The sequence below is a fragment of the Stegostoma tigrinum genome, chromosome 16 (genome assembly GCF_030684315.1).
Source record: "Stegostoma tigrinum isolate sSteTig4 chromosome 16, sSteTig4.hap1, whole genome shotgun sequence".
NCBI classification, from domain to species: domain Eukaryota; kingdom Metazoa; phylum Chordata; class Chondrichthyes; order Orectolobiformes; family Stegostomatidae; genus Stegostoma; species Stegostoma tigrinum.
The window spans coordinates 67,293,449-67,354,681 of NC_081369.1; the positions used below are offsets into that span (position 1 = coordinate 67,293,449).

Consider the following 61,233-nt stretch of genomic DNA (forward strand, 5'->3'; position numbering starts at 1 on the left):
GAGCATGTTGCACCATAGGTGTTTAAGGTTCTTGCGACAATTTGTAGCTTAGGGTGTGGGTGAGTTTGTTGACTTGCTTGCCAAGCTGGCTGGTTGTACTTCAGATATTTTGTCACCATTCTATTGTCATTTGTGGAGAAAATTAAATTGTTCAGGGGTAGCACTCACAAAAACCAAGGACAACATACCTATTGTGGACATGCAAGACCAACGCAGTGAACAAAATACCCTGCAAGGACTGCCAAAAACATGAGATCGGCCAGACAGGAAGGAAACTAGCCATCAGGATACACAAACATCAATTAGCAGCAAAACAACATGACAAACTTCCCCCCCATTTCAGTACACATGGACAACAAAGGCCATCAAATTAACTGGGACAACAGGACCATCCTAGCTCAAGCCAACAACAGACATGCACGGGGATTCCTAGGGGCCTGGTTCTCCACACAGAATGCAATCAATAAACATGTGAAATTAGACCCCATATACAAACCCTTGCAGAAAGAACTGGAAATGAGACAAAACATTGCATATAAATACTAAGCAGAGAAGAACAACATAGCTTCAGTGGAAGCCGCACTGACGATGCTACCTAGCATGGTGACAAAATGTATAAACTACAAACAGCCAGCTCGGTGAGCAGTTCAACAAACTCATTATATTTGTTCAGTTAAACTGCTGCCCTGAGCAAGGGTCACAGGACCTAACTGTTAAATCCACTTTCTCTGCCCAGATGCTGCCAGACCTGCTATGTTTCTCCAACATTTTCTGTTACTGATTTCCAGCAGTGACAGTTATATGGTTATTACTGCTTCACAGAACATAGAACATAGAAAAGTACAGCACAGTACAGGCCCTTCAGCCCACTATGTTGTGCCGTGGAATAATCCTAATCCAAAAATAAAATAACCTAAACTACATTCCCTCAATTCACTGCTGTCCATGTGCATGTCCAGCAGTCGCTTAAATGTGACTAATTGACTCCGCTTCCACGACTACCACTGGCAATCTATTCCATGCGCTCACAACTCTCTGGGTGAAGAACCTCCCTCTGACGTCTCCTCTATACCTTCCTCCTAACACCTTTAAAACTATGACCCCTCGTGGCAGTCAGTCCTGCCCTGGGGAAAAGTCTCTGGCTATCGACTCTATCCATGCCTCTCATTACCTTGTACAGCTCGATCAGGTCACCTCTCTTCCTCCTTCTCTCCAGAGAGAAAAGTCCAAGCTCAGTCAACCTCTCCTCGTAAGACAAGCCCTCCAGTCCAGGCAGCATCCTGGTAAACCTCCTTTGCACCCTCTCCAAAGCCTCCACATCTTTCCTATAATAGGACGACCAGAACTGGACACAATATTCCAAGTGTGGTCTCACCAGGGTTTTGTAGAGCTGCAGCATAACCTCACGGCTCTTAAACTTGTTCCCCCGTTAATGAAAGCCAAAACACCATAATGCTTCCTGCCAAGTCTTTTTCGTGCCCCCTCCTGGCTCTCCTCAGTCCACTCTTGAGCTTCTTCTGAGCAAGCCTGTAATCCTCTAAAGCTGTGCTAGACCCTTGCTTCCGCCACCTTACGTAAGCTGCCTTTTTCTTTTTGACAAGAAGCACCTCTGTTCCTGTAATCCAGGCTCTTTAATCTTACCCCTTCTTACCTGTCTCGGAGGAACAAATTTATGCATCACTCGCAATAACTGCTCCTTAAACAGTCTCCACATGTCTGTTGTGCCCTTTCTGTGGAACAATTGCTCCCAATCTGTACTTCCCAACTCCTGCTTGATGGGGTCATAGTTTCCTTTTCCCCAGTTAAATATCTTCCCCTGGTAACTGCTCCTTTCCCTTTTCCTGGCTATGGTAAATGTGAGGCTGTTGTGGTCACTGTCGCCAAAGTGTTCTCCCACCGCGACATCTGACACCTGTCCCGGCTCAGTGCCGAGCACCAAATCCAAAATGGCCTCCCCCTCGTCGGCCTGTCCACATCCTGAGTAAGGAAACCCTCCTGAACACACCTGACAAAAACGGCTCCATCCAAACCATCTGCACTAAGGAGGTTCCAATCAACCCACAACAACAACCCTGCTACGTTTGCGCTTTTCAACAATCTGCCTGCCTATGAGTTCTTTGGTCTCCCTACTGCTACTTGGGGGTCTGTAGAAAACCCGCAATGAGGTGACTGCTCCCTTGTTGTTCCTAACTTCCACCCATACTGACTCAGTTGACAAACCTTCCTCGGCAACCTCAGTAGACGAGTCCTCATCAAAAGTTCTTTCAGCCACCATTATACTGTCCTTGACTAACAAAGCCACACCTCCCCCTCTTTTACCACTTTCCCTGACCTTAACAAAGATCTAAACCTTGGAACCTGCAACATCCATTCCTGACCCTGCTCTATCCATGTCTCCGAAATGACCACAACATCAAAGTCCCAGGTACCTATCCAAGCTGCAAGCTCACCTACCTTATTCCGGATACTCCTGGCATTAAAGTAGACACACTTCAATCCAGCTTGCTGTCTGCCAGCACACTCCTGTGACAGCGAGGTCCTGACCATGTCCTCCCTACGCTCATCCTCCTGTGTTCTAGGACTACACATCAGTTTCCCATCCCCCTACGATCAGTTATATAGCTGAGGGATGAAAAAAAAAGTCACTCCCTTCCCAGAAGCCTCTGCTCCCGCTCGCGCTGCTGCTTCACAAAGAAATGGAAGACTCCATCGCTTGAGGTAAGCTTTTTAAAGATTTAAAATCTCTGACTCGCTGCCTTCCCGACAGGCCCCTGGTCCAAGCTCCCGCTCGCGCTGCTGCTTTGTACTGATTCCTTGCCTAAACCCCTTTGGACGTCCTTAATTACCTCTGTGTTTGCATCGTACTTGGAGCCTGCACCACTCAAACTTACGTTGCTCGTGGCGTCGACGCCAAGCGGACAACTTCGAGGGAAAGAGCGGGAACGACTCCGAGCCTGCGCAGTGACTCACCGCACCTCAGGCAATGATGCAGGGATGCAACGGGCACGCTCGCTCACGGTGGTGATGATGTAATGGCGCTACGGGCTCGCTCGCTCACGGTGGTGATGATGTAATGGCGCTACGGGCACGCTCGCTCACGGTAGTGATGATGTAATGGCGCTACGGGCGGGTGCGTTCCCCCAGGTTGGCCGGTGATGGAGCGGAGAGCCATTGCAGCGGGCCCGGGACCCTCTATATCCTCCACCACAGCCTGTGCTGAAGATCGGGCCTCGGCCTCTGGTCCCGGGAGGCCCCGGAATCTCCTGGACCTTCCCCCTGAGCTGCTGGTTGAGATTTTCTGCTTCCTTCCCGGGGTGAGCCTGCCCAGCCTGGCTGCCGCCTGCAAGAAATTCCATCAAATCCTCAACACCGACACCATCTGGAAACGGCGCTGCCGCCTGGGTGAGGGGCCGGGGGCTAGAGGGAGAGAAGTGTTGGGGGCCTGTTATGGGCTGGGGAGGAGGAACGGGCAGGGAGATTGTGAAAGGGGACCGATGTCCGGGGGGGGAGGGGGCTGCGCAGGGTGTTGTGAGGGGCCGATTGGTCCGGGGGAAGGGTGGTTGAGAGGGGCCGATTGGTCCGGGGGAAGGGTGGTTGAGAGGGGCCGATCGGTCCGGGGAGGGAGGTTGTGAGGGGCCGATCGGTCCGGGGAGGGAGGTTGTGAGGGGCCGATCGGTCCAGGGGGAGGGAGGTTGTGAGGGGCCGATCGGTCCAGGGGGAGGGAGGTTGTGAGGGGCCGATCGGTCCGGGGAGGGGGGCGTGCAGTGGACTATGAGGTGCAATTTGCTCTGGGGCATGCAGTCACCGGGGTTGGGGAAGATTGTGGAATAAGGTTGAAGGGGACCATAGACAATGCGGCAGGGGTAACAAGGAGCCTTCGGGAGGAATGAGTTTAGGGGCACGTGAACAATGCAGCAAGGCTGGTGAAGGGCCAGGTTTGGGTAAGAATGTGGTATGAGGGTGAGGGGGACTGTGGTAGGTGTTGGAGAGGGGTTGGGGGTTGGGAGAGGAAGGGATTATGGTAGGTGTTGGTGAGAGGCTGGAGTTGGCGGGTGAGGATTATGGAAAGTTTTGTTGAGGGATTGGGGGAAATGTAGGCAGAAAGGTAAGAAAACGAGTCGATAGCTTTTGACAATTTTGACAAAACTTCTGAGCAAACGGTTTCTTTCATAGAATATGGAGTTTCAGAAAACCGTCGTTTAGAAATGGTGGGGATCGGGTGTCGTGATTTGTACGTTAAACGTAAGTAGCAATACCTTCTCTTCTAAACATTGATTTCTCTGCAAACTGTTCAACAGTTTGGAGCTGCTTGTTTAACCAAGAAGCTGCCCCTTTGATTTGTTAAGGGATGTCGTATGTGGGGAACAGGGTTGAACTGTCAACGCCTCTGGGTGAGGAGGCTGGGAGGATGTTGACCCTGGATGACAGGACCACTAGTGAGCTACTAGGGAGTGCGGTTGAGCTTGTATCCTTTTTATTGGTTGAAATATGTGATGCCCTGGCGATGAGGCAGTGTCCTAGCTATAGTTTCTGGTTGACCAGAATTTTGACAATCTGAATGTCATTGGCTGTAGCACCGGAAGACCCAATGATATTACACTGGATAGAAAGCAAGACAGTCTTTGAAAACGAGGAGAATACTGTCCAGCCCATGGTGACAGAGGAAGAAACTGTGACACTAGAAGTGTTCAAAATTAAAATGGATGAAGTTTTGGATGAATTATTGTTAGTTAAAATTGATAGGGTACTGGGACCAGATAAAGTACTTCTAAGGACTTTGAAGAGTCTACATGGATTTCGACCGGGGGAAATATGTTTAACTAAATTGCTGGACTTTTTTTGAACTGGTAACAGACTTGAGGATAATGCTAACAATACTTGCACGCTGGATATCTAAAATTTGATACAGTATCACATCGAGGAAAGTTTTGAGTCATGGCCCAAAAGGGCAGTAACAATGTGGATATGAAAATTGACTGAGTGATAAGAAACAGTAATAGTCAGTGGATATTTTTCAGGCTAGAAATAGTTTTTAATGGCGTTCCCCAGAGGCTGATATTGGGACCCTTTCTTTTGACATGTTAATGATTTGGATCTTGGTGTGCAAGGGACAATTTCAAAGTTGGCAGATGATACTAAGATACTGAGATACAGACTACTAGACGAGGTGGGATTGAGGTTCAGAAGGAAGAGGTATTAGAAATCCTTCAGAAGGTGAAGATAGATAAGTCCCCTGGGCCGGATGGGATTTATCCTTGGATCCTCTGGGAAGCTAGGGAGGAGATTGCCGAGCCTTTGGCATTGACCTTTAACTCATCATTGTCTACAGGAATAGTGCCAGATGACTGGAGGATAGCAAATGTGGTTCCCCTGTTCAAGAAGGGGAGTAGAGACAACTCTGGTAATTATAGACCAGTGAGCCTTACCTCAGTTGTTGGTAAAGTGTTGGAAAAGGTTATGAGGGATAGGATTTATAATCATCTAGAAAAGAATAAATTGATTAGGGATAGTCAGCACGGTTTTGTGAAGGGAAGGTCGTGCCTCACAAACCTTATTGAGTTCTTTAAGAAGGTGACCAAAAAGGTAGATGAGAGTAAACCGGTTGATGTGGTGTATATGGACTTCAGCAAGGCGTTTGATAAGGTTTCCCACAATAGACTATTGTACAAAATGCGGAGGAATGGGATTGTGGGAGATATAGCAGTTTGGATCAGAAATTGGCTTGCTAAAAGAAGACAGAGGGTGGTAGTGGATGGGAAATGTTCATCCTGGAGACCAGTTACTGTGGTGTACCGCAAGGATCGGTGTTGGGTCCACTGCTGTTTGTCATTTTTATAAATGACCTGGATGAGGGCGTAGAAGGAGGGGTTAGTAAATTTACAGACGACACTAAGATCGGTGGAGTTGTGGATAGTGACGAAAGATGCTGTAGGTTGCAGAGACATAGGTTAGCTGCAGAGCTGGGCTGAGAGGTGGCAAATGGAGTTTAATGCAGACAAGTGTGAGGTGATGCACTTTGGTAGGAATAACCGGAAGGCAAAGTACAGGGCTAATGGTAAGATTCTTAGCAGTGTAGATGAGCAGAGTGATCTCAGTGTCCATGTACACAGATCCTTGAAAGTTGCCGCCCAGGTTGACAGGGTTGTTAATAAGGCATACAGTGTTTTAGCTTTTATTAATAGAGGGATCGAGTTCCAGAACCAAGAGGTTATGGTGAAGCTGTACAAAACTCTGGTGCGGCCGCACTTGGAGTATTGTGTACAGTTCTGGTCACCGCATTATAAGAAGGATGTGGAAGCTTTGGAAAGGGTGCAGAGGAGATTTACTAGGATGTTGCCTAGTATGGAGGGAAGGTCTTACGAGGAAAGGCTGAGGGACTTGAGGCTGTTTTCGTTAGAGAGAAGAAGGTTGAGAGGTCACTTAATTGAGACATATAAGATAATCAAAGGGTTAGATAGGGTGGATAGGGAGAGCCTTTTTCCTAGGATGGTGACGGCGAGCACGAGGGGGCATAGCTTTAAATTGAGGGGTGAAAGATATAGGACAGATGTCAGAGGTAGTTTCTTTACTCAGAGAGTAGTAAGGGAATGTAACGCTTTGCCTGCAACGGTAGTAGATTTGCCAACTTTAGGTACATTTAAGTCGTCATTGGACAAGCATATGGACGTACGTGGAATAGTGTAGGTTAGATGGACTTGAGATCGGTATGACAGGTCGGCACAACATCGAGGGCCGAAGGGCCTGTACTGTGCTGTAATGTTCTATGTTCTAATTGTAAAGTGTAAATAGGACAATGTAGAACTCCAAAAGGACAGTGAAAAGTTGTGGAGTAAGGTCAATAGATGACAGATGAGGTTCAGTGCAGATAAGTATGAGGTGATAGAACGTAGAATTGTATAGCAAAGGAACGGGCCCGTTGGCCCATGATGATATGCCAAACATGAAGCCAAATGAAACTTATCCCTTCTGCCTGCCATTGTTCCGTATTTCCCCCACCCCTCCATTTGTTGCATATTCATGTTCTTCTCTGAAAGTTCCTTAAATGTTCCCTATTGTACCTGCCTCCAGCACCACCCCGGCAGTGTGTTCCAGGCTCCCACCACTCTATGCTTTAAAAAAAAAGGCCCCTGACATCTCCTTTGAACTTGCTCCTCTGACCTTAGATGCATGACCCCTAGTGTTAGACATTTCAGCTCTGGGAAAAAGATTCTGACTGTCAACCCTATCTATGCATGTCATAATTTTATCAAGTCATAACTTCTATCAAATCTCCCCTCAGCCTGTCTTGCTTGAGAAAACAACCTGAGTTTTTCTAGCCTCTCCTAATAGCTCATACCCTCCAATCCAGGCAGCATCCTGGTAAACCCCTTCTGCACCATCTCCAAAATCTCCACATCCTTCCTGTAATGTGGCGAACAGTATTGAATGCAGTACTCTAAAAGTGGCCTTAACCAAAATCTGCAACATGACATCCTGACTCTTGTACTCAATTCCCCAACCCATTAAAGGGCAGCATGCTCTATGCCACCTTTACCATCCTATCTACTTGTGTGGCTATTTTCAGGGATCTAGGGTCTTGAACTCCAAGATCTTTCTGTATGTCAGTAGACAATAGGTGCTGGAGTAGGCCATTTGGCCCTTCAAGCCAGTACCACCATTCATTATGATCATGGCTGATCATCCACAATGCTGTTCAGAGTCCTGCCGTTATTTTCCTTAACATTTGATCTCCCAAAGTGCAGCACTTCACATTTACCAAGATTAAACTCCATCTGCAACTGATCTATATCTGCTGTATCCTTTGACAATCTTCTACACTATCCACAACCCCAGCTATCATTGTGTTGTCTGCAAACTTAATAACTCACCCCTCTCTGTTTTTACCTAAGTTGTTTAGTTTCCCAGATTATCCTTATTTCCCTTGGGAACAGAGAAATAACATTAGCTATACTTGACAGTTTCCAGGACCCCTCCAATGGTTAGCAAGAATACAAAGATCTTGGTCAAGGCTCCAGCAATCTCCTCTCTTGCATCTCTCAACCTGGGGTGGATGTCATCGGGCCCTGAGGACTTATTCACTTTAATGCTGCTCAAGAGATCCAACACCATTTCTTTCTTGATCTCAAAATGCCCTAGCATATTAGCATGCTCCATACAAATCTCACCATCCTCCATATCTTTTTCCTGGGTGAAAAGTGATGCAGAGTACTCATTTAGAATCTCTCCCACATTCTCTACCTCCAAGCACAAGTTCTCTCCTTTAACTTTGAGTGGTCCTACACTCTGCCTAGTTATCCTCTTGTTTTTAATGTGTCAATAGAATGCCTTCAGCTTCTCTTTAACCCGACTTGCCAAGATTGTTTCACGCCTCCTTCTTGCTGTCCTAATTTCCTTCTTGAGTATTTTTCTACATTTCTTTTATTCCTCACGGGCCATGTGCAATTTTAGCTTCCCAAACCTTACATGTGCTTCTTTTTTCCTTTTGGATAAATTCATAACCTGCCTTGTTATCCAAGGGTCCTTTACCTTGCCATCCTTATTCTTCTTCCTTACTGGAACGTGTCAGTCTTGAACTTTCCCAGCAGGTCTTTAAACAATTCCCACATATTCAATGTAGACTTGCCTGATCAAAAACTCCTCCCAATTAACATTCCCTAGCTTCAGCCTAATTCTGAAGTAATTTGCTGTCCCCCCAATTTAGTATGTTACTGCAAGGTCCTGAATTATCCTTATATCTAGCGGTTTTAAAACTTAAGGAGTTGTGATCACTGTTACCAAAATGTAGTCCCATTGAAAGGTAAGTCACTTAGCTAAAGTCTAATCTAGCCCCATGCATTTTGTTAGATAAATGTCAGAAGGTAGAATACTGGATATGATTCCATATGGGGTGCAGGGATCTGGATGTATATGTGGACAGGTCATTGAATTTGGTAGGACAGGTAGAGAGTTAGCTTAAAAAGATAGTGTCCTTGGCTTTATTAATAGAGAGTATAAGAGCAAAGAGTCCTGTTGAGCTTGTATAAGATACTTGTTAGACCTCAGCCGGAATATTTTCCACATTTCAGGAAAGATTCAAATGCATTGGAAAGAGTATCGAAGTGATTTATTAAAAATGGTTTCAGGAGTGAGAGACTTGAGTAATGAGGATAGATTGAATAAATCTGGCAGAAGTTTTCAGAATCGTGTGCTGGCTGGATAGAGAAGATAGAGAGAAGCTTTTCCTGCTTGTAAAAGAGACAAGAACAGGAGGGTATAGATTTAAATTCATGTACAAAAGAAGCAAGGATGATGTGAGAAAATAAATTTTTCACTCAGCGAGTTATTAGGTTATAGAATGAATTGCCCGTAAATGTGGTGGAGGCAGGTTCAAGAGGGCATTGGGTGGTTATTTAGATAGAAATGGTGAGCAAGGGTATGGGGGAAAAACTAGGAGATTGGCACTAGGTAATGATGCTCGTTTAAAGAACTGATGCTGACATGATGGGCTAAATGGTTTCCTTCTGCACTGTAACAAATGTGCTTTTGTGAATAGGTACATTATTTCCAAGAATCAGTGAATTACATGCAGGTTGAAGCACCAAGAAGCTGCACAAAACCAGGGAAGTCAGAAGGATAGTTGCTACAGAAAAGAGAACAGTAAAATCTATTGCAATTGGTGATTGTTTTCAGAAATTATAGCTAAGGCAAGTTGCATTTGTAATAAGGTGGATGAATTACCTGCACAAATTGTAATTGATGGATACAATGTAATTGGCATCACAGACACCTGGCTCCAGGGCGACTAAGGACAGGAGCTCAATGTCCAGGGTTATCCAGTTTTCAGGAAAGATGGATAGACAGAAAGGAAAGGGAGGTAGGGTAGCATTGCTGCTTAAGAAAGAAATTAAAACAATAGCAAGGGAGGACGTTAGCTTGAAACATGTGGAATCTGTATGGGTGGTGCTGAGGAACACCAAGGGAAAAAGATGTTAGTGGGAGTTGTGTACAAACCACCAAACAACAGTTGTGACGTTGGGGACTGTATCAAACAGGAAATTAGAGATGCATGCAGTAAGGGTATGACAGTTATTATGGGTGACTTCAATCTACATTTTGATTGGACTAAACTGGTAGCAATATGATGGAGGAGGATTTCCTGGAACATGTGAGGGATGGTTTCCTCGACCAATATATCGAGGAACCAACCGGAGAGCACACTATCCTAGACTGGGTATCGTGTAATAAGAAAGGATTAATTAACAACATTGTGGTGCGAGATCCTCTGGGGAGGAGTGACTATAATGTGGTAGAATTCTTCATTAAAATGGAGATTGACACAATTAAATCTGAAACTAAGGTCCTGAACTTCAAGAAAGCTAACTTTGATGGTATGAGGCTTGCTTTAGCTAGGATAAATTGGCCAAGGATACTTAAGGGATTGATGGTGGATAGATAATGGCAGACATTTTAAGAACACATGGATGAACTTCAACAACTGTACATCCCAGTCTGGCATAAGAGTAAAATAGGGAAGGTGGTTCAACCATGGCAAAGAAGGGAACACAGGAATAGTGTTCAAGCCAAATAGGAGGCATATAAATTGCCCAGGGCAAAGCAGCAAACCTGAGGACTGGGGGAAATTTAAAATTCAGTAGAGGAAGACAAAGGGCTTAATTTAGAAAGGGGAAATAGAATATGAAAATAAGCTTGTGGAAGACATAAGAGCTGACTGCAAAAGTTTCTATAGATATATGAAGGGAAAGAGACTGGTGAAATCAAATGTAGGTCCCTTGCAGTTAGAATCAGGTGAATTCATAATGGATAACAGAGAGATGGAAGATCAGTTGAATGAATATTTTGGATCTGTCTTCACTAAGCAGGACACAAATAAGCTTCTGGAAAATCTCAGGAACAGAGGGCCAAGCATGAAGAAGGAACTGGAGGAGATCCTTATGAGTCATGAAATAGTATTGAGAAAATTGATGGCATTAAAACTCAATAAGTCCCCAGAGCTTGAGGCTCTGTATCCCAGAGTATTTAAGGAAGTGGCCCAAGAAATAGCAGATGCGTTAATGGTCATTTTTTCCAGTATTCTGTAGACCCTGGAAGAGTTCCAATGGACTGGAAGGTAACTAATGTAACCCCACTCTTTGAAAAAGGAGGGAGAGAAAAAATGTGGAATTATAGACATGGGTGGTGGTGGGGAAATGTTGGTGTCAATTACTAAGGATGTAATAACTGAGCATTTGGAAAGGGGTGACAGATGTGGTCCAAGTCAGCAGGGATTCACTAAAGGGAAATCGTGCCTGACGCATGCTTTTGAGGATGTGACCAGAAGAGAGGACAAGGGTAAATCAGTAAATGATGTGTATCTACACTTTCAAAAAGCTTTTGACAACATTGGAAAAAACAGATTAGTTAGGAAAATTAAAGCTCATGTTTTCAGAGGTAATGTATTGATATCGTTAGAGAACTGGTGGACAGGCAGGAAGCAGGCGACAGGAATAAACGGGTCCTTTTCAGAGTAGTAGATGAGTCGGTTGGTGCAGGGTTCAATGCTGGGACTCCAGCTGTTCACAGTAATACATTAACCATTTGGATGAAGGAATTGAAGGCAATATTTCCATATTTGCAGATGACACTAAGCTGGGTGGCAGCATGTGCTGTGAGGAGGATGCCAAGAGGCTGCAGGATGACTTGGTTAGGCTGACTGAGTGGGCAGATACTTGGCAAATGCAATATAATGTGGATAAATGAGGTTATCCACTTTGATCACAAAAATAGGATGGCAGATTATTATCTGATTGGTGGTAGTTTAGGAGAAGGTGAGGAGCAATTAGATGTTGATTAGACCTGGGTGTCATGATGAAACGGTTGCTGAAGATTGACATTCACGTGTAGCAGGCAGTGGGGAAAGCTAATGGCATGCCAGCCTTTATAGCAAGAGGATCTGAGCATCGGAGTAAGGATGTCTTGTTGCAGTGATGCGGGACCTTGGTAAGGCCACCCCTTGAGTATTGTGTGCAGTTTTGTTCTCCTAGTCTGAGGAAGGACTTTCTTGCTATTGATAGAATCCATAAAAGTTTCACCAGACTGGTACCTGGGATGGCAGGAGTGACATGAGGGAAGACTGGATCAACTGGATTTGTATTGGCTGGAATTTGGAAGAATGAAGAGGGATCTCATAGAAACATGTAAAATCCTGATGGAACTGGATAAGTTAGATGCAGGAAGAATGTTCCCGATGTTGGGGAATATCAGGGCTAGGGGTCACAGTCTAAGATAAGGGGTAAGCCATTCTGGACCAAGATGAGGAAGAATTTCTTCAGTCCCGAGTTGTGAATCTATGGAATTCTCTCACACAGGAAAGCTGTTGGGACCAGTTCATCAGATATATTCACAAGGGAGCTGGATGTGGCCCTTGCGGCTAAAGGGGTCAAGGAGTGTGGAGAGAAAGCAGGAGTGGGATGTTGAGGTTGCATGGTCAGCCATGATGGAATTGACTGGTGGTGGAGATTCGAAGGGCCAAATGGCCTACTCCTGCATCTATTTACTGTTTTGTTATGATATTACCTGAAGATTGACTCAGAACTGCTGTATTTGTCCTGGGAGTATTTGATTGGGATGGTGTAGAGGAAGCTTTAGTTCCAGTTTAAGAGTTAAGGAAGCTTTGCTTTCAACCTAAGAGTAGAGAAGGTTTTACCTTGTGTTGAACCCTGTGCTGTCCCTGTCTTGGGAAGGTTTGATGGGGTCAGTGTAGAGGAGGCACTGTAGCTCAGTCGTTAGCACTGGTGCCTCACAGCACTAGGGACCCAGGTTTGATTCCACCCTCAAGTGACTGGAGGTAGCACGTCTCCCTGAGGGTTTCCTCTGGGTGCTCCGGTTTCCTCCCACAGTCCACAGATGTGCAGGCTAGGTGGATTCGAAGTGCTAAATTGCCTATAGTGTCCAGAAATGTGTGGATTAGGTGGGTTATAGGGGGATGGGTCTGGGTGTAATGCTCTGAGGGTCAGTGTGGACCTGTTGGGCCAAAGGACATGCTGCCACACTGTCGGGATTCGATGAGTTCTGCTCTGTATCTTACCCTGTGCTGTACCAGTCACTTTATAAATCATAGCATCCTCTCTGGTCACGGTGAAAATTTCATAATATTATAGGATAGTCAACAACATCTTGATGCCAAGATTTTCTGCAGGTTATATGCCTTACCTGATTGGATCGGTAAAGGAAGATTTGTTGACTCTGCTGTAGACACAGTAAGGACTGAACTGAATGTCTTGAACAAAGTAGCCAAACCCAGAGTCATTTCCTATCTGCAAGTCAATCTTGAGATTTATTTTCCCAAGGCTCACGAAATGCGGCCAGCATTGGGTAGCCTGACATTAATCGCTCATCCCTAATTGTCCTGGAGTAAGTAATGGTAAACTGCCACTTTAAACTGCTGTTAGTCCCTCAGGTGCAGGGCCACCCACAATGCTGTTAGGTAGAGCATTCTAGGATTTTGATCCAGCCACACTGAAGGAACGGCAATGTATATCCAAGTTACGATGGTGAGTGATTTAGAGGGGAACTTGCAGGTGGTGGTGTTCCCATATATCTGTTCCCTTTGAGCTTCAGGTGGCAGAATTTGTGGATTTGTAAGGTGCCATTGAAGGAATATTGGACAGCCGTTGCAGTAACCTTGTACTGTTGGCATTGTCTGCCTGTAGAATGCCAAAGGTGTGAATGGTGTAATGAATAATCCTGAATGATGGGGACATGTTTCACCTCAGCACATCCAACTGAATTTGTCAGGCGCTCGTTTTAAAATTGTCCTGAATACAAGGATTGTCAGTAGATTGAATGGGGATCTTGGAGCACTGTTGGAACAGTTTCCAAGCCTGGTCTCACTTGTTTGTTTAGGTATTAATCCTCGCTTCAAATCAGGAAGATTTGTGAAGTTGCTTCCTGACTACTACAACGTGGAGCATCGTGATGTGTACACAAGCTGTATGTATGATGTTGATTAGATGTAATAACTGGAGCACTGCATGATTAGAGTGAAGTGTCTGTCTCCTGTGCCTGCTTTCTTTATTGCTGTGGTAGCAGGAGGCATAAGTTGAAAGACAGAGGTGGAGAAGAGAAATATTGAGAGATTCTCCTAACCCATAGGAAATGCTGATATGGTGACAAGACGACAGTCTCCTCCAAGTGTCATCTAGTTGGCCGTTCTTCACATCAGCTGGAGCTGTGTCTGGTTATTGGGCTGTATTGGAACATAGGGTGGGTGATGGTCTAGTGCTAATATCGCTAGACTATTAATCCAGACACTTGAATAATGTTCTGGGGACCTGGGTTCGAATCTGGCCACGGCAGTGGTGGAATTTGAATTCAATAATAATCTGGAATTAAGAATCTAATGATGACCATGAAACCATTGCTGATTGTCAATAAAAACCCATCTAGTTCACTGATGTCCTTCAGGGAAGGAAACTGTCATCCTTACCTGGTCTGGCCTTCATGTGACAGCAATGTGGATGACTCTTAACTGCCCTCTGGGCAATTAGGGATAGGCAATAAGTGCTGATCCAGCCAACCACATCCACATCTCATGAAGGAATTAGAAAAGAAATTACTGCCAGCCACACAGATTTTCCAACAAGATCTCTGGCTATTGGTCAGGAATTAGCTAGGATGGGGATGGGATAACATGACAAATTTCCATCCCCAGCCCCTCCCAGTTTGAAAGAAAATTGCTGAGACCATTTGCAAAGACTGACCATCTGCGCTACCGAGAACTGCAGATTTGTCTACTTGTGTTTTTGGGGCATTTGTTGAAGAAAAGTACATTTCAGTTCCTTTGAGGTTGAAGGTCTTTTTGCCAATTTATTTCATTGTATCCTGTTAAATTGAATATTCCAGAGATAATGGGAACTGCAGATGCTGGCGAAGCCAAGATAACAAAGTGTGGAGCTGGATGAACAAAGCAGGTCAAGCAGCATCTGAGGAGCAGGAAAGCTGATGTTTTGGGCCTAGACCCTTCATCAGGAATGGGGAAGAGGAAGAGGGTTCTGAAATAACTAGGGAGAGGGGGGAGGCGGATTGATGATGGATAGAGGAGAAGATAGGTGGCGAGGGGACAGACAAGTTAAAGAGGCGGGAATTCTGCCAGTAAAGGAGAGTGTAGGTGGGGAGGTAGGGAGGAGATAGGTCAGTCCAGGGAGGACGGACAGGTCAAGGGGGCGGGATGAGGTTAGTGCGGCTTGAGGTGAGAGGAGGGGCTAGGTGAGAGGAAGAACAGGTTAGGGAGGCTGGGACAAGTTTGGCTGGTTTTGGGATGCAGTGGGGAGAGGGGAAATTTTGAAGCTTGTGAAATCCACATTGATACCATTGGGCTGCAGGGTTCCCACGTGGAATATGAGTTGCTGTTCCTGCAACCTTTGGGTGGCATCGTTGTGGCACCTCAGGAGGCCCAGATGGACATGTCGTCTGAGGAATGGGAGAGGGAGTTGAAATGGGTCGTGACTGGGAGGTGCAGTCGTTTATTGCAAATCGAGCGTAGGTGTTCTGTAAAGCGGTCCAATTGAATGTTCCGTTGTCTGGCAGTGAAACGCCTTCAGGACCCCTGCATTTACCTGTTAATCTGCAACATGTTTCCTTTGGGGGCACTGGCCTAATGCGAAGTTCTAATCTGTTTATTACTGTAGGAAAGTGGTGCTGCAGGGAGAAAACACAATCCAGAGGGTTCTGAACTGACTCAGTGAAATGGATATCAGCAGGGGGGCTAACTCGGAATGAGCTAGGAGTGGATTGACCGGTGAAGAGGTGCAAGTTGGATATTGAGTTCTGAGGAAGGGTCACCGGACCCGAAACATTAATCCTGTTTTTTCCTTCACAGATGCTGCCAGATCTGCTGAGCTTTTCCAGCAATTCTGTTTTGGTTCCTGATTTACAGCATCGCAATTCTGTTGTTTTTTTTAAGTTGGATGTTGTGTTGTCCCAGACATTCACAGACTTCCCTTTGATTCATTCAGGGGACTTGGTGCTATTGGCTAGCCCAGCATTCGTTGCCCATCTTTTGATGCCCTTGAACTCTATTGAGACTGGTTCAAAAGGCTGCTTATATTTTGTTTGAAGGAAAGTCCAAAGTTGTAGGCTATACTCTATTGCAGCTGACTACTTGAGGTAAAAGATTTAGACTGAGGATCAAAGCTTTTGGCTGAGTGAAAGTCGAGTAATTATTGGAGAATATAAGAAGATCATGTGCAACATTTTCTCAGTTTTCTTGTTGTCCATCCTTTTTATTTCAGTGTATGACACTTCTTAATCTTTCGTATGCCTGGGAACATTGATGCCTTGCCTGCATTGCAGAGCAGTTTGTGTGAAATATTACCTTACAATCTGATGGTTTAAGCTTCATCATTATTCCATAGTATCTGTTGAAGTAAAGACAAATTCCTCAAGAATGCTAGCACTCACCTAGCGGAGATAACTCACTATCAGGTACATTGGCAGAATGGAAGATGGATGCATTACCACAGATTTTCCATAAGATAGGACAGCCAGACCTGGAAGGTTAGTGGGACACTCAAAGCTCTGCTTCAAAAACTCTTTCAAACAAACACAAAGGTCCTAAACATTGATTTTCAAACCTGGGGGCACAGACCAAAAATGGACAGAAATGGTTCTGTTACCTCTGGACTGCTGTGAGCTATGATGATCATTGGTTACGGAAACGGGTGCCAACAACAACCCACAATCAATGCCTGATTACCACTTGACAAAATCTGTGCCTCATGAATTGGGCTGTTCAGCCATCAGCACAAATATACTTCTTAAAACTGTGCCTTTGCCAGTGGATTTAGTGCATTTGTCATTTTACATAAATGAAACGATTCAGATAAGATTGTAGAACAAAGAACAGTGCAGCACAAGAACATGCCCTTTGCACCTCCAAGCCTGTGGCAACACATTTTGTCCTTCCATACTATAACTGTCTTCACTTAGAAGATCCCGTATCCCTCTATTTCCTTCTTATTCATCTATATGTCCAGGTTTTTCTCGAATGCTGCTTTTGTGTCTGCTTCTACCACTGCCTCTGGCAACACGTTCCAGGTGCTCATCACCCTTTGTGTGACTAACTTGTCTCACACATCTCTTTTAAACTTTTCCCCTTTGCACCTTGAACCTATATCCCCTAGTAATTGACCCCTCCACCATAAGGAAAAAGCCTCACACTTTCCACTCTCTCTATGTCATTCACTGTTTACCAGGTCATCCCTCAACCTCCTGCATTGCAGTGAAAACAAACCCAGTCCATGCAATCTTTCCTCATTGCTAAAATCCCCCATACCAGGCAACATTTCGGTAAACCTTTTCTGTACCCTCTCCAAAACATCCACATTCTTCTGGTACTGTAGAACTACACAATATTCCCAAGTGTGGCCTAACTAAAGGCCTGTAAATATAAGCATAACTTGTAGCATAACTTGCCAATCTTTATACTCGATGCCCCTTCCAATGAAGGCAAGCTTGTCATGGGCCTTTTTTACTACTTTATCTACCTGTGCTGCCACCTTCAGTGATCTGTGGACCTACACACCCAGATCCTTCTGCATATCAGTACTCCTAAGGGTTGTCTTTCACTGTATAGTCTCCACTTGTACTTGATGTTCCAAAATGCATCATCTCACATTTGCCTGGATTAAACTCCATCTGCCACTTTTCTGCGCATGCATCCAACTGATCAATATCCTGTTGTATCCTCTGATAATCTTCATTATTCACAACTCTAGCAATCTTTGTATTGTCCGCAAACTTACTAATTAGACCGTCTGTGTTTTCCACCGAATCATTTATGTAGACCATGAACAGCAGAGGTCCCAGCACTGATCCCTGTGGAACACCAAATTCATCAAAGATCCTCAGACAGCACCTTCCAAGCTCGCGACCATTTCCATCTAGAAGGACAAGGCCATCAGACGTATGGGAACACCACCCCCTGCAAGTTCCCCTCCAAGTCACTCACCATCCTGACTTGGAAATATATTGCTGTTCCTTCACTGTTTGCTGTGTCAAAATCTCGGAGTTCCCTCCCTAATAGCATTGTGGGTCAACCCACAGCAGGAGGACTGCAGCAGTTCAAGAAGGCAGCTCACCACCATCTCCTCAAGGGCAACTAGGGATGGGCAAGAAATGTTGGCCAGCCAGCGATGCCCACATCCCATGAATGAATACAAAAAAAACTAGCCACAGCCCACATCCTGAAAAGCATCTTTTGACCATTACCCTTGCTGCTATGACTAAGCCAGTTCTCTATCCATCTTGCCAGCTCACTCCGATACTGTGTGCCTTCACCTTTTGTACCAGCCTGCCATGAAGGGCCTTGTCAAAGGTTATAGTGAGGTCCATGTGGACAATATCAACCACACTTCCCTTCTCAATCATAATCTTTACCTCAAAAGAACTTGATCAAGTTAGTGAGATGCAATTTTCCCCACATAAAACCATGCTATACATCACTAAGCCCATTTGCTTCTAAATGCACTCAAATTTTGTTCCTGAGAATCTTTTCCAATAATTTCCTTACCACTGATGTGAGGCTCACAGGCCTGTCATTTCCTGGATTAACCCTGCTACCCTTAAAGAATCTGATAAAATTGGCTCAGAGATAATGGGAACTGCAGATGCTGGAGAATTCAAGATAACAAAGTGTGAAGCTGGATGAACACAGCAGGCCAAGTAGCATCTTAGGAGCACAAAAGCTGACGTTTCAGGCCTAGACCCTTCATCAGAGGGGGGGATGGGGAGAGGGTTCTGAAATAAATAGGGAGAGGGGGAGAGGCGGACTGAAGATGGAGAGAAAAGAAGATAGGTGGAGAGGCGAGTATAGGTGGGCAGGTAGGGAGGGGATAGGTCAGTCCGGGGAGGACGGACAGGTCAAGGGGGCGGGATGAGGTTAGTAGGTAGGAAATGGAGGTGCGGCTTGAGGTGGGAGGAGGGGATAGGTGAGAGGAAGAACAGGTTAGGGAGGCGGGGATGAGCTGGGCTGGTTTTGGGATGCAGTGGGGGGAGGAGACGAGGCTGGGAACCAGCCCAGCTCGTCCCCACCCCCCACTGCATCCCAAAACCAACCCAACTCATCCCCGCCTCCCTAACCTGTTCTTCCTCTCACCTATCCCCTCCTCCCACCTCAAGCCGCACCTGCATTTCCTACCTACTAACCTTATCCCGCCCCCTTGACCTGTCCGTCCTCCCCGGACTGACCTATCCCCTCCCCACCTTGACTGTCCACTCCACTATCTTCTCCTGTATCCATCTTTGGTCCGCCTCTCCCTCTCTACCTATTTATTTCAGAGCCCTCTCCCCATCCCCCCCTCTGATGAAGGGTTTAGGCCCGAAACGTCAGCTTTTGTGCTCCTAAGATGCTGCTTGGCCTTCTGTGTTCATCCAGCTTCACACTTTGTTACCCTGATAAAATTGACTATTCTCCATGCTTCTGGGACTTCACCCATGACCAGAAATATCTGTGAAATTGTAGTTAGTAATAAAGAGAAGACATACTTAAACATTGGCTGTCTCAACATCAGATTGATGGTAATTTTGCGCCATATTAGCTGTTTGGCAGAGGCTATTAGTACTGAGGTGCATGACACAACTCAGGTGTTGAGTTTTACTTGTGCTGTTGGAATGGGACTAATTGCACTTTATTGATTGTGATTAACTATGCACTATGTTGCCAGGAGGACTGTTTGGCTCATAAATCTGTATACCATCAGACTACTTGACTGTGTTCATTCCTTCCCTCCCAACTTCTCCTTTCCTCCTTCCTCCTTCCTATTTCCATTTGATCAACTTTACCAGATCCAATTTAGTTGACATGCAACTTGTGTTGGGGCTAGCAGCTCGGTCTGACCCTAGTATCAATGTAAGAAACTGAAAGTGGCTCTGATGTTTGCTACAGTGCTGCACCCTTACCGGAACATTCTGGGCTTGTGGCAACCGGACATTGGACCCTACGGCGGACTGCTTAATGTGGTTGTAAGTAATAGACTTTATGGTTATATATTGCAGTTTGGTTCTTTGAACTAAACATTCTGGTTTTATTTCAAGTTTTGTGAAGTCTGCTCTTTATCCTATTCCTATATCAGAGTCTGAGAGACACAGACTCTTGTTCGCAGTTAAATTTGAAATTTTTAGAAAAGTTGCTTTGAAGTCCTGTATGATTATGCTGTTCTGCGTGGAGAAACTGTTGTCCAACCTTTGAGGAAGGTTCAGTATCCCTGTGCTTGCTGACCTGCAGTAACTCCTAGTTTGATGTTGCCTCAATTCTAAAATTTCAGTTCATGTTTTCAAACCTCTCCCTATCTTTGTAACCCCCTCCATTCATTTTCTTGCTAAGAAAGCTGAGCTCCTCCAGCTGTGGCCTCTTGTAAACCTTGATTTCCCTCACCATTACTGGTTTGTTTTCAGCTTTCAAGAGTTACTCATTACTCTACAGACGCCTAAGGTTCCAAATAGGAACAACAGTGCAACTATCCAAGTTCACTATTGCCAATTCACTATTGGTGGGGCGGTGGCTCAATGGTTAGCACTGCTGCCTCACAGCACCAGGGACCCAGGTTCGATTCCACCCTCAGGCGACTGTCTGTGTGGAGTTTGCACATTCTTCCTGTGTCTGCGCGGGTTTCCTCTGGGTACTCTGGTTTCCTCCCACTGTCCAACAATGTGCAAGTTAGATGGATTAGCCATGCTAAATTACCCACAGTGTCCAGGGGGATGGGTCTGGGTGGGATGCTTTGAGGTTTGGTGTGGACTTGTTGGGCCGAAGGGCCTGTTTCCACACTAGGGATTCAATGATGATCTATCTATGAAATCCAGGCTATTGATTTGAACAAATATCTGATGTTAGGTTTTAGGAATTGGATGAAGAAACTAGGCATAATATTTCTTAAAATAACAATTCTTACATGATTTCCAATTATAAACCAGTTCACATTCAAAGAAGGAAGGTATTAAATGACAACTGTGTGAACAGGATATCTGTAAGGTGTATCTTCCCTTGTGCAGCAAACCTGGAACATTCCCAGTAATGAGTCCATTGAGTGATTCGATTTCCTCATTAAGTTGTGAATTGATGAGAGTTGTTTGGGAAAAGAGGGAGTGTTGGCTAACAATGGCAGTTACCAGACAAGTTACCAGAAGCTTGGTGGTCACCTGTTTTTAGAACAATGTAATTCCCTTGAGCCCATGCCAGGAAAACTTCACTGGTTAAGTTAATGTGATGAGTCAGCAACTCTAATACAAGTCAATCAGCATATGTTCTCACATTGTCAAAACCATTGCTGTTGGTCCCGACTGTAAACTCCATGGTTACTACCAACTCCATCATAGATTCATACAGTGCAGAAGAGGCCTTTTGGCCCAATGAGTCTACACCAACATAACTACCACTAAAGGCATGCTAATCCTCCATTTTTCCCATAGCCTTGAGTGTTATGAGATTTGAAGTGCTCATCCTCTGCATGAAAATGTTTTTTTCCTTGAATTCTATCTGAACCTCCTGCCTCATGCCCTAAAACTATGCCCACTCATGGCTGACACCTCAACCAACGGGAACAGCTGTTTTCTCTTCATTCAGTTTGTTCATATGCCTCATAATCTTTTACATCTCAGTCACGCCTCCCCCCCACCCCTCCAAGTCTTCTCTGATCTAAAGAAAACAATCCAAGCCTGTCTAGTCTCTTATTTACAGCCCAATTTCTCCTCCCAGGCAACATCCTGGTGAACCTCCTGCACACCCTCCAGTACAATCATGAGGCAAACAGAACTGCACACAGTACTCTAGCTATAGCCTGACCAATGCTCTGTAAAATCCAACATACCTCCTTGCTCTTATACGCTATGCACAACTGATGAAAGCAAGTGTCTCATATCCTTCTTAACTATCCTGTTCATGTGCTCTGCCGACTTCAGGGGTCAGTGAATAATTAACCCAAGACCCCTTTATTCCTCTAAGCTATCCAGTAAAGGTCCCAGTATTGATGCTTGTGGTACCCCGCTGGACACTGGCCTTCAAACAAGCAGTCTTCTCCCATTACCCTTGGTGACCTATTACTGAGCCAGTTTCTGATCCATCTCTCCAAGTTTTCCTCAATTCCATGTGCTTTAACATTCTCAGTAAACTCCCATGTCAGACCTTGTCAAAAGCTTTACTAAAGTCCATATAAGCTACTTCAACTGAACTTCCTTCATTCACACACTTGATCACACTTCCAAAAAACCTAACAAATTTGTTAAGCGTGAACTCCCCCTGACAAAGCTATGCTCCTTATCCCTATTTAACCTATGCTTTTCTAAGTGGGTATTAGTTTGCTCATTCAGAGGTTTCTTGAATAGTTTGCCTACCACTGATGTGAGATTCACCTGTCTGTAATTTTCTGGTTCATCTCTTCCACTTTTTAAGCATGACAGTATCACATTAGCCATTCTCCAGTCCTCTAGCACCTACCCCACAAACAAACAGGAATTAAATTTTTCTGTCGGGACCCCAGCAGTTTCCTGCCTCGCTCCTGTAGCAGTCTGGGATTCAATTCATCCGGGCCAGGGGATTTGTCAGTTTTTAAGCCTGATGGAGGCTCCAATACCTTCCTATTTCCTTTGTCAAACTGTGCGAGTTGGTCACAATCCCTTTTCCTGAATTCTGTACAGTACCTAGGTTCTCCTTTCCCAGAGTGAAGACTGAGGAGAATTAATCATTCAACTCCCTTCCGATACCCTGCGGCTTCAAACAAAGATTGTCCCTTTAGTCCCTAAAGGCCCTACTTTTTTCCCTGGTTAGCCTCTTCCCATTCTTGTATTTGTAAAATATGTTGGGATTCTCCGTAATCCTGTTTGCAAATCTTTTCTCATGCCCCTTTTTGCTCTTCTGATTGTTCTAAGTTCCCTCTTCCACTTCCTATAACCCTCTAGGGCCACAGCTGAATTGCTCCCTTTGAATTTCCTAAATGCTGTTTTCTTCTTCCTTATCCAGTCCTGAATTGTCCTGGGTAGCCAGGGTTCGATGAGCTTATTGTTCCTACATCTCCCTCTAAAGGCTATATGTTGGACCTGTTCTCTACCCTAGCTCTTTTATGAATGCCCTCCTTTACTCCACTGCAGACCTACCTGCAAGGAATTGTTCCCAGTCTACTGTGGCCAGATCCTGATTTATTTTTATAATAAAATCTGCCTTCCTCAAATCCAAAACCATCTTTTGCAGGCCATCTTTTTCCTTGAAGAGTAAACATTTAAACCATACAGTGTTGTGGTCACTACTGCTAAAACATTCACTACTGCCACATTGAACACCCATCTGGCTTCTTTCCCCAGAAACAGATCCAGCACTGAACACAGAACAGTACAGCACAGTACAGGCCCTTTGGCCCACAATGTAGTGCCAACCTATTATCCTACTAAGATCAATCTACTCTGTGTACCCTGCATATTACTATCCTCCATGCGCCTATCCAAGAGTCGCTTAAAAGTCTCTAAAGTATCTGACTCCACTACCACTTTTGGCAGCGCATTTCACACAACAACCACTCTCAGTGTGAAGAACCTACCTCTGACATCTCCCCTGCACCTTCTTCCAATTACCTTAAAATTTTGCCCCCTCATAATAGTCATTTCTACCCAGGGAAAAAGTCCCTGACTATCCACGCTATCTATGCCTCTCATTATCTTGTAAACTTCTATCAAGTCATCTCTCACCCTTCTTCACTCCAATGAAAAAAGCCCTAGCTCCTTCAACCTTTCCTCATCTATCCTGCCTGCCTTCCAGTCCAGGCAGCATCCTGGTAAATCTCCTCTGCACCCTCTTTAAAGCTTCCACATCTTTCCTATAATGAGTGACCAAAACTGAATACAGTATTCCAAGTGTGGCCTAACCAGACTTTTATAGAGCTGCAGCATGACTTCACGGCTCTTAAACTCAATTCCCCTGCCATGAAAGCCAGCACATCATACGCCTTCTTTACAACCCAATCAACTTGGGTAGCAACTTTGAGGGATCTAAGGATGTGGACCCCAAGATCCCGCTGTTCCTCCACACTGCTGAGAATCCTGCCATTAACCCTGTATTCTGCATTCAAATTTAACCTTCCAAAATGACTTCATGCTTTTCTGGGTCGAAAAGTGTGCATCACCCCTTGCTGGGCCTTCTATGTGTAGGTACAAAATACTCCCCAGATTCATTTCAAGAAATTCGCCTCCTCTAAACCCTCCACGCTATGACTGCCCTGATTTATGTTGGGAAAATTGAAATTCCCTAATAAATAACCCAATTACTATATCACACTTCTGAACTGTCTACACATTTGCTTCTTTACTTCTTGCTGACTGTTTGGGGGCCAATAATATACCCCCAGTAAACTAGCTGCCCTCTTAACATTCCTAAGTTCTACCCACAAAGCCTTGTTTAATGACCCTTCCAAGGTATCATCTCTCCTTATTGCAGCAGTTGACTCTTGAATCAATAGTGCTCCACCACCCTTTTTAACAGCCTCCTCTATCCCGCCTAAAAATTCTGTCCCTCGGAATTTTGAGTTGCCAGTCCAGCCCTCTCCTCAACCATGTTTCTGTGATGACAATATCTTAACTCATCAGTCTTACGAATTACAGTCCTAGCATTAAAGTAAAGACCATCCAGCCTTACTCTCTTGATGCTCAACATAGCAGAACTTATTGTGACTTGCTCAGTTTGTTGTGGCATGATGTGACTGTTTAATCAATACTGTGTACCCTCCCCCTGCCAGATTAATTTAAATTCTCCTAATTCACACATCACTTCCACATTTGCAGACTTGTATTGGCTCCTGGTCCAGCAATGCCTCAATCACAAAGGTTCTGTTCCCTGTTTTCAAGTGCTCCCTGGGCCTCAGTCCTCCCAATCTCTCTCTTACCACCTCTTTCACCACAACCATCTGATCTCTATGGTTCTTCACTCCTGGTGTTTAGTATCCATGTTCTTAATTACATCACTGTTAGTGATTGTGTCTTCAGTTGCTTAAGGCCTTAATATCTGGAAGTCCCTAACTTCTCCATCACTTTGCTTTCCTTACTTCCTTTAAGATATTCTTTCAAAACCTGGCCCTTTGACCAAACATTTAGTTATCTGCTGTAACATCCTGTTGTATGGTTGCATGCCAAGATTTGTTAATGGTTTGCTGAAACTTTGGAGTTGTTTGCCATGTATAAATGAGTTATTGTTGTGATATGTTCTGTTGCTTGAGATCTCGCTTTGGATTGTGAGAGTTACTGTACAATTGAGCATGTGCAGTGAGTGTCTTGAGTTCCTCTCCATGGTGATGTGATGCAACGTTCACTGGTGTCTGTGTTGACTCATAGGTAGACGGGTTGTTTATTATTGGCTGGATGTACCTGCCCCCTCATGATCCTCGAGTCAATGATGCCATGCGTTGCAAGCCTTTGTTCCAAATTTACCTGTGTGATAAGAATAAGGCAGAAGTGGAATGCATGTATGGTCACAAGGGGCCTCACAAGGGTGATATTCAGGTACGAGGAAATGCTTTTTCTTTTGATTATTTGTCCTCCGTAGAAATAAGTTTATCCCCAAAAAAACAGCAATGATCGCCCCTTTCAAAGATGTCTTCTGAAGCTATGTGAACAAGCTTCTCTGCCAGTCACAAATCCCCATCTCTTGTATTAAATTCTTTGAGTCTGTTTTGCCATTTAAACAAAGAAACCAAGAAACCTACAGCACAGGAACAGGCCCTTCGGCCCTCCAAGCCTGCGCCGATCAAGATCCTCTGTCTAACCTGTCATCTATTTTCTAATGGTCTGTGTCCATTTGCTCCCTGCCCATCCATGTAGCTGTCCAAATATATCTTAAAAGACGCTGATGTGTCTGCGTCTACCACCTCCGCTGGCAATGCGTTCCAGGCGGCCACCACCCTCTGTGTAAAGAATTTTCCACGCATATCTCCTTAAACTTTCCTCCTCTCACTTTGAACTCATGACCCCTAGTAATTGAGTCCCCCACTCTGCGGGGGGAAAAAGCTTTTTGCTATCCACACTGTCTATACCCCTCATGATTTTGTAGACCTCAATCAGGTCCCCCCTCAATCTCAGTCTTTCTAATGAAAATAATCCTAAGCTATTCAACCTCTCTTCATAGCTAGCACCCTCCATACCAGGCAACATCCTGGTGAACCTCCTCTGCACCCTCTCCAAAGCATCCACATCCTTTTGGTAATGTGGCGACCAGAACTGCACACAGTACTCCAAACGTGGTCAAACCAAAGTCAACTGCAACATGGCCTGCCAACTCTTGTACTCAATACCCCGCCCAATGAAGGAAAGCATGCCATATGCCGCCTTGACAACCCTATTGACCTGCGTTGTCACCTTCAGGGAACAATGGACCTGAACACCCAGATCTTTCTGTTCATCAATTTTCCCTAGGACTTTTCCATTTATTGTATAGTTCGCCCTTGAATTTGATCTTCCAAAATGCATCACCTCGCATTTGCCTGGATTGAACTCCATCTGCCATGTATCTGCCCAACTCTCCAGTCTATCTATATTCTGCTGTAATCTCTGACAGTCCCCTTCACTATCAGCTACTCCACCAATCTTAGTGTCATCTTCAAACTTGCTGATCAGACCACCTACACCTTCCTCCAGATCATTTACATATACCACAAACAACAGTGGTCCCAGCACAGATCCCTGTGGAACACCACTGGTTACAGGTCTCCAATTTGAGAAACTCCCTTCTACTACTACCCTCTGTCTCCTGTTGCCCAGCCAGTTTTTTATCCAGTAAGATTGTGGTTGATCTGATTGCAATGACACCTTTATTTCTCTGTTTATCCTTGGTTCCCTTTTCAATCAGGAACTGATCTGTCTTAAAAATATTCAACGACCTACCTGCCTTCAAGAAAATTCCACACACTGATGAACCTATGGGGAAGAAGCATTCTCATCATTGCTGTCTTAAATGGGAGATATGATGTGGAGGTGGACAGGGGTGGACAAGGTCAAAAATCATGTGACAAAAGGTTACAATCCAACAGGTTGATATCTTCAAATAAAATCTGCCTTCCCCCAATCCAAAACCACCTTTTGCCGGCCATCTCTTTCCTTATACTGCAAAAGTTTAAACCATACCATGAAGTGGTCGCTACTGCTAAAACATTCCCTGCTCCCACATTGAACACTCATCTGGCTTCTTTCCCCAGAACCGGATCCAGCACTGCACCACCACTTGTTGGGCATTCTATGCATAGGTACAAAAAAGCTCCCCAGATAAATTTCAAGAAATCTGCCTCCTCTAAACTCTTCACACTATGACAATACCAATTTATTTTGGGAAAGTGGAAATCTCCTAATAAACCTGTTAGTCTGTAACCTGGTGTCATGTGATTTTTGACTTCATCTTAAATAGGGGAATCCCTTATTTTAAAGCTGTCACATAGTTCTAGTCCCTTTCAAGTGTACTTGAGATCTTCAAGAAAATCACCTTGTGAGATTCTAAATTCCAATGGATGCAGGTCCAATCTGTTCAAACCTTCCTTACAAGGTAACTCCATCATCCCAAGGAAGCATCAAATGAGCTTTCTGTGCCCTGCTTCTAATGCATTTCTATCCATTACTCTGGAAGGAAAGTGAAACCACTTTTCTAGATGTGGTCTTACAACACTTTTATACACACTTAAATTTCCCAACTTCAATATTCCATTTCTCTTTCAATAGATCACATTTAATTTGCCTTCCTAATCACTTGCTGTACCCACTCACTAGTCTTTTGTGTTTTGTGTGGCAGGACACCCAGATCCTCCAGGATCTCAGAGCTGCAATCTTTGTCCAATTAATCAGAAACTACTTTTTCATACTTTCTGCCGAGATGGATAAGTTCACGATTTACTATGTTTAGAGACCATCTACCAAGATTTGCTCACTCACTTAACCTGACTTATGTTTGCAGATTCTGTCTTTTTCACTAGTTAGTCCTGTGGCTATTTTTGTGTCCTCCATAGATTTGGCAATCGTTCAATCAGTCCTTCGTCTAAGTCATCGATACAAATTGTAAATTGCTGACATCCCTGGGATCCTTGTCCCCATCTTGCCCAATGTACTGACTTCTGTCTTCCCTGAAGTCCCCGCATCCTGGTCTGAGTCAAAATCATGTCGCCACCCCATGTTCTGGGTACACAAATTGCTGTGTGCAGCATGCAGTCACATTTTTGGTGTGTTTCAGTAAATGGTGACGTCCTATTGGGATGCAGGGCAGAATATCTGTTGAGGTGAGGAGCTTTATTTTGGAATCATCCTAGAAGGACTACAGGGCAAACAGGCCACACACTGAAAGGAAACATGAAGGGACATAGCCTGTGCAAATCTTGAAACTGATTCCTTTTCAGTTCTCTTTTGGCAGCTATTTGCAATTTTACTGACCCACTAATGGTGTCCTTTACTACTATGGATTCAACATGGGAGACAGAAAGATAGATAGAGGGACAGGTAGGTAGTGCTGAAGTAAGGAGGCTGCAGAAGGACTTGGATAGGTTAGGAGACTGAGCAAAGAAGTGGCAGATGGAATACAATGTGGGAAAGTGTGAGGCTATGCATTTTGGTAGGACGAATAGAGGCACAGACTATTTTCCAAATGCAGAAAAACTTAAGAAGCCTAAAGTGCAAAGAGACTCGGGAGTCATAGTTCACATTCTCTTCAGCTTAAAATGCGGGTTCAGTTAGCAGTTAGGAAGGCAAATGCAATGTTAGTATTCATTTCAAGAGGACTAGAATACAAGAGCAAAGATATATTACTGAAACTATACTAGGCTTTGGTCAAAACACATTTGGAATATTCTAAGCAGTTTTGGGCCCTGTATCTAATGAAAGATGTGCTGGCATTGGAGGGAGTCAGGAGGAGGTTTACAAGAATGATCCTATGCTAAGCTCTTGTCATATGTGGAACAGTTGAAGACTCTGGTTTGTACTCAGAGTTTAGAAGGATGAGGTGGAATCTGATTGAAACTTACAGAATGCTGAGAGGCCTGGATAGAGTGGACATGGAGAAGACTTTTCCACTAGTAGGCGAAACTAGAACCCAAGGGCTCAGCCTCAGAGTGAAGGGGCAATTCTCTAGAATTGAGATGAGGGATTCCTTCAGCCAGATGATGGTGAATCTGTGAAACAGAGGCCTGTGGATGCCAAGTTATTGAGTAAATTTAAGATGGAGTTAGGTTCTGGATTAGTAAGGGGATCAGGGGTTACTGGAGAAGGCTGGAGAATAGGGTTGATACGCATCAGCCATATTCAAATGGTGGAACAGATTTGATTGGCTGAATGGTTTAATTCTACTCCTACATCATGGTCTTAAACTTTGAACTGGATCGTTGTGAAAGCTCGTTGCGTTCTTTGATAGGTACAGGGTTCTGCAGTTAAGAGATAACAGCATGGAACTGGAAGAACACAGTAGGGCGGGCAGCATCAGAGGAGCAGGCAAGTTGACGTTTCCGGTCGGGACCCTTCTTCAGAAATGGGGAGGGGTAAGGGAGGTCAGAAATAAATAGTGGAGGGGTGGGGCTGGAGAAGGTAGGTGGGATGGTGATAGGTGAGTGCATGTAGGGAGTGGTGGGGATTGGTCAGTGAGGTGGGAGTGACAGATAGGTGGGAGAGGAGATGGACAGGTTGTGTCAGGTCAAGGAGGCAGGATGAGAGGGAGGAACAAAAACAAAGTTTGCGGAAAAGCTCAGCAGGTCTGGCAGCATCTGTGAAGGAGAAAACAGAATTAACGTTTCAGGTCTGGTGACCCTTCATCAGATGAGACCGGGGTGGGGAGATTTTAAAGCTGGAATTCATCTGGCCTCATCCCATATCCAACCCTCCCTTTTATCTCCACCTCCCTGGCCTGCCACCAAATGTCCATCTTCTCTCCCACCTATCCGTCACTCCCACCTCACTAACCAGTACCCACCATTGCCTACCTGCACTCACCTATCACCATCCCACCTACCTTCCCCAGCCCCAGCCCTCCTCTGTCTCTTTATTTCTGAGTTCCCTTCCACCTCCCCATTTCTAAAGACAGGTCCCTACCTGAAATGTCAACTTTCCTGCTCCTCTGATGCTGCCTGGTCTGCTGTGATCATTCAGCTCCACACTTTGTTGTCTCAGATTCCGGCATCTGCAGTTCTTGCTATTTCTGCAGTTAAGAGTTTTTTTTTCTTTGCAGATTGTAAAGAAGGATGAGTTTTCAACCAAGTGTAATCAGACTGATTTCCACCGGATGGCAGGAGGGAGACAGGAGGTAAGTCAAGGTGAGGGTCTGGCAGCCTGCGGATCCAGGTCACTGACAGGACAAAACGTTTCTCAAGGAGTAAGCTGGCATTCTGTTGATGAACCTGCTTTGAAATGATGCTCAGTTGCTGTGTGTTCTGGGGAGTTGTAAATTATCATTGATGTCCAACCTTAGGATACATCATTCTTGGTGCTACTGACAGTAAAGCTATATCAGTCATGTTTTTGAATGTTTGTTTTACATTGCACGGATACAAATGCCTTGACCCTGCACTCTTGTTTTTAAGTTTTTTTTAGCCAACTTTCTGCCCTGATATTTGAACTGTGACCTTGGGATCATAGGATCCCTACACAGTGGAAGCAGGTCATTAGGCCCACACTGATTCTCCAAAGAGCATCCCATCCAGACCGATCCCTCTACCCGATTCCTGTAACCCTGCATTTCCTATGCATACTTGATTTGAACGCCTTTCAGGAATAAAAACAATGTCAAGACATCCTAAAGTGCTTCACAGCCAGCAAAGTACTTTCATAAAAGAATAGATATCAACTGTTCTTATACATAAATGTAGAGTGGATGGGAATCAGGGGAAAGGGGAGGAACTTTCTGCTGATTGGACTTCTAGAACATATAGAACATAGAACAGTACGGCACAGAACAGGCCCTTCAGCCCACAATGTTGTGCCGACCATTGATCCTCATGTATGCACCCTCAAATTTCTGTGACCATATGCATGTCCAGCAGTCTCTTAAATGACCCCAATGACCCTGCTTCCACAACTGCTGCTGGCAATGCATTCCATGCTCTCACCACTCTCTGTGTAAAGAACCCGCCTCTGACATCCCCTCTATACTTTCTTCCAACCAGCTTAAAACTATGACCCCTCGTGCTAGCCATTTCTGCCCTGGGAAATAGTCTCTGGCTATCAACTCTATTTATGCCTCTCATTATCTTGTATACCTCAATTAGGTCCCCTCTCCTCCTCCTTTTTTCCAATGAAAAGAGACCAAGCTCAGTCAACCTCTCTTCATAAGATAAGCCCTCCAGTCCAGGCAGCATCCTGGTAAACCTCCTCTGAACCCTCTCCAAAGCATCCACATCTTTCCAATAATAGGGCGACCAGAACTGGACGCAGTATTCCAAGTGCGGTCTAACCAAAGTTTTATAGAGCTGCAACAAGATCTCACGACTCTTAAACTCAATCCCCCTGTTAATGAAAGCCAAAACACCATATGCTTTCTTAACAACCCTGTCCACTTGGGTGGCCATTTTAAGGGATCTATGTATCTGCACACCAAGATCCCTCTGTTCCTCCACACTGCCAAGAATCCTATCCTTAATACTGTACTCAGCTTTCAAATTCGACCTTCCAAAATGCATCACCTCGCATTTATCCAGGTTGAACTCCATCTGCCACCTCTCAGCCCATCTCTGCATCCTGTCAAAGTCCCGCTGCGGCCTACAACAGCCCTCTATACTGTCAACGACACCTCCGACCTTTGTGTCGTCTGCAAACTTGCTGACCCATCCTTCAATCCCCTCATCCAAGTCATTAATAAAAATTACAAACAGTAGAGGCCCAAGGACAGAGCCCTGTGGAACGCCACTCACCACTGACTTCCAGGCAGAATATTTTCCTTCTACTACCACTCGCTGTCTTCTGTTGGCCAGCCAATTCTGTATCCAAGCAGCTAAGTTCCCCTGTATCCCATTCCTCCTGACCTTCTGAATGAGCCTACCATGGGGAACCTTATCAAATGCCTTACTGAAGTCCATATACACCACATCCACAGCTCGACCCTGATCAATTTTTCTAGTCACATCCGCAAAAAACTCGATAAGGTTTGTGAGGCATGACCTACCCCTCACAAAGCCGTGTTGACTGTATTTGATCAAGCCATGCTCTTCCAGATGGTCATAAATCCTATCCCTCAGAATCCTTTCTAACACCTTGCAGACGACAGACGTGAGACTTACTGGTCTGTAAATGCCGGGGATTTCCCTATTTCCTTTCTTGAAGAGAGGAATTACATTTGCCTCTCTCCAGTCCTCAGGTACGACTCCAGTGGAGAGCGAGGATGCAAAGATCTTCGCAAGTGGCGAAGCAATTGCATTTCTCGCTTCCCAAAGCAGCCGAGGACAAATCTGGTCCGGGCCTGGCGACTTGTCAGTCTTAATGTTTGACAAAATTTTCAGCACATCAGCTTCCTCTATCTCTATCCATTCCAGCATGCACACCTGCTCTTCAAAGGTTTCATTCACTACAAAGTTCGTTTCTTTCGTAAAGACAGAAGCAAAAAACTCATTTAGGACTTCCCGTACCTCCTCAGACTCCACACACAAGTTCCCTATGCTATCCCTGATCGGCCCTACTCTTTCTTTGATCATTCTCTTATTCCTCACGTAAGTGTAAAATGCCTTTGTGTTTTCCCTGATTCCTTCTGCCAAGCCTTTCTCGTGCCCCCTCCTGGCTCTCCTCAGACCTTTTTTGAGCTCCTTCCTTGCCTGCGAGTAATCCTCTCTAGCTGAACTTGACCCTAGCTTCCTCCACCTTATGTAAGCTACCTTCTTCCTTTTCACAAGAAGCTCCACCGCTCTCGTCATCCAAGGTTCCTTTATCTTACCCCTTCTTGCCTGTCTCAGAGGGACATATTTACTCATCACTCGCAACAACTGTTCCTTAAACAGTCTCCACATGTCTATAGTTCCCTTACCATGGAACAATTGCTCCCAGTCCATGCTTCCTAACTCATGTCTAATCGCATCATAGTTTCCTCTTACCCAATTAAATATCCTCCCATTTTGCCTAATCCTCTCCTCCTCCATAGCTATGTAGAATGTGAGGCAGTTATGGTCACTATCACCAAAATGCTCTCCCACCACAAGATCTGATACCTGCCCCGGCTCGTTTCCGAGCACCAAGTCTAGAATGGCCTCTCCCCTCGTCGGCCTGTCAACGTACTGCGTTAGGAAACCCTCCTGAACACAACTTACAAAAACAGCTCCATTCAAATCTTCTGCTCGAAGGAGGTTCCAATCAATATTAGGAAAGTTAAAGTCACCCATTACAACAACCCTACTGCGTCCACACTTTTCCAAAATCCGTCGACCTATGCTTTCTTGAACCCCTAACGAGGTGACTACTCCCTTGCTGTTCCCAAGTTCCACCCACACTGACTCAGTAGGCAGATCTTCCTCGACAATGCAAGCTTCTGTAGCTGTGATACCCTCTCTGATTAGTAGTGCTACACCCCCTCCTCTTTCTCCCCCCTCCCTATTCTTTTTAAATGTTCTAAACCCTGGAAGATCCAGCAACCATTCCTGCCCATGAGAAACCCATGTCTGTGTTATGGCCACAACATCATAGCACCAGGTACTGATCCATGCTCTAAGTTCATCACTTTTATTCCTGTTACTCCTTGCATTAAAGCAAACACACTTTAACTGATCCCTTGGTTCCTTCCCACTAGCTGGTCTACCTCTTGCTATTGCCTCTCACCTGCATCAACTCTCACCTCCGGTATACAGCTCAGGTTCCCACCCCCCTTCTCAATCAAATTTCTTTACATGTTGGGAATTAATTATCTTAGCTGCAGGACATCCCTGCAGAGCTTCTCAGGGTGATGTCCTAAGCCCACTCATCTTCAGGTTTCATCAGTAACCTTCCCTGCAATACCGGTCAGACACAAATGTTTTTAGCAGTGTCAGCACCATTTGTGACTCTTTGGATACTAAAGTAGACTATGTCTGATAACAGCAATACCTGGACAATATCCAGCTTGTCTGACAAGTGGCAAGTAGTATTCATCACACAAGTGTCAGGCAATAACCGTCACCAGTAAGAGAATCTAGCCATATCCCCTTGACACGCAATGACATTGCCCTTGCTGAATGGCATGAGAACATAAGGAGCAGGAGAAGATAACTTGGCCCCTTGAGCCCGCTCTACTATTTAATAAGATCATGGCTAATCTTATCTCAACTTGACTTTCCTGCCTGCTTTCAATAACCCTACAATCCATTACTAATTAAAATCTACCTCTTCCTTGCATTTACTCAGTGTCCTGGCATCCACCATGCTGTAGGGTATTTAATTCCACAGATTGACAGTGTCACGAGAGGAGTAATTTCTCTTTGTCTTTGTTTTCTTTCTGCTGCCCCTTATCCTAAAACTAAAACTTCTTGTTATAGATTGCCCCACGTGAGGAAACATCCTTTCTCTGTCTATTTTGTTAGTTGCCTTTTAGTATCTTACATCCCTCAACTAGATTTCCTGTCATTCTTCTAAACTCCACAGAGTCTAGGCCTAAACTGCTCAATCTTTTCATAAGGCCTCTCTGGAATCAATCCAGTGAAACTCCCTGTGAACTGTTCCAATGCAACTACATCCCTCCTCTAGTAACCTGTCATTCTAGCAAGCCTGGAATGAGATCAGGTGCTAGGTGACCTTGTCAGTATCCCAAGCTAAGAATCGATGAGCAGGATATTCCTTTGCAGTGATAGTACTGACAACAAACCTTTCTATCATTTCACTAATGATAATTAGCAGGAGGATGTAGCTGTAATTGGTTGGGTCATATTTATCATGCTTCTTACTTGCAGGACAATGCTGGGCAATTTTTCACATTGTTGGGTAGATGCCATTGTTGGCTAGGAACAAGGCTAATTCTAGAGCACATATCTTTGTACTATTTCCAGAATGTTGTCAGAACCCCACCACCTTTGCAATGCCCAGTGCCTTCAGCTGTTCCTCAGTATCATGTAGACTGAATCAAAATAGTTGAAGGTTGGCATCTGTGATGTTGGGGATCTTGAGAAGAGACCTGTAGGAAGTTCCTTGCCTACTTTTGTTCTGCTATGAGATTTAATTTTGTCCAGAATTAATGTTAAAAGACATTCCCTCCCAACAGTGTACCAAAGTATTGCCACTTCTGGTGAGTCTGTCCTGTTAGTGGACATATGATGGAGGAATTTGGGACACTGACTTAAAGCAGTGATTTTCTTGATGTGAAGTCACTGTTTGACTTTGAATCTGAGACTGATTTGGCACAAGTGCCCAGGTGAGGAGGACTTGGCAGAGTTGATTGAGTTTGTTGTAATGATTCCTGGTGATAGCATTTGGTCTTTCCTGTTTTTGATTCATTTTTGACTTTGCAGTATTTTGATGCTGCAGTATGGCAGGGGTACCTAAATGACAACCTGACTGCTTTGGGGTCTGGATCTGTCCCTTAGCTTATTAGAGAACAAGGTGGAATATTGTGTCACAAAAGATGATTTCATAGACCCCACTAATGACACTAGCTGTTGGATACCAATTTATTTGATTAATTAAATTAAAATTATCCTGGCTGAAGTGATCTCTTTGAACGTATGCCTCTGATGCATCGCTCTGCACCTCAGGCTAATTTGTACATTGGTTATGTTAATGTGCTACTGTAGCCCTGAATCAGAACCAATCATACTACTTCAGGATGATGCCAGTGGTTTGGTTGAATGGGCGGGAAGAAGGCAAATTGAAATCAATTTGGGGAAATCAAGGCTGTTCATTTGAGGAGTGTAAACAAAATAAAGGAATATACAATTAACAGAAGTGTAGGAATTGAGACACCTTCCCAGGTCCATGAAGATGGAAGGACAGGTAGATAAGTGTTAAAGAAGGCATGTGGGATGTTTTCATTCATTTGGTTAAAGTCTTGACTATATGAGTGGAGACGTAATGCTGGAACAATATAACACACGGGTTGGGCCACAACTGGGAATTTTTTGTACAATTCTGGTCAGCATATGACAGGGAGGACATAATTGCTTTAGAGACCGAGCAGAGGAGATTTGTGTAAATGTGCTAAGGGCTTGAAAGTTGCAGCTGAGGAAAGATTGGATAGGCTAGGGTGTGTTTTTCCTTAGAATAGAGGACGCTGAGGGTTGACTTAATCAAGGCATACAAAACAATGAGGGAGTTGGATACAGTGTTCTCCCTAGCAGAGGGATCAGTTACTAGGGGCACAGATTTAAGGCAATTTCCAAAAGGCCTTTGATAAATTATTGCATGTAAGTTTACTTCGTAATTTGTGGTGTTGAAGGTAGTATATTGGTTTGACTAGAGGTTTGGTTAACTTAAAAGAAGACAGCGTTAAGAAAGCAGGAATATTTTCAGGTTGGCTACCTATAGTTAGTGAGGTGCCACAGAGATCTGTGCTGGGGCTGTAGTTATTTACAACGTATACTTAAACTTGGACCCAATCCAATTCTAGTGGTTTCTGTCGTGACTGTCACCAATGCATTCACCTGTCCTTTCTCTTTCCCTGTTGATTAAGGTATGCTGGACATCCAGCATTTACTATTGTATTTCCAGTTTTTGTAGCGGCTGCTCCTAGTCTCCCAGTAAGGTTTCTGATGGAGTCAGTGGCCAGCAGCAGCTCCTGAGTTCAGATCCAAAGCCACAAACAGTCAGGGTGGGAATAACGTTCTGTACACTCACAGCAAGGTTTGTATAATGGTCTCTTTGAAAACATTTAATTTCTTTTGACACAATTATGTTTGGCTAACAGGAATTCCGGACTTGGCTAGCAGAGGAGTGGGGTCGAACCCTGGAGGATATTTTCCATGAGCACATGCAGGAGCTGATCCTTATGAAGTTTATCTACACCAGCCAATATGAGTGAGTGACTGTTGAGTATCTTCTGGAACCTTCAATAATTAGCCTGGGCCCAGGATGTGATTGGGGAGGGAGTGGGGTCTGGCCGGCGAGGGACAGAAGAAGACCCAAAGATGCCCATCCCGAAAAAGTTTTGTTTAGTTATATTTTTGATGGTTTAGAGCTTCCATGTAACCATTCTTTTAATTTGCATCAAATCATATCTTTTTGAAATTTGCTCATCAGCCTCTTGAGTGTTGGAAGTAAAACTAAAATATAGCCTCTCCAAGAAAAAGGTCCATGCTACTGTTCTGAATGGAATCACTTTGACAGATTTTTTGGCATGTGCTCAGTGCAGCTCCACCAGGTGAGCAGGTAACAAGCAGGTCAGGGCATGGTGTCAGTATTGTTGGTGTTAGTATTGTTGGTGTTGATGATCAGGAATTCGGGAAGGTGGGTTCATCTTTCAACCGGAGAATGAGGTGTTCTGATGTCTTATGTTTATGTTTCAGTAACTGTCTGACATATCGTAGGATCTACTTACCGCCATCTGCTCCAGAAGACTTGATACCACCTGGTCTCTTTAAAGGAACATATGGGAGCCACGGGCTGGAGATAGTAATGCTGAGCTTCCATGGAACCCATATCAAAGTAACAAAAATCACGGTAAGTGACTGTATGTTCTGTTCCTTCCTGAAATATTATACAATCCTCAGATCTGTGGCAGTAGTCCCTCAGAACATCCCTACTTCCAGTAGGGTGCCCCATGATACTACCCTGTCTTGGCCAGCCTTCCCTACAGCACCCCCAGTTTTGGCCTTGGGATGTTTGCAGGTGGTGAAAATTCTTTAAGTAGTGATGGAGATCACAGCCCAGAGCAGAAACCAACAAACTCTTTTGGGCAAATGTATGCTGAGAGACTATTTCTTGTGTGGAGGGCTCCCTTCTTCTGGGGAGTCAAGTGAAAGGATTGATTTACTTTCCTAGGTTAAGTTGTCTTGACAGCCTATTACTTTTACTGGTAATTATGGAAATATTAGGAAATTACTTGTGTGCAGGGACAAATGAGATCGTGCTTGGCTCAGTTGGTGGCAGTGTACCTCTCAGCTTAATTGTTATGAATTGGATCCACACTGTAGTTTTGAATTGAGTTGTACAAAGCATTGATGAGGCCTCTTCTCTGTCCAGTTCCGGTCTCCCTGTTACAGGAAGGATATTATTAAGCTTGAAAGTATTCAGAAGAGTTTTACCAGGATGTTGCCAGCAAAGGATGGTTTCAGTTATAAGGAAAGGCCAAATAGGCAAGGACTTCTTTCACTGAGATATTAACCCATACCTATTAAAGGGCCATAAAATATTACATCGCAGTGGTTCAAAGCTGCATAGGGACTTTGCTTACTAGTTTGCGGGTCATTAGGTATTTCCTTAGGTATGTCCCCCATGATCTTATTCAACATGCATCTCTCATCTAGCATCGTGACAAACCATTCATCTAATTATTCATTTTCTATTTATGGCATCTTGCTTTGCACAATCAAAATTCATTCATAGCTTGTGGGTGTTGTTGGCTGGGCCAGCATTTATTGCCCATCCCTGGTTGCCCTTTGAGAAGGTGGTGATGAGTTGCTGCATTGAAATGCTGCTGTCCATTTGGTGTAAGTATGTCATTAGGTAGGGAGTTCCAGGATTTTGACCTAGTGACATGAAGGAAGAGGACGCATTTCCATGTTTTGTTGGTGTGTGACTCTGAGGAACTTGCAGATAATGGTGTTCCCATGTATATACTGTCCTGCCCTTTCCAGATGGTAGTAGTCTTGGGTTTGGAAGCTGTTGTCTGAGGGACCTTGATGAATTTCTGCAGACATTTTGTAAATAGTACATAGTATGTACTACTGCTACTAAGGGTCAGTGGTGGAGAGAGTGAATGTTCGGGGATGTGTTACCAATCAAGCATGCTACTTTATCCTGGATGTTGTCAAACTTCTTGTGTTGATGGACTGCACTGATCTAGGTATGTGGGGAATATTCTATCACACCCATGACTTCATCTTTCGATGGTGGAAGGGCTTTGTGGAGTCAAGAGGTGAATTAGTTAGTGATGGAGTCCGTGCCGACCAAATATCCTAAATTAATCTATTCTTATTTGCCAGCATTTGGCCCATGATCCTCTTAAATCCTTCCTATTCATATACCTTTCCAGATGCCTTTCAAATATTCAAAGTCTCCTCCACTTCCTCTGGCAGCTTAATCTATACATGCACCACTCTGTGTGCAAATTTGCTCTTTAGGTCCCTTTTAAAATCTTTCTTATCTCACCTTTTTTTGGACTTCTCTACCCTGGGTAAAAGACTTTGACAATTCACCCTATCTGTGCCTTTTGTGATTTTAGAAACCCCTATTAGGTCACTTCTCAGCTTCCGCTTCACAGAAAATAGCCCCCTGCTATTCAGCGTCTCCCTACAGCTCAAACCTCCATCCTGGCAACATTGTTGTAATTTTTTTCTGAACCCTTTCCAGTTTAACAACACAGTATTCCAAAAGTAGCCTGCTTGCTGCAGGATTCCTAGCCCCTGACCCACTGTGGTAACTGCTGTATTTATATGGCTAGTCCAGTCCAGTTTTTGATCAGTGGTAACCCCCAGGATGTTGATGGTTGGGGTTTAGTAATAGTAATTGAATGTCATGGGCAATGGTTAGATTCACAATCTTCAAAAAGAGACATTGTCTGACATTTGTGTGACATGAATGTTAGTTGCTGCTCGTCAGCAGAAGCCTGGATTTTGTCTCAATCTTGCTGCATTTGAACACGGATGGTTCAGTATCCGAAAAGTTGCAAATGGTTATGAACATTGTGAAATCATGAGCGAACATCCCTTCCTCTGGTTTTATGATGGAGGGAAGGTCATTGATGAAGCAGTTGAGAACAGTAGGCTTAGGACATTTCTTTTGAGGAACTCCTAGATTCCCTGCAGTGTGGAAGAAGGACATTCAACCCATTGAGTCTGCATCAACCCTCTGAAAAGCATCATACCCACCTTCCACTTATGACCCAGCATTTCTCATGACTAAGCCTCCTAATCTGCACATCCCTGATACTATGGACAATTTAGCATGGTGAGTGCACCTAAACTGCACATCTTTGGACAGTGGGAGGAAACCAGGGCTCCTGGAAAAAACCCACGCAGACAGGGGGAGAATGTGCAAACTCAGTCGCCCAAGGGTGGAATTGAACCCGGGTCTCTGGCGCTGTGAGGCAGCAGTGCTAATCACTGAGCCACTGTTAAGAAAAGTCCTTGAGCTGAGATGACTGATGTCCAGAAACTGCAACCATCTTCCTTTGTGCAAAGTATGATCCAACAGCACTTTTCTCCTTGATTCCCATTGGCTCTAGTGCTGCGAGGGTTCCTTAGTTCTGCACTCAGTGAAGTATAGCTTCAACATCAAGGGCTGTCACTCTCCCTTCTGGAATTCAGTTATTTTGCTCGTTTCTAAACCAAGGCTGTAAATAAGATCAGGAGCTGAATGGCTCTGGCAGAACCCAAACTGGGCATCACTGAGCAGTTGCTGCTTGATAGATTTAGGTTAGATTAGGTTAGATTAGATTCCCTACAGTATGGAAACAGGCCCTTCGGCTCAACAAGTCCCCACTGCCCCTTGAAGCATCCGACCCAGACCCATCCCCCTATAACTCTCACATCCCTGAACACTACGGGCAATTTAGCATGGCGATCCACCTAGCCTGCACATCTTTGGACCGTGGGAGGAAACCGGAGCACCTGGAGGAAACCCACGCAGACATGGGGAGAATGTGCAAACTCCACACAGACAGTTACCCAAGGCTGGAATCGAACCCAGGTTCCTGGCGCTGTGAGGCTGCAGTGCTAACCACTGAGCCACCGTGCTGCCCCACTGGTGGTGACATGTTCCATAACTTTACTGATTGAGAGCAGACTGTTGGGGCATTAGTTGATGGGGTTGAATTTGCCCTATTTTGTTCTTGTACTGGGCAGTTTGCCACATCAGATAAATGCCAGTGTTATAGCTGTACCGGCACAGCTTGCCACACCCCTAGACAAGTTATGGAGCTAAGATAACAAAGTGTGAAGCTGGATGAACACAGCAGGCTAAGCAGCATCTCAGGAGCACAAAAGCTGACATTTCGGGCCTAGACCCTTCTAACGTCTTTGATACTGTTGCTGGAATATTGTCAGGAACCATGGCCTTTGCAGTGTCCGAAGTTTCCACCCATTTCTTGGTATCACATGGAGTGAATTGAATTGATTGAAAACTAGCATCTGTCATGATTTAGCAGATTTATTGCTTGGATTGCAGGACTGACATATGAGGAGAAATTGAGTCTGTTGGATTGTAATCGCTAGAGTCAAGAAAAATGAGGGGAAGGCAATCTTACAGAAACCTACAAAATTCTAACAAGACTAGACATGATTGATGCAGGAAGGATGTTCGTCATGGATGTTCTAAGGAAGGGTCACCGGACATGAATCATTAACTTTGATTTCTCTTCACTGATGCTGCCACACCTGCTGAGCTTTTCCAGAACTTCTATTTTTGTTTCTGATCTAGAGCATTCCCAGTTCTTTCGGTTTTTATTTAGGATGTTCCTCGTGGTAGGGCCATTGTTTAAGGATAAGGGATGAAACCTTTAAGACTAAGAGGAAAAGTTTCTTCACCCAGAGGATGGTGAACCTGCGGCATTCACTACCAGTCTTGAGTTACTGGATCTGTTCAAAGTCTGTCCCATTTAAAACTGTGATATTGCCATAACACAATGGAAGGTATTCTCAATGTTAAGGCAGGACTTTGTTTCCCCAGGGACTGTGCAGTATTCATTCTTACTGACACAGAGTCGCACGGATGCAGCTGCAGCTGGCAGACTGATGTTGGTTCACTCACCACCTGCTGCACACCTTGTCTATCTGCCATGTCTTTTACGACTCAGAATATCTTGGTCACTAGTGCTGCAGCTGAGCCACACTCAGTAGATATTGAAGTCCCCCACCTTGAGTACATTGTGTGCCCTTGCCAGCCTCAGTGCTTCTTCCAACTATGTTCGTCATGGAGGAGTACTGATTCATCAGCCAAGGTTGGGGTGGGACTCGGTAACCAGCAGGTTTACATATCCGTATTTGACTAGTACTATGATATATGCCATGGTGTCCGTAGACTATGTTGCAGCCTCCCAGATGTTTCCCACGGTGGTCTTGTGACAGTGGATTATAGTGACATTAAAGTGTGGTTACATAAATATGACTAGTCTGTGAGACACCCGTCCTATTTCTGGCACTAGCCTCCTGATGTTCGTTTGATTTGATTTATTGTCACATATACTGAAGTACAGTGAAACATTTTGTGTGCAGTACAAGCAGATCATAACATACAAAGATCATAGGGTGATTGAGCAGAGCAAGAAATACAATGTTGTTGGCCGCAGAGAAGGTGCACAAAAAGCAGGATCAACATTAGCTTTGAAATTTGAGTGTTCCATTCAGAATTCCAGCAACAGTGGGGAAGAAGCTGTTCTTGGACCTGTTGGTGCATGTGTTTAAGCTTTTGTATCTTCTGCCTGATGGTAAAGGAGGGAAGGGAGTATAACCGGGGTGGGAGGGGTCTTTGATGTTGACTGCCTTACTGAAGCATCAAGAAGTGTAGTTGGAGTCAATGGATGGAAGGTTGGCTTGTGTGATGGACAGGGCTATGTTCACAATTCTCTGTAGTTTCTTACAGTACTGGGCAGAGCAGTTGCTATACTAAGCCATGTTGCATCCAGGTAGAATGCTTTCTATCGTGTGTCTATAAAAAGTTGGTGAGAGTCCTTATGGACATGCCAAATTTCCTTAGCCTCCTGAGGCAGAAAAGGCATTGTTGTACTGCCGTGACCATCACATTAATGTGTGTAGTCCAGGACAAATTGTTGGTAATCGTCACTCCTAGGAACTGGAAGCTCACTACCATCTCCACTGTACTCCATTGATGTAGATGGGGACATGCCCTCCACCTTGCTTCCTGAAGTCAGTCATTAGCTCTTTAGTTTTGCTGATGTTGAGAGAGAGCTTGTTATCTTTACACCACGCCGCCAAGCAGTCTCTCTTTCCTGTGTTCTTTCTCGTCACTGTTTATTATCTGGCCTACAACGATGGTGTTGTCAGCAAACCATCATAGTTTAGATTCCCTACAGTGTGGAAGCAGGCCCTTTAGCCCAACAAGTCCACAGTGACCCTCAGAGCATCCCACCCAGAACTATCCCCCTGTAACCCACCCTAACCTACACATCCGTCAACACTGTGGGCAATTTAACATGGCCAATCCACCTAGCCTGCACGTCTTTGGACTGTGGGAGGAAACCCACGCAGACATGAAAAGAATGTGCAAAATCCACACAGACGGTCACCCAAGGTTGGAATTGAACCCAGGTCCCTGATGCTCTGAGATAGCAGTGTTAACCACTTGAGCCAACATGTAGATATGGTTCAGATGTAATTTGGCCACGCAGTTGAGTGTACAAGGAGTACAGTAGGGGTTGAGTATGCATCCTACCATTATGCAGTGTTGAGGATTGTCAAAGATGAGATGTTGCCTATTCTCACTGACAGTGATCTGTAGGTCAGGAAGTTGAGGATCCAGTTGAAGAGGGTGGAGCAGAGACTTAGATCTCACAGTTTGGAGAATAGTTTGTTTGGGATTATGGTGTTGAAGGCAGAGCTGTTTATTAACCAGATGCTCCAGGGATGAGTGTAGGGATATGGGAGATGGCATCTGCTGTGGACCTGATGACCAGTAGGCAAATTGCAAAGGTTAGATGCAGGCTGGGAGGCTGGAATTGATGTGGGCCATGACTAACCTCTTGAAGCACTTCCTAATAATGAAGGTCAGAGCCACCAGGCAGTAGTCATTTGAGAAATGGGGCATGTGTTTTCTTTGGTACTGTGTGGAGGGTGGACTTCTCGAAGGAATTGGGGACTTCAGACTATAGCAAGACAAGGTCAAAGATGTGAAAGAATACTCCATCAGCTGGTCTGCACAGTATCTGTGTACACAGCTAGAGACTCCATCTGAGCCAGTTGCTTTCAGTGGGATTCATTTAAGGCGGCCGATCTGACATCTGCAGTAGTGACTGAGAGAACAGATTCATCCAACGCTGTCAGGACAGGTCTCACTGTTCCACTGACATCCTGTTGGAACCAAGCTTAGAATGCATTGAGCGCAATAGGGAGGTATGTATTTTTGTTCACTATTCTGTCCTTCTGCAGGGTCATTTCTAATGCCCAGAATGATGCCAGGTGGTCTATCTGATTTCATTCTTTTTTTTGGATGTTTTAGTGATTGCCACAAGTCCTTAAGAAATAGTAACAGGAGTAGGTTGGACGAGTTCAGCCATTCAATAGGATCATGGCTGATATGGCATTCTTCGTGTCGACTTTCCTGCCTTTCCCCGCAACTCTTGAATCCCTTACTGATCGAGAGTCTATCTCAGTCTTAAATATACATAAGGACTCTGCCCCCACAGTTGTCTGTGGCAGCAAGTTACAAGGACTTTCAACTCTCAGAAGAAATTCTTCCTCATCGCAGTCCAAAACTGGTGTCCCTTTATTCTGAGATTGTGTCCTCTGGTCTTAGACTCTCCCATGATGGGAAACATCCTCTCGACATTTACCCTGCCAAACCTCTTGAGAATCCCATATGTTTCAATGAGATCACAATTCATTCTTCTAAACTCCAGGGAGCAGAGTCCAAACCTGCTTAACCTTTCTTCATAAGACAATCCCTTCATACCAGGGAATCATCCTAGTGAACCTTCTCTGAACAGCCTTTGATGAAATACTATCTTTCCTTTAATAACGGGACTAAAACTGCTCACAGTACTCCAGATGTGGTCTCACCAACACCTTGTTCAGTTGCACTAAGACTTTTCTACCCTTATACTCCAACTTCCTGGAAATAAGGGCCAACATCCCATTAGCCTCCCTGATTACCTGCTGTACCTGTGCTCGAGCTTTATATTTTGTGCACAAGGATCCCAGATTCCTTTGAGTTGTAGATTTCTTGAGTTTTCCTCCATTTGAAATAATACTGCTCTTTTGATCTCCCTTCCAAAATGAACAGTTTCACATCTTTCCACATTATGCGCCATTTGGCAACTTTTGCCCATTCACTTAACCAATTAATGTCTCTTTGTAAACTGTTTGCATCCTTCTTGCAATGTACTTTTTAAAAACAATTTTATGTGTTTTCTGCAAATTTAATTACAGTACATTTTCTGTAAGCCCACTGCTCACAGGTTGCTAGTCCAAAAAATAACTCCTTATCCCACTCGCTGTTTCCTGCCTGTTAGCCAATTCTGTATTCAAAACAATATGCTACCTCCAACACCATGGACACTTATGGCTCTTGAGAATTCCATTACTTTTCCAACAAGAGACATTAGGCTAATCAGCCATAGTTACCTACTTTTTGCCTCTACGTTCTTGAATAGGGGTGTCACATTGGTAATTTTCCAATCTTCCAGTGGTACTCCAGAATCTGAGGATTTTTGAAAATTACAACCAATGTATTCCAGTATCTCTGCGGCTATTGTGCTGGTCAAATCCTAAAGGACATAACTGCTAGATTGGGTCTGCAGCAGATAGTGAGAGATCCAACAAGAGGGAAGAACATACTTAACCTGATCCTAGCATCTGCAGCTGGCAGTTTGGTATCTGTCTGTGACAATATCAGTAAGAGTGACCACTGCTTGGTCCTTATAGAAACAAAGTCCTGTCTTCACATTGAGAATAACCTCCATCATGTTGTGAGGCACCGTCGGCCACCAACAGCAGCAAAATTGTACTCCACAATCACCAACCCCATGGCCTGGTATATTCCCCACTCAACTTATACCATCAACCTGATTTGTCAACCTGGTGAAGCCACAAAAACAGAACTATTTGCATGCCAAACAGCATAAGCAGTGAGTGATAGAAACATAGAAAATAGGTACAGGACTAGGCCATTTGGCCCTTCAAGCTTGCATTCAATATGGTCACGGAGTCTCAGTATCCTATTCACACCCTCTCCCCATATTCCTTGATCCTTTAGCCGCAAGGGCTGCGTCCAGCTCCCTTTTGAATATATCTCATGAACTGGCCCCTAAAGCTTCCTATGGGAGAGAATTCCACAAGCTCACAACTTGGAAGTGATAAAATTCTTCCTCATCTCAGTCCTGAATGGCTTACCCTTTATCCTTAAACTGTGACCCCTAGTTCTCAACATCCCCAACATCAGGAACATTGTTCCCACAGTTCCGTCAAGATTTTATATGTTTCTATGACACTCCCCCCTCATTCTTCTAAATTCCAGCGAGTACAAGCCCAGTCGATCCAGTTTTTCCTCAACTAACAGTCCTGCCATCCCAGGAATCATTCTGGTGAACCTTCGCTGGACTCCCTCAATAACAAGAATGTCCTTCCTCAGAGTGGGAGACCATACTTCACCCCATATTCGGCTTGACCCCCACCAAGGCCCTGTATCACTGCCTAAGACATCCTTTCTCCGATACCCAAAATCCTCTCGCTATAAAAGCCAGCATGCCATTAACTTTCCCCACAGCCTGCTGCACCTGAATGCCAACCTTCAGTGACTGTTCCACCCTTACACCCAGGTCTGATTGCACCTCATCTTTTCCTAAACCACCACCACTCAGATAATAATCTGCCTTAGTGATAATGGGAACTGCAGATGCTGGAGAATCCAAGATAATAAAATGTGAGGCTGGATGAACACAGCAGGCCAAGCAGCATCCCAGGAGCACAAAAGCTGACGTTTCGGGTCTAGACCCTTCATCTGATAAGGGTCTAGACCCGAAACATCAGCTTTTGTGCTCCTGGGATGCTGCTTGGCCTGGTGTGTTCATCCAGCCTCACATTTAATTATCTAATAATCTGCCTTCCTGTTTTTGCAATCAAAGTGGATTTATCCACACCTTTATCCACATTATATTGCAGTTGTCAAGTATTTGCCCACTCAATCAGCCTAACCAAGTCACCCTGCAGCCTCATAGCATCCTCCTCACAGCACACACTGTCACCCAGTTTAGAGTCAACTGCAAATATGGAAATATTGCCTTCAATTCCTTCATCCAAATGGTTAATGTATTACTGTGAACAGCTGGGGTCCCAGCATTGAACGCTGCACCAACCGACTCATCTACCACTCTGAAAAGGACCCGTTTATTCCTGTTCTCTGCTTCCTGCTTGTCCACCAGTTCTCTAACCATATCAATATATTACCTCTGAAAACATCAGCTTTAATTTTCCTAACTAATCTCATGTGTGGAACCTGTCAAAAGTCTTTTGAAAGTGGAGATACACATCATCTACTGATTCACCCTTGTCCACTCTACTGGTCATATACTCAGAAAATTCCAGAAGATGTGTCAAGCTTGATTTCAGTTTAGTGAATCCTTGCTGACTAGGGCCAATTCTGTCATCGCTTTCCAAATACTCAGTTATTACTTTGTTGATTATTGACTCCAGCATTTGCCCCACCACCCATGTCAGGCTAACTGGCCTATAATTCCCCATGTTCTCTCTCCCTCCTTCCTCAAAGAGTGGGGTCACATTAGTTACTCTCCAGTCCATTAGAAGGCTTCCAGAGTCTACAGAACACTGGGAAATGATCACCAAAGCAGTTGCTATTTCAAGGGCCACTTCCTTAAATACTCTGGGATGCAGAGCATCAGGCCCTGGCACTAATCAGGTTTTAATCCCATCAGTTTTCACAATACGATTTCCTGATTAATAAGGATCCCCTTCAGTTCTTCCTTCATGCTTGACCCTCTGTCCCCTAGCTGAAGGCTATTTGTGTCCTCCTTAGTGAAGACAAATCCAAAGTATTTGGCAGAGCTAAGCAATTCCACAGCTAACAGATAAGATCTAAACTCTGCAATTCTGCCACATGTTTCTCCAGCAACGGTGGTGGACGATGAAATAATTCACTGGAGGAGGAGGCTCAGCAAATATCCCCATCCTCAACGATGGAAGAGCCCAGCACATCCATGCAAAAGATAAGGCTGAAGCTTTTGCAGAATTCTATCTTCATCCAGAAGTGCTGAATAGATTATCCATCTCGGCACCCTCTAGTGATCCCCAGCATTACAGATTATTCAGACATTTTGATTCACTCCACATGATATCAAGAAACGGTTGGAGGCACTGGAAACTGTAAAGGCTATAGGTGCTGACAATATTCTGGCAGTAGTACTGAAGACTTCTGCTCCAAAACCTTCTGCTTCCCTAGCCAAGCTTTTCCATTACAGTTAAAACACTGGCATCTGCCCATCAATGTGGAAAATTGCCCAGGTATGCCCTGTACATAAAAGGCAGGATAAATCCAACCCAGTCAATTACCACCCCATCAGTCTACTGTCAGTCATCAGTAAAGTGATGGAACGTGTCATCGACAGTGCTATCAAGTAGCATCTGCTCGATAATAACCTGCTCAGTGATACCCAGTTTGGGTTCTGCCAGGGCCACTCAGCTCCTAACCTCAGTACAGCCTTGGGCTCAAACATGGACAAAAGAGCTGAATTCCAGAGGTGAGGTGAGAGTGACAGCATTGACGTCAAGGATGCATTTGACTGGTTGTGGCATCAAGGAGCCCGAGCAAAACTGGTATCAATGGGTATTGGGGGGTGGTTGGAGTCATACCTGACGCATAGGAAGATAGTCGTGGTTGTTGGATGTCAATCATCTCAGCTCCAGGACATCTCTGCAGGAGTTCCTCAGGGGAGTGTCCTTGGCATAATCCTATTCAGCTGCTTCATCAATGACCTTCCCTCCGTCATGAGGTTAGAAGTGGGGATGTTCACCAATGATTGTACCATGTTCAGCACCATTCGCGACTCCTCAGATACTGAAGAGGTCCATGTTAAAATGCAACAAGATGTGGACAATATCCAGGCTTGGGATGACAAGTAGCAAGTGACATGCATTCCACACAAATGCGAGGCTATGACCATCACCACATCTTCCACTGTCAACATCCTGGGTGTTATCATTGATCAGACATTCAGCCGGACTCACCACATAAAACACTGGCTACAACAGCAGGTCACAGGTTAGGAACTGCAGTGAGTAACTCACCTCCTGACTCCCAAAGCCTGTCCACCATCTACAAGGCATAAGTCAGGAATGTGGCCTGGATGAGTGAAGCTGCAACAACATTTAAGAAGCTTTACACTATCCAGACAAAGCAGCCCCTGTCTGATTGGTACCACATCCACAAGAATCCATTTCCCCCCACCACTGACGCTCAATGGCAGCATAGAACAGTACAGCACAGTACAGGCCCTTTGGCCCACCATGTTGTGCTGAACTTTTACTCTAAATCTAGGGTTAATCTAATCTCCACCGCTACCTTATACTATCATCCATGTGCCTATCTAATAGCCGCTTAAATGCACGTAATGAGGCCGACTCCACTATCCTCTCCGGCAATGCATTCCACACCCCCTACCACTCTCTGAGTAAAGAACCTACCTCTGACATCTCCCCAACATCTACCTCCTTACACTTTAAAACTATGTCCCCTTGTTAAAGCTGCCTCCGCCCAAAGAAAAAGTCTCTGGCTGTCCAATCTATCTATACCTCTGATCATTTTGTACATCTCTATCAAGTCACCTCTCATCCTTCGTCGTTCTAAAGAGTAAAGCCCTAGCTGTCTCAACCTTTCCTCATAAGACGTTCCCTCCATTCCAGACAACATCCTGGTGTATCTCCTCTACACCTTTTCTAACGCTTCCACATTTTTCCTGTAATAAGGTGACCAGAACTGGACACAATACTCCAGATGTGGCCGAACCAGGCTTTTGAATAACAACTCTGTCCACCTGTGTGGCAGCTCTCAGGGAACTATGAATCCCAAGATTCCTCTGCTCCTCCACACTGCCAAGAATCTTTCTGTTAACACTGTATTCTGCTTTCAAGTTTGTCCTTCCAAAATGAATCACCTCACACTTTTCAGGGTTAAACTCCATCTGCCACTTCTCAGCCCAGCTCTGCATTCTATCAATGTCCCTTTGTAAGCTAGAACAGCCCTCTGCACTGTCCACAACGCGACCCACCTTCGTATCGTCCATGAACTTGCTAATCCACCCTTCCACTCTTTCATCCACATCATTTACAAAAATCACAAATAGAAGAGGACCCGGAACAGATCCTTGGGGTACACCAGTCGTAACTGAGCACCTTGTTGAATACTTTCCGTCCAATACCACCCTTTGTCTTCTAAGGGTCAGCCAATTCTGAATAGCAGTGTGTACTATCTACAAGATGCACTGCAGAAATACACCAAAGATCCTCAGACAGCACCTTCTAATCCCACGAGCATTTCCATCTGGAAGGACAAGGGCATCAGACAGATGGGACCGCCACCACCTGCAAGTTCCCCTCCAATCGCTCATCATCCTGACTTGGAAATATATTGCCATTGCTTTTCTGTTGCCTTGGTCAAAATCCTGGAATTCCCTCCCTAATGGCATTGAGTCAACCCACAGCAGGTGGACTGCAGTGGTTCAAGAAGGCAGCTCATCACCACCTTTTCAAGGGCAACTAGGGATGGATAATAAATGCTGGCCAGCATGCAATGCCCACTTCCCACAAATGAATTTAAAAAGCTAATTCTTTTCAGGTCCTAGGATATAAGGTATCAGTGCCAGAGTCTTATCTGCCTTTAGCTCCATTAATATGTTTAATACAACTACTTTTGTAGTACTTAATTCCTCCCATGTATTATTTAATATTAACACGATCCCCTTTCAAGGTATCTTTCACCATAACGACTGATGCAAAATAGCTGCAACTTCCCTTGCCATTTCTTTGTTCCCTATAACCACCTCCTTAGATTCATGTTATAAGGGGTGTATGTTCACTTTGGCTGCTCTTTTTTTTCTTTTTAATCTAATTGAAGAAGCTTTCATTGTCAGTTTTTGTCTCCCTCCACAACTGAGTGGCTGGGCCATTTCAGGGAGCAGTTAAAAGTCAACCACAATGCCTTGGGTCTGCAGTTGCATGTGTAAGTCAAATTTTTCAAATGAACCAGGTGAGTTTTTCCAAAGAATGGTGCATTGCCTGGTGGTATTAATGCTGGACTGTTAATCCAAAGACCCAGATAATCTTCTGGGGACCCACATTTGAATCCTGCCACAGCAGTTGGTGGAATTTGAAATCAGTAAAAAAAAACTATAAAAGTCTAGTAATAAGCATGAATCCATTATCACTTGTTGGAAAAATCCATCCGGGTTCACTAATGTCCCTCAGGGAGGGAAACTGCCATCCTTACCTGGTCTGGCCTACATGTGACTCCAGACCCACAGCAATGTGGATGGCTCTTAACCTGCCCCCTGGGCATTAGGGATGGGCAATAAATGCTGGCCTAGCCAGCAACACTCTCATCCCATGACTAAATAATTTTAAAAGCCAATGTTTTTCCGCATTTTTATTGAATTCACATTCTACCACCTGCCAGGGTAGAATTTGAAACCCTGGTCCCAGCATACTGGTAAGGAACTATAGAGTGTGGGGGGTCTCTACCAGCAAGTCTTTCAAGAAGTCTCAGCTATTTCGAGACTGGAGACAAGTGTGTGCTAGGATATCCTAGAATAAAGAAGAATTTGGACAAACAGGTGTCTGGATTCATAGCCTAGTGATAATTAACACTGGACTATCACCTCATCATATTAAGCACTTAGTAGACTTTCAGTGAAACTGAAATGAAAATGTATCAAGACACAATTTTAATACTCTAGTATAGTACTGAACAAAGCAATGACTTATGGGTGGGACAGAATGATGAAAACTAACCTTTTGTTTCTGTTTTGTTTTGAACATTGAGTACAGGGAGACCCTAATGTACCTGCTGGTCAGCTGACTTTGCACATCGATGTCACTCGTCCTGTCCAGTTTCCTGACATCGAGCACCTTCGAAGTTTTGACAAACTTTCCCAAATTGTGCTGGAGGTTCACCAACAAGTGCAATGTGACCAACAGAACCAGGAGCACTGGCAAGAGAGCTCTCAACAAAACACAGGCAGCTTGCAGCCTGCCTGTAATGGTGTCCAAGAACCAAAAGACCACAAAACAAAAGCTGCTGGGATGAGCTCACCGCCTGAGACAGGAGGATCAGAGGGAGCAACTGCAGGAGGGTCACCAGCACCGTCGGTGCCTGGGCAACCCTTTGTGTTACCTGTGGGAGTGATGGCTCGAAACGAAGTGTATCCGAGGATGTGTAGGGCCTGGTAAGAAACCGTTGAGTGCGTGGGCTAAATACCAACAAATTTTTCAAGAAGTCAAAGGTAACATCTTGAAATTGGGCCTAAGTGTGTCCTGGGATATCCTAGGATAAAGGAGAATTTAGACAAACTTGCCAAATAGGTAGACACATGACAGAAACAGTACATTGTAAATGGGCAAACTGTGACAGATTCATTTCAATGTGAAGTCATTTGCTTTACAGTTAGAATGCAGTTACATGCTGTTTGATCAGTTTGAACAAAGAATAGTACAGCACAAGACCCACCAAAGCACGACTCCTTTCGAAACTAAAAGCCTTTTGCCTCTACATACATGGTCTGATTCCCACTATTCCCTGTCTAGTTGTATATCTGTCGAGATGCCTCTTAAATGTTGTTGTATCCTCCACCACTGTCAACTCTGAGGCAGCGCATTTTGGGTATTTAGCACCCTAAGGGTAAAAAAACACTTGCCTTTCGCATCTCTTTTAAACCTGTCCCCTTTTATCCTTAACCTATGTAATTGACATTTCTGTCTGAGAAAAAGACTCCAACTATGCATTCTATCCATGTCTCTCATAATTTTGTAATCTCCTAACAGGTCGTTCCTCAGCTTCTGACCAAGTTTGACTAATCACTCCTCATAGCTAATAACCCCCAAACCAGACTTCATTCTAATAAATAGATAATAAAATGTGAGGCTGGATGAACACAGCAGGCCAAGCAGCATCTCAGGAGCACAAAAGCTGACGTTTCGGGCCTAGACCCTTCATCAGAGATGAAGGGTCTAGGCCCGAAACGTCAGCTTTTGTGCTCCTGAGATGCTGCTTGGCCTGCTGTGTTCATCCAGCCTCACATTTTATTATCTTGGAATTCTCCAGCATCTGCAGTTCCCATTATCTCTTTCATTCTAATAAACCTTCCCTGAACCCCCATTAAAGCCTCCACATCCTTCTGGTAATGTGGAAACCAGAACTGTATGCAGTGTTCCAAATTCTTTTTACTTTATTCATCCATTCATGGGATGAGGGTATCACTGGCTCGGCTAGCATTTATTGCCCATCCCCAATTGTCCAGAGGGCAGTTATGAGTCAATCACATTGCTGTAGGCCAGACCAGGTAAGGATGGCAGTTTCCTTCCCTAAAGGGCATTAGAGAACCAGATGTGTTTTTCTGACAGTCGGCAATGGATTAGACTATTAATTCCAAATACTGACTGAATTCAAATTCTACCATCTGCTAACAGTCCAATGATTATACCACTAAGCCATTGCCATTACCTCCCCATACGGCCTAACTAAACATCTTTACACACTTTTAATACTCCCACATGGGATGAGGGTGTCACTAGTTAGACCAGCATTTACTGCCTACCATAATTGCCCACAGGGCAATTAAGAGTCAACCATATTGCCACGGTCTGGAGTCACATGTAGGCTAGACCAAGTATGGACGGCAGATTTCTTCCCAGTATGACATCAGTGAGCCAGGTAGGTTTTTTTATCGAAGAATTGACAATAGATTTGTGGTCATCATTAAGGCTTACATTTGAGTCTGTTTAGTGAAGTACGGGAAACAATCTAAAAGAGGAATAGAAAACTGCTTAAAATCTACTGGGATGCTCCAAGGGACGGTGTGGACTTGTTGGGCCGAAGGGCCTGAGTTCACACTGTAGGGAATCTAATCTACTTCTACACACTTGTACTCTAATGCTTGAGTCATACAAAACCCTATTTGGAGCACATTTGGAATACTGAGCAGATCTGGACCTGCATCTTATGAAGAATGATGCTGGCTTATTTAATATTATCTTGATCTTTGTAAGACAGTCTTTTTCTACATTAAAGACATTGAAAGTTGTTCAAAGCTTTCAGATAGTCGAGTGTTGTAATTAGCTTTAAAAAAAATCAAGTGTGACCCTCATTAGCCTCTTTAAGAATGAAGAGCAAGTTTTCCTGTGACTGTTCTGCTCTTCTCATTAACATAAATTTACAGAAAAAAATGATAGCTTTCATAATGGGTGAGGTGTGTGAAGAACTTGGATCTAAGTTGTATTAAATGTGTCTGTCAGAACTGGACTATTCTGTAAGATCAGTTTAATTGTGATGAATGCCTATAAATGACTAACATTTTGCCTGCTAGTTTTTTTTTCCCACCGTTTTGTTTAGTGATTCTGAATATTGTTGTCTCTCTGCTTCATTATCAGTTTTTATGGCACTGGCCTGATTGCAGGTCACGGATTCACCAGCCCCGAAAGGACACCTGGACTTTTTGTCCTATTTGATGAGCAGTGTTTCGGCTTCATCTGGCTGGACCTGAAATCCTTCAGTTTATACAGCAGGATTGAAGACTCACTGAGAAGCGCCCAAGCTCCTTTCAGAGAAGCTTTCGAATTGATGCTTAAGAGTATGCAATCATGGACGTCCTGACTAATGTCAGCTCTCGGGGAATGATATGTTACACTTCAGAGAAATCACAGCTGTGTGAAGCAGTCCCTTCCCATGTCCACTAAAGCATGCACTTTGGAAAGAAAGCCTGGTGTTTTGAAGTTGCCAGAACTGCATACCGCCTGCTCCTCACCTTAACCCCAACCTTTTCTCACCTGAGCTACTACCCGAAGGTAAAATTGCTGCAACGATTTCGCAAAAAGTTTTTCAGAGCTGCCTTCGTGGACTGAGCAGAGAAAGCAATGTAGATGGGAGTGTGGAAAACACCAGTGCTCACTTGTGCATTAGCATGAAAGATGGGATGATGATTAAATGAAGCTTTGCTGTACACTGAGCAAACGATGGTTCATTGAGCGGTTCTGAGGGACTTTGCCTTTTAATTTTGTTATAAATTGTTGAACATATTCACTTTTTATTATGTTTGGAGAGGGATAGAATGGGAAGGAAGTGATGATTTTTGTATTTAATGTCACAAACTAGATTATACCCGAACTGTTTCATACACCTCATCACATTCTCAAAATCTGCAAATGAAGACAGTGATGCTAAATCAGGATTTAGTGTTATTTAAAGTTTGGTTCATACTGTTGTGCTTAAAAGATTTTAATTTATGTTAAAATTTATAAAATAATTCAGTTTAATGCTTTAATGTTTGGAAATAATTATTTGAGTTTTATCTAAGACCTAATTAAAAAAAACTTTTGGAAGCTGTGCTGTGTGTGTGATGCTTCCTGCCTATATTGAGGACAAGCTGACATCACGGAAACATAATCTCGTACTTACTAAACTCTCTAGGAATCTGCAGGCCTGTGGATCAGAGGCTGGGTATCTGCAGTGAGTAATTTATCTGACTCCCCAGAGCCTGCCCACAATCTACAAGTGTTTTCATCAACTCCACTTTCTCACCTATTTTCCGTAGTACTTAATTTGCTGAAGCCAAATAATCTGTCTACTTCAGTGTGAACTGTATTCAATGATGGAACGTCCACAACCTAAAGAGAATTCCATAGGTCCAGAATGCTTTGATTTGATTGCTTTTTCCTCTCCTCTGGTGGATTTTCAGCCCTTTGTTCTGAGATTGTTTCCACCTTGTTGATATTGCCTTCCAGTCTTCTCAACTCCAGAGAACAGATTCCATTTACTCAGTATTCTATCATGGAGGTGCCAATGTTGGACTGGGGTGAACAAGGTCAAAATTCACACGACACCAGGTTACAGTCCAACGGATTTATTTAAAAACAAGCTTTCTGAGCCTTTCTCCTCCAAAAGCTTGTGTTTTCAAAAAACCTGGTGGACTATAACCTGGTGTCATGTGATTTCTGACCTTCTCCAATCATAGGAGAACCACCATCTCTCAGGGGTAAATTTAGTAAGTCATTGCTGGTATTGTCTTCAATGCAAGCATATCCCTACTTCATTTTGAAAAATGAAGGTATGTAATATTTGATATGTGGTCTCACCAAAGTCCTTTATAATTGGAGCAATACTTCATTTCCATACTACAATCCTGTTGCAAAAAAGGCAAAGACCACCCAGAAGGACAAGAGGGAACTTAAAACAATTAGAAGAGCAAAAAAAGGAGGCACGAGAAAGGAACTGCGAAAAAGATTAGGGAGCATTCTAAGATACTTTATAAATACAGAAGAATGTAGGAAGTAGGAGCAGGGGTAGGCCAGCTGGCCTTTCAAGCCTGCTCAGCCATTAAATAAATCATGGCTGATCTTTCTGTGGACTCAGTTCCACTTACCCACTTGCTGACCATAACCTTAATTTTCTTACTCTTCAAAAACCTAGATTTGCTTTAAGACATTCAACATGGTAACCTCAACTGCTTCAGTGGGTGGGGAATTCCAGTTTCACAACTTTTTAGGTGAAGAAGTCCTAAATCTGATTTTCACCCTTATTTTGAGGCTATGCCCCTTAGGTCTAGTTTCACCTGCCAGCGTAAACCACCTCCCTGCTTCTATATTATCTATTACCTTCAAAACTTTATGTTTCTGTAAGATTCCATCCCTATTCTTCTAAATTTCAATGAGTATTGTCCCAGTCTACTCGATGTCTTCTGATAAGCCAACCTTCTCAACTCCAGAATCAACTTTGTGAATTTCCTCCACACCCCCTCTAGTGCTTCCTTCAAGTAAGACAAAAACTGTACTCAATACACCAGACTGACCTCACCAGCATGCTGCACAGCTGCAGCATAACCTCTCTGTTTTTAAACTCCATCCCTGTAGCAATGAAGGATAATGTTCCATTTGCCTTAATTATCTGCTGAACCTGCAAACCAACTTTTTGTGATTCATGCACAGGGGCACCCAGGTCCCTCTGCATGGCAGCATGCTGCAAATTTTCATCATTTAAATAATAGTCCATTTTGCTGTCATTCCATCTGCCAAACCCCTGCCCACTCATAACCTGAAAGTATTGTCTGCACATTTTGCCCTATCACTCACCTTAGTGTCACCCGCTAACTTTGACACACTACGCTCTGTCCCCAACTTAAATCATCTATGTAAGTTGTAAACATTTGCAGTCTCAACACTGATCCCCGAGGTACCCAACTAGCCACTGCCAACTAGAAAATTACACATAACGCTGTGTACCTTTATCTTATACAGTTGCATTTTATGTGGTACCATGTCAGTCTTCTGGAAATCTGGATACATGACATCCACTAGTTCCCTGCTGTCCATCGCACTTGTGATGTCCTCAGAATTCCAATAAATTAGGTAAACACAACCTGCCTTTCCTGAACCCATAGTGTGGCTGCCCAATAGGACAATTTCTATCTAGATGTCTCATTAATTCTTCCTTAATGATAGATTCAAGAATTTTCTCCACTAGGTTAAGCTAATGGGCCTATAGATACACGCCTTTTCTCTAACTCCATTTTTAAACAGTGGCATCACACTTGCTGTTTTCCAATCCACTATAATCACCTCAGAATGAATTTTGGTAAATTACCACCGGTGCATTTGCTATCTCGCCCATCATCTCTTTTAGTATCCGGCGATGCATTCCATCAGGGCTAGGAGACTTGTCTATCTTTAGCCCCATTAGCTTGCCCAACAGTACCTGTTTAGTGATAATGATAATTTCTAGATCCTCACCTGCCATAGGGTCTTTGTCATCAGTTACTGACATGTTATTTGTGTATTCCATTGTGAAGGCCGACATAAAATACCTGTACAGAGCCTTGAGTATTTCCTCATTATTAAATCCCTCTTCTTGTCCTCTAAAGGGCCAATGTTTACCTTAGCCACTCTTTTTACATATTTGTAGAAACTTTTGCTATCTAATATATTAAAAACTTTTATGAGGGCAAGAGTAGAATCCAAAAGGACAATCTGTGTGAAGTCACAGGATATTGGAAGGATGTTGCATGAATACTTTGGTCTTCACTCTGGAAAAGGACAGTGTAGGTACAGAATTCAGGAAAAGGGACTGTGAGGAACTTGCTCAGTTTGACTTATGAAATGGGGAGGTAGTAGAGGTGCTGAAGGGCTTAAAATCCCTTGGCCTGAATGAATTGCATCCCAGGCTACTGTGGGAAGTGAGGCAGGAAATTGTGGGGGTTCTGACATAAAATTTTAATTCCTCTTAGACTGGAGGGCAGCTAATGTGGTTCCTCTTTTCAAAAAAGGTGGGAGAGATGAACCAGGAAATTAAGAGACTGGTCAGCCTCAAATTGGTAGGGAAACTAAGGGAGAAAATACTGAAGAAGGAAATTAACATCTACTTGGAAAATTAGTGATAATCAGCATGGCTTTGTCATGCTGTCAGAGGGAGGTTATGCAAAAGAAATTTGTTAGAATTTTAAAAAAATGTGATCAAGAGCATGGATGAAGTAAATTCAGTTAATGTAGTTTATATGGATTTTAACAAAGCTTTTGATAAGGAACTGAGAAATAAGAAGGGGGTGATCACTTTGATGGGATTGTACAGTAGGTCCCATGATAGCGGGGAAAATGAAGAGCAAACATGTAGGGAGATCGTGGACAGAAGCAAGAATAATAGAGTTGTAATAGTAGGGGTTTTAACTTTCCAAACACAGACTGGGACTGCCATAGTGTTAAGTTTGTTCAAGGAAACCTCCTCAATCAATATGTAATGACTCTACTGGAGAAGGAGCAAAACCTGACCTCCTGTTGGGAAATAGGGCAGTGCAAGTGACTGAGGTGTCAGTGGGGGAGTAATTTGGGACCAAGTGACCAAGTAATTTATGACCAGTGATCATAATTCTACTCATTTTCAAACAGTTACGCAAAAGGATAGGCCTAGTCCATATGTTAAAGATCTAAACTGGAGTATGACCAATTACGATGGTGTTAGGACTGGGGGAGGATGTTCACAGGTAAAGGGACATCTGGCAAGTGAGAGGCTTTCAAAAGTGGGACTGCAAGAGTTCAGGGAGAGCATATCGCAGGAGCAGGGAAAACTGAGTGACTAGAGATATTGATGCTTTAATCAAGACAAAGGGGGAATATGGCAAGTATAGGCAGCTGGATCAAGTGAATTTCTTGAGCGGAAGGGGTGTGAGGTGTACACTTAAGAGGGAAATTAGGAGGGCGATAAAAGGACATGTTAGCTTTGGCAGATAAGGTTAAGCAGAATCCAAAGAGATTCTACAAGTATCTATACAAGTCAAGCCCGAATTTGTCTTACCAAAATGCAAAACCTTGCATTTATCGAAATTAAACTCCATCTGCTGTTCCTCAGCCCACTGGCCTAGTTGATCAAGATGCTGTTGTACTCATAGATAACCTTCGTCACTGTCCAGTACACCACCATGGACAGGACCAATGTCATCTATAAGATCCCTGCAGAAACTGTGAGAAACACTACATCGGACAAACAGGAAGGAAACTAACAAGGGTACACAAACAGCAACTGCTACAAAAAGACACGACCAGTACGCATTCATCTCTATCCACATGGATAAGGAGAACCACCAATTTGACTGGGACAACACCAGAGACAGGCACGAGAATTCCTAGAGGCCAGCCACCAATGTTGGTGTCATCTGTAAACTTGCCTTTTACGTTCTCATCCAAGCTGTTTGTATAAATGACAAACAATGACAAAGGTGTCGTCCATGTCATTAAATGGACAAAACTGGAGGAGACACACAAACATATAAACAATGCCCTCACCAGAATAAAATTTGCCAGCGGGAAGAACAAACAGCTCCCATTCCTGGATGTCATGGTAGAGTGCAAGACAAATGGGGAACTGCAAACGAAAGTACGCTGAAAAGTCACACACATGGACCAGGTACTGAACTTCAACAATAATCATCCCAACACACACAAACAAAGCTGCATGCGAACACAATTTAAACACACTGCAGCAACACAGAACTACGCCAAGAGGAAGAAGAATACTTCTTCCAGGTTTTCAAGGAGAATGGAAATCCAAAAAACTGCGTTAGAAGATGCCTACACAAACAACATCAGGAAGATACTACACGCCCCGACACACTCAGCACACCACCCTACATCAGGAACACATCGGAATTAACCACAAGACTCCTAAGACCACTGAGCATCAAAGTGGCACACAAGCTCATATCGACCCTATGACAACGGCTCACCCGAGCTAAAGACCCACTGCCCGCCATGGACAGGACCAATACCATCTATAAGATCCCTGCAGAAACTGCGAGAAGCACAACATCAGACAAACAGGAAGGAAACTAACAACAAGAGTACACAGACACCAACTGTCTACAAAAAGACACGACCAGTACTCATTCATCTCAATCCACATGGACAAGGAGAACCACCAATTCGACTGGGACACCAAAGTTCTGGGACAAGCTAAGCAGAGACAGGCACGAGAATTCCTAGAGGCCTGGCACTCCACGAAGAAAGCCATTAATAAACACACAGAACTTGACCCCATATACATTCCACCATGAAGGAAAACCAGAAGTGATGCAATCCAGCTCATCGGACTCCAGAGTTTAAAAACCCGGCAGGAAATCACACCAAGATAACAAAGTGTGGGGCTGGATGAACACAGCAGGCCAAGCAGCATCTTAGGAGCACAAAAGCTGACGTTTCGGGCCTAGACTCTTCATCAGAAAAGGGGGTTGGGGAGAGGATTCTGAAATAAAGAGGGAAATCACACCGACGCTTCGTCAGAGGCTGCACTGACGATGTTACCCAGCATGGTAACGAAACATCTGCAGAACAACGAACGAGCTCGGCAAGCTACCCAACTTCGACATTCTACAAACAGGTGAGTGTGACGTCAGTGGTGGATAGATTGCTGGATGGGATTCTGAGAAACAGGGTCTACAAGAATTTGGAAAGGCGATGTCAGATTAAAGACAGTCAGCATAGCTTTGTGCATGGGAAATTGTGTCTTACAAACTTGATTGAAATTTTTGAAAATATTGTCTACATGGACTTTAGCAAGGCCTTGGACAAAGTTCCACATAATAGACTGCTCAGTAAGGTTAGATCACATGGGATCCAGGGAGAGCTAGCCAACTGCATACAAAATTGGTTTAATGGAAGGATACAGAGGGTGATGGTAGAGGATTGTTGTTCGGACTGAAAGCCTGTGACCAGCAGTGTGCCACAAGGTTCAGTGCTGGGT

The 61,233-nt window shown here is 44.2% G+C and overlaps 1 protein-coding gene across 4 annotated transcripts; it reads left to right on the top strand.

Moving 5' to 3' along the window:
- The first annotated feature begins 3,071 nt into the window (after positions 1-3,071).
- On the top strand, positions 3,072-55,305 carry fbxo31 (F-box protein 31). 4 transcript variants are annotated; one of them, XM_059651817.1, is made up of 10 exons: positions 3,073-3,402; positions 4,174-4,242; positions 13,882-13,968; positions 19,922-19,998; positions 25,345-25,512; positions 30,197-30,271; positions 36,812-36,921; positions 37,410-37,563; positions 51,789-52,186; positions 54,387-55,305. In XM_059651817.1, exons 1-10 carry the CDS (start codon positions 3,156-3,158, stop codon positions 54,607-54,609), a joined length of 1,608 nt encoding a protein of 535 aa, XP_059507800.1. In that variant the 5' UTR covers positions 3,073-3,155; the 3' UTR covers positions 54,610-55,305. The 4 variants fall into 4 exon arrangements, with proteins under 4 accessions (XP_059507802.1, XP_059507800.1, XP_059507801.1 ...); XM_059651819.1 differs by lacking the exon at positions 25,345-25,512 and having other exon boundaries at positions 3,072-3,402; XM_059651818.1 differs by lacking the exon at positions 13,882-13,968 and having other exon boundaries at positions 3,075-3,402.
- Positions 55,306-61,233: the final 5,928 nt, after the last annotated feature.

Bases quoted from the DNA above. Each gene is read 5' to 3' on its own strand.
- fbxo31 (XM_059651817.1), top strand. From the start codon at position 3,156: ATGGAGCGGAGAGCCATTGCAGCGGGCCCGGGACCCTCTATATCCTCC. The intron at 25,513-30,196 runs GTACGAGGAAAT...TTTTCTTTGCAG, and splicing joins CTCACAAGGGTGATATTCAG to ATTGTAAAGAAGGATGAGTT. The intron at 52,187-54,386 runs GTAAGAAACCGT...CTTCATTATCAG, and splicing joins CCGAGGATGTGTAGGGCCTG to TTTTTATGGCACTGGCCTGA.